The 60,948-nt window shown below is 36.6% G+C and overlaps 2 protein-coding genes and 1 long non-coding RNA gene across 6 annotated transcripts; 2 read left to right on the forward strand and 1 right to left on the reverse strand.

The window, feature by feature from the left end:
- Positions 1-13,528: 13,528 nt before the first annotated feature.
- On the reverse strand, positions 13,529-40,557 carry LOC121411234 (kelch-like protein 2). Of its 2 annotated transcripts, none has more exons than XM_041603838.1 (2): positions 39,841-40,557; positions 13,529-17,571 (listed from the first exon to the last, which is right to left on the reverse strand). In XM_041603838.1, the coding sequence occupies exon 2, from the start codon at positions 17,460-17,462 to the stop codon at positions 15,351-15,353; it is 2,112 nt and encodes a 703-aa protein (XP_041459772.1). In that variant the 5' UTR covers positions 17,463-17,571; positions 39,841-40,557; the 3' UTR covers positions 13,529-15,350. The 2 variants fall into 2 exon arrangements, with proteins under 2 accessions (XP_041459772.1, XP_041459773.1); XM_041603839.1 differs by lacking the exon at positions 39,841-40,557 and adding an exon at positions 19,756-21,250.
- On the forward strand, positions 27,483-34,265 carry LOC121411235. 2 transcript variants are annotated; one of them, XR_005969441.1, is made up of 5 exons: positions 27,822-27,836; positions 29,097-29,271; positions 29,909-30,065; positions 31,799-31,924; positions 33,456-34,265. It is a non-coding gene; the product is annotated as an uncharacterized LOC121411235 (long non-coding RNA). The 2 variants fall into 2 exon arrangements; XR_005969440.1 differs by having other exon boundaries at positions 27,483-29,271.
- A 6,703-nt stretch (positions 40,558-47,260) lies between the features above and the next one.
- LOC121411236 (FAST kinase domain-containing protein 4-like) lies at positions 47,261-60,748 on the forward strand. 2 transcript variants are annotated; one of them, XM_041603842.1, is made up of 6 exons: positions 47,261-47,366; positions 50,988-52,301; positions 53,586-53,819; positions 57,817-57,856; positions 58,404-58,518; positions 60,372-60,748. In XM_041603842.1, the coding sequence occupies exons 2-6, from the start codon at positions 51,023-51,025 to the stop codon at positions 60,456-60,458; spliced, it is 1,755 nt and encodes a 584-aa protein (XP_041459776.1). In that variant the 5' UTR covers positions 47,261-47,366; positions 50,988-51,022; the 3' UTR covers positions 60,459-60,748. The 2 variants fall into 2 exon arrangements, with proteins under 2 accessions (XP_041459776.1, XP_041459775.1); XM_041603841.1 differs by having other exon boundaries at positions 47,261-47,349.
- Positions 60,749-60,948: the final 200 nt, after the last annotated feature.

The raw sequence follows: 60,948 nt of genomic DNA on the forward strand, positions 1-60,948 counted from the left end.
GTTTGAATTACATCTAAACACATGAAGCACTTTTTGTTGTCATTGTTATCATGATTATCACACGCATCTTACTAATGAAATATTGCGATTGCGAAGCGCGAGCTGAAAATTTTTGATATTCAGATCAGAATAAGGGACATTAAGGACTGATTTTATAAATTCATGAAGAGCAGACATATCTCATCAATCCTTTAATGCGAACGTTAAACACGGACAGGAAATTTTTTACATTATAAATGGGGCGATCACTTTGATTAGTCATGAAAAAGAAGCATATGTCACTACATAAAAAAATGATAGCTAGAAGTGCGAAGAAACATGTTTGGTGTATATTGACTTGATTTGACAACGTCACGTCTCTAAAATATACTTGAAAACTGTAGTATTCCGAAAAAAAATATTTGATCTAAACAGACAATGCGAGCACCAAGAACAATGAAGACATAAGCCCTGAGCAAATTATGTTTCATAACGTTATGACCCAAAAAATGTTTATTCATGTTATATACAGCAACATAACATAATTACAATTTACATGTAATATGAAATTAATAATTTCTTCTTTCCCACTACGTTTCTCTTTCTTTCTCCCTCTTTTTCTCCTTTTCCTCGTGCCCCCTGCCCCCGTAGTTACGCCACTGACTGGAGGAAAAAGAAATATGACAAGCTTAATTGTCTAACAATTTTGAACCTTTCTGAAAAATCATTAAAATTTAAAATATTCGATTTATGTGTTTCCTTTTGCATGTTTTGTATGGCTGGGAAGCACATTTTGATGACTCCTTCAAAATCTTCTTTTTTCTTCACATATTTTCTCGGTAAAATGTGACCATAGCTAGGAAATGATGAATATCGAATTCAAGGAAATATTCATTTGTAAATAAGCATGAACTGATTAACAAATTACCGCAGTTCATAATGTACATATTATTTAGAAGAAAACAATTACATTTAGTCTGAAATGTATTCATTAAAAGGTTAAACGTTATCACACTGTAATAAGATGGAAAAGGGGCTTATTAAAGGTATGTTTCATAGAGGGACATTTTCATCAAAATACGCGAGGCTTACTATGATATGTAATTGCCCCGTCAGGGGCGAAATTTTTTCATTTTTGAAAATGGAAATGGCAATTTGTAGGTAGAAAAGTGCTTTCATCGTTTACTTTTGTCCTTAAATAATTTATAATTTTTCTACTTTTAGGGGGGCACGTGGGGGGGGGGGCAAAATCTTGTTTTGCCCCCCCCCAAAAAAAAAAATTATTTGGGGGGGGGGGCAAGTGCCCCCCCCCCCGCTTCCGGCGCCCTTGGGCATATCTTATTTGAAATCGTCAGAAATATTAATATATACGAGTGTGGGTGTTCTTTTACTCCCACGTCCGATTACAAATTCCGTCAAAAATCCAAAGGATTCCGAAGGAACCAAATGTTCGCTAAACTGGAAAATTTTTAGAGTTCCTACGTTGATTCCAGTTTTTCTATTGTTAAATGGATAATGATTAAGTGGATGTTTTGGGATTTTCTATCCTTTTTTGGCGGGGTGTCTTTTTATATGTGAAAGTTTCGTCTTTGCAATGGTTCGCCAGTGAGTATCCTGATTTAAGGTTAGTCATTTACCTTATGGGTTGTTTCTCTCTATTTTGAGAAGGATGTATTCGTCGGCCATGTTTGATAAGATCTCGATACAGGTCAAGATTCTGTTAATGTTGGTCCGCGATATCGAAACACTGCACAAGTGTGTTTGTCGTAATACTCCGCGAGTCTGAAGTGTACTACTTGTATAGTGGAGATAAACTGATCTTGAAAGATAATTGGAAAGACGTAGGTAGACTGTCGTCAGAGTTAAAGTACATTTTGTGGTGCACTTTATATTGTAGTAAGTTAAGATATAATTAGTACTCCTTTTGCAGCATTTTGACGATAAAATTCCTGTTGAGCATTCTCTCATCATCTATACTGATAATTAAAATACTATACTAGCTATAATAATTCGCATAGAGGATTGGAACATAGAATTACCTCATATATTTCAATATTTGTATTATGTTATGCAAACCCTATTTTGTATTAATCATCCCTCCCGAACCTAGAAAATATATATATATAAAGACCGGCAACGTTATACTCTTGTTTATTAAATAGGGGACGAATGTGATCAGACGAAATGCAGGGATATTCTCAAGGAAGTTCGTAAGTATGAAAAGTCAATTGTTGTTGGAACTATTGTACCTGACATGAGATTTCGCCCCACATGGATCCAAAATGTAGATATGTCGATAATTTCGTATTTGAAATTGACAAATGGTCATGTTGAGAAAGTTTAGAAACATATAGTCCTTTTGCATTTTCATTTTTGTCTCACCTGCGAAGCAAAGTGAGACTATAGGCGCCGCTTTTCCGACGGCGACGGCGGCGGCGGCGGTGGCGGCGGTGGCGGCGGCGGCGGCGGCGTCAACATCAAATCTTAACCTGAGGTTAAGTTTTTGAAATGACATCATAACTTAGAAAGTATATGGACCTAGTGAATAAAACTTGGCCATAAGGTTAATCAAGTATTACTGAACATCCTATTAGAGTTTCATGTCACATGACCAAGGTCAAAGGTCATTTAGGGTCAATGAACTTAGACCATGTTGGAGGAATCAACATCAAAATCTTAACCTGAGGTTAAGTTTTTGAAATGTCATCATAACTTAGAAAATATATGGACCTAGTTCATGAAACTTGAACATAAGGTTAATCAAGTATCACTTAACATCCTGCATGAGTTTCACGTCACATGACCAAGGTCAAAGGTCATTTAGGGTCAATGAACTTTGGACGAATTGGGGATATCTGTTGAATTCCCATCATAACTTTGAAAGTTTATGGATCTGATTCATGACACTTGGACATAATAGTAATCAAGCATCACTGAACATTTTGTGCAAGTTTCAGGTCACATGATCAAGGTCAAAGGTCATTTAGGGTCAATGAACTTTGGCCGAATTGGGGATATCTGTTGAATTCCCATCATAACTTTGAAAGTTTATGGATCTGATTCATGAAACTTGGACATAATAGTAATCAAGCATCACTGAACATTTTGTGCAAGTTTCAGGTCTCATGATTAAGGTCAAAGGTCATTTAGGGTCAATGAACTTTGGCCGAATTGGGGATATCTGTTGAATTCCCATCATAACTTTGAAAGTTTATGGATCTGATTCATGAAACTTGGACATAATAGTAATCAAGCATCACTGAACATTTTGTGCAAGTTTCAGGTCTCATGATTAAGGTCAAAGGTCATTTAGGGTCAATGAACTTTGGCCGAATCGGGGGTATCTGTTGAATTGCCATCATAACTTTGAAAGTTTATTGGTCTAGTTCGTTAAACTTGGACATTAGAGTAATCAAGTATCACTGAACATCCTGTGCGTGTTTCAGGTCACATGTCCAATGTCAAAGGTCAATGAACTTTAGCCGAATTTTGTGTATCTGTTGAATTACCATCATAACTTTGAAAGTTTATGGATCTGATTCATGAAACTTGTACATAAGAGTAATCAAGTATCACTGAACATCCTGTTCCAGTTTCAGGTCACATGATCAAGGTCAAAGGTCATGTAAGGTCAATGAACTTTGGCCATGTTGGGGTTTTTTGTTGAATAACCATCATATCTCTGTAAGTTTATTGGTCTAGTTCATAAAAAGAGGACATAAGAGTAACCATGTATCACTGAACATCTTGTGCGAGTTAGAGTAGTATGCAAAGTCAGCACTGCTGCTATATTGAACCGCGTGATGCAGGTGAGACGGCCAGAGGCATTCCACTTGTTATTTTAGAGCTGGAACAATAATTGCAAATTCGATATTGAGATAAATTTTTCTTGTTTTTCAATGTTGATAAGCCCATATCATAAGCGATAATTCTCTCAGGCTATTTCACTTTTATTTTCTTGATCAAATTTGATCCATCCACTTTGTAGCTTAGTTTAAAATACTGTGGGATTTGTGACGATACGTTTGAATGCAAAACCTCTGATTGATCTATTTTCTCATGTCTTCGACTATTTTCGTTTAATAGCAAAATAGTATTCCATTCTGACGTTGTTTTTATCCGTATCATCAAGTCTACTCTTCCTTTTCATTGTGGCAAGATTTGATAGATTCGTTTTAACTTCGTTTTATTTAGAATTAAAAAATAATGACGGTGTTTTAAATAGCAAAGGACACCGATCAAAACTATTTCATTTCAAATGAAACGATTTATCAAATGTTATATATTTATATCCATGGTATCTTAATTTGTATTTTAAAAATAATCATATATATACGCACGTCCCCCGAAAAATGTCCTTTTGATATGCGGCTTAATAACTCTCAAAAATAAAAATTATTCTCAATGAAATTTATGGATATAGGAAGTAGTCCAGGATAGAAGAGGCATAACCTTGTTTTATATACAATATTTTTCCTGGTTTCTTGTCAATTCGAGGGTGCTGATTACGAATCTGAATGATGCCACTCGTGTAACCTTGAGCATTTTCCGCAAAATGGCAAAATCCAATATGGCCGCCAAAGTATGCAAATTACTCATGAAAATCCTAAAATTGTCTGCACATTGGCTATGAAATGCATGAAATCGTGTGGTAGGAGTGAAATACTCTCTGAAAAAATAAATTTGGACAAAATATTTATTTTTCTGATATTCAAAATGGCCGCCATAGGCCCTTGTATACTCTATTATGTACAATATGAATAGGGAAAACTCATTTTCACAAAAATGAGCACTAAACTGCAAAAAATCGCGATGTATGAACGAAGTTATATATGCAAATCATCATTACTAGCGAGATATATCATTTATTACGTCATATGTGGGAACATTTCTGTATTTTGATGTCTAAAATGGCCGCCACTGACCCAAACAGTATTGCGTACAATGTCAATGGGGGCCAAAAAATTCACAAGAGTGATCAATAAAATGCATATTATTGAGATTAAACGAGTGGAATACTGACTAAAAACATAATTGTTAACGAATTATATTATTGATATGCCATGTATGTGATGAATGCTGTATTTTGATATTCAAAATGGCTGCCAAAGGCCCTAAACGTATTATGCACAATTAAAAAGAGGAGCAAAGAAATCACAAGAGTGAGCTCTAAAATGCATATATATGTCATAAATTAATGGGATGCTGTCTAAAAACATATTTTCTAACGAAATATATCATTCAGGTTTCAAGTTTGTGTTAAATACTGTATTTTGACTTTCAAAATGGCCGCCATAGACATTTATTATGCACAAAGCAAAGTGGGAAATCAATATTCACAGGAGTGAGCAACATAAATGCACGTAATAGTGATATATTAGTAAAATATTGTCTGAAAGCATAATTTCTATTGGGATATATCATTTGTTCTGCCAGTTAGGTGATAAATACTGTTATTGGAAAGTCAAAATGGTCTCATACAGGCACTTACGGTATTATGCACAATGTGAATGGGAACGAATTATTCAAACAGAAATTGGCTTTGCTTGGCCAGTTGGTAATGTATGAGTGAGATATTGTCTGGAAACAAGACTTATAACAAAATATATCATATCTTATGTAATTTAGGTGATAAATCTTGTATTTCAACATTCAAAATGGCTGCCATATGCCCTTTTTGTGAACAATATTTGTCTCCACTCAAATTGTATATTATACGATAACGGCCTATGTTGGCCATTTTCAATTTAAAAATGCAGCGTTTATCACCTTAATTAGACAACATTATGATATATCTCATTAGAAACCATGGTTTTAGAAATATTTCACCCCTACATCACAATTCACAATTATATGCAATATTTAGAGTCAAGAAAAGACAAATTTTGCCAAAATTATATGTCCTATGTTACAATGTACACAATACTTTTAGGACCTATGGCAGCCATTTTGGATTTTAAAATACAGCATTTATTACCTCCACGACCAATACGTGGTGTATTTAGTTAGAAATTATGTTTAAGACAGTATTTTTACTCGTATATCACAGCTATATGCATTTTATGATTCTCACTCTTGTGAAAATTAGTTTCTCCATTCGCATTGTACATGATAAATATAGGGCCTATGGCGGCCATTTTGAATATCAAAATACAGCATTCATCACATACATGGCATATTAATAATATATTTCGTTAACAATTATGTTTTTAGTCAGGTTTCCATTTGTTTAATCTCAATAATATGCATTTTATTGATCACTCTTGTGATTTCTTTGGCCCCTATTGCCATTATACGCAATACTGTTTGGGCCAGAGGTAGCCATTTTAGATATCAAAATAAAGAAATGTTCCCATATATGACATAATAAACGATATATCTCGCTAGTAATGATGATTTGCATATATAACTTCGTTCATACATCGCGATTTTTTGCGGTTTAGTGCTCATTTTTGTGAAAATTAGGTTTTCCCTTTTCATATTGTACATAATAGAGTATACAATGGACTATGGCGGCCATTTTGAATATCAGGAAAATAAATATTTTGTCAAAAATTATTTTTTTAGAGAGTATTTACTCCTGCCACACGATATCATGCATTTCATAGCCAATGTGCAGACAATAATTTTTCATGAGTAATTTGCATATTTTGGCGGCCATATTGGATTTTGCCAATTTGCGGAAAATGCTCAAGGTGACACGAGTGGCATCATCCAGATTCGTAATCAGCACCCTCGAATTGACAAGAAACCATAAAAAAATATTGTATATATAAAAAAACAAGGTTTGGTCAAATTTCTATGGGGCCTATCCTGGACTAAAGCCCATTTAATGTTCTAACTTCTATAAAAATTTCATTGGTCTCGCTTCAGTGGTTTTGAATACACAGCCTATTATGTAACAGTGGTGCTCTTCAACCCATTCCAAGTTTGTGTGCATGCAATACTGCTTTGTGTTCTGCACTTTCTTGCATATCAACCCCCTTTGACCATTCTGACCAAGGAGATATCACCTCTATCTCCTTGTTCTGACCAAGGAATTCCCTGATCTGACCAGGGAAATCTCCATGATCTATCCAGGCTCATCAAATCATAACCTTGAGCATGTTCAGAAGGGCAAAAACAGTATTTGACAGTTCATTTCATGTTTGATAAACGGGAGATGCACAATGATTGAGACAACGGGTCATGTCGTTTCATGCATAATTCCAACAATACTGCATTTTTATTTTCATTACTTTTTTTTAGTTAATTAGCTACTGAGGTCAAAATCAATGTAACTTTTTAAAAGAATAAGTCAAAATTTTCTTGGGTATAGTTCCTTTTCGCAAAGGGTGATTAACTTGTGGATTTCCCCTTTTTCAGCATATTTTACTCATCCATCATTCACATTTTCTTTCAAGTTGGTGCACTGATTCCCCTTATAAATCATCAAACAAACTTAATTTTTTTATGTTTCTTGTCCTTCTGAACATGATCAAGTTTATGATTTGATGAGCCTAGATATGATTGGGGAATTGTCCCTGCTCAGATCCTGTATGTAAGAATGGGGGTTAGCATGCCATAGACAATGAAGAAATGCGTCAATGCTGCAAACTTGGAATGAGCTAAAAGGCACCATTGTTACGTAACAGTGTGTATTCACCACCGCTGAAGCGCGACCAATGAAATTTTCATAGAAGTTAAAACATGAAATGAGCTTTCTACTCATGAACATTTCTTTGAGAATCCTACCACAGTTTAGAATTAATTCTGTCCTATGTCAAAGGGACATTTTTGGGACGCGCTGTATATATAGGCTATTATATACAGTGCGTCCCACAAAAAAACGAAACCGAGATTTATCGATGATTTATCATAACTTAATCAATAGACAAATGACCTACCATTTTAAAGCTTATAATCTCCTCTTTCATATGGAATTGCTTGAATTATTTATCATTCATGCATGAGTGAGCAAAAACAATTTGAAAAGGGGATTAAAAAAAGTCACTTGGCGGGCCGTATCTGGGTTTTAAAAAGAAAACCACATTTTTAAGAAGTTCAATATCTGCACTTTAATTTGATACCTCAATTACAGAAAATGGTCAAGGAATAACAAAGTTCTGGTTATTTGAAATAAGGCTTGAATTTCAATAACTTCATAAAATTAAGAAGTTTTACAGGCTAGCGTTCAAACTCACTCGACGCTCCGTTTTGTTGACGATCAGCCATGTATTAAGACTTTTGTTAACCATGCGGTGGCTTCTGTGGGAAACAAGTGAAAACACGTTTATTTAATGAAATTGTGGAAATACAAGCATTGTTTCGAGGGATCATAACTTTTTTACTTCTTAACCATTTTTTGTTAATAAGGTATCAAATAAAAGAGCAGATATTCAACCTTTTAGTCATGTGACTCCTTTTTTTAATTTAGATACCCCCGCCAAATTAGTTTTTGGCATCCTTTTTTTGAATTGTTTTTGCTCACTCATGCGTGAATGGGGAATAATCTAAGTAATATCAGATGAAAGAGGAGTTAAGCTAATCCATTTATTACACTGTATTTTGTTAACTGAAAATTATGTTAATCACTTCATCTAATTGGTGTTTGACCGATTGGATATCATACGAAAAAGTGCATAGTTTAACTGGAAATAAGGCAAAGCGGACAGTGGATATTAGGTCGTTAGATTGAAGATGAACGAAGCAAAGCGAAAAGTAGAAAAATTTGTACCCACTTTGTCAGTCATGGTCTTTATGAGAAAAATTGTTGTTTTCTCTGAAGCAAGTAAGATACAGGCTGTTATACAACATGTGCAAAGGTTGCAGTTCATCCATCAATTCGGGTTTTTTTTAATTGATATACATGTACGTCAAAGTTACTATACATGGCAGATGGGAATAATTATCATGATTATTGCAAGCTACCTATCCTTATCCATGCATTTTCCTGTGTATTCTTAAACTTTGCTGCTCACTAGTCTATTACGAAAAACTTTAAAACAATTTAATGCAAACCTTGTTTTCCGTCCCCAATTCTGTCTGTCTCAGGATTATTATCTATCTAACCTGCCATATGAATCCGAGTGTATATTGTAAAAACTTCGCTTGTAGCCAAAATACAAACGAAATCTGACTTTCCATTTTGGATAAATTACAGGAGTTCTTACACAAGTAGATATACGCCTTTCATGTTTCTTCACTTGATTTACTCGCTCACAAAATTGTGTTACAGATCGAAAGTTGAATTATGATTTGGCCTTTGTCGAAAATTGGCGAACCGGAATCGAAGTTTCGCTCTATTCTTAGAGCTGATGACAAATTTTAAATGTATCGTTTGTCCCGAATCAGGGACGAAATCAATTCATTCGCCAATTTCCGGCATAGACTTCTGTATTGTGCTTTGTCGTGACGTTCATTTGACAATACATTTATTCTCGAATCTTCCGTACTTCGAAAATTCCCAATTGACCGTCATAGTCGACTCTTACTCGTAGGATGAGAACCTCGGCTTTGAGTTATGACGAAAAGTACATTGCGATGGAGATTGTCGGAAGATGGCGCAATGTTCTTTTCCACATTGCGTGGTTTAAGGCACCTCATTTTATTACGGATTAAATCTAAATAAAGAACGAACTTTGTAAGTAATTCATCCTGTTATTTTAGGTATTATCCAACGTAATGGTGATTACTTTTTTAATATGAATTCATGCCGGGTTACCCTAAACACAGCTGAATTTCACTTTAATGAGATTGTCCAAAAGAGTAATTTCAGGACATAATGATATACAGTACATGCCGGGAGTACATGATACAGGACATACGAAAAAAAAAAATAAAGAAAAAAATGATGAAATCCATCCATATTGACCGCTGTCTTATTTTCTTTACTTTTTTCTTCTGACTTTTTTTCGTTACTTGCAATGATATTTGCCCAACATGCTCTGTCTTTGTGTTTATATGTTATTTTCCTTGTTTTATACCAATTTCATTTGTTTTTTTTCTATGAAAACCCTTTTCTTTCATTTTCATGCACTGTTTTTATTTTCGTATGTATGTACATTTTGACAGGAGTCCATTGCTAAGCAGGCCATTTGGCTTGAATTGGTTAACCCTGTCTTTTAAAGAAAACGCAAATGGATGAATACATAAATAAATTTTATTTAATCTCTATTATATAGAAACTGAGTGATTTTCAGGCACAGTAAGCTGTTTCAGAAGAGGGTTAATAAAGTATCATAATATTAAGGCATTAATTTAGGCATTAAAGAAGTTTCCAAATTATCCCAATAACCTACATTATCTGTACTTTGCTGACGTATCCATGTATACTTGATGGGCAGAAAAACACATTATTATGTTTCCTCAATTCATTTCCTGCACTATTACATATGGGAATTGTTAAGTTGGAATTAAAGCTTCATACATTATATTTGCAGTAAACAATAATTCAATGAGTAAGTCTTTAAAATCAGGGTTTATTGTTACATGTATGGGGCATTGCAAGGAAATTGCGATCAATTGCAAGTCTATTTTTGGTCCCTAAAACAATCATATGTCTTGCAGTTAATTGCAAATTAGTGATTGATTGCTAATATGCTCCCTGAAACAAGAACTTTGATCTGATTTGCTATAACTAACGTTGATCTATCAGTTGTAAAATTGCAACAGAATATTTTCAATTTATTGCAATGATTTTCTTGCAACATCCCCGTGAGTCTGACAACAAACGCAGGTATATACGAACATGTGGGACAGTTCAATATTACTGCCTGGAAAAACCTGACGCCTGACCCAATTTTATGCTCAACATTGTCGACGATTTCAAGGCATACATAAACCTACATTTTATTCATTTTATAAATACCTACGTGGTAAAATTTTAGATTTTCTTTTTTTTTAGATTGTAACCACAACTGGCATATTCTTTAAAGTTGCACTTAAATTCCACTTTTGGGTCGTAAAACAAACTTTCAAATATGAGCATGTATTCAAACTTTAGTTAAACGCATTTAATTGAATTTTCGTGAAACACCCCATTGTCCTTCGTAAGGTTAGTGACCAAGAGCAAGCTCATGAAATTCGTTAGGGAATTTTGTACAGACTATTCAAATCACAACCGTACCGGGGGTACCTTTTTTCCGTCAGTACTTCTGTATCCGACGGGAGAGGGCGTTATACAGTTGCCGTAACTTTTTCATGAATAGGTCTATGGAATGACGTTATGATAGGGTTTATTTACTTAGGCTACACTTTATGAATATTCAAAGACAAGAAACGTTAGACTAAATAGTAATTTCCGACCCATCGATCAGCTCGATTCGTGTGGCTCAATCAGTAATCCTATCATGCAGGCGGGTTCATGGACGAAGGTTTGAGTCTCGTCTAATAACGATTTTCAAAGAATTTGTTTAATTTAAAAAATGTTAAAAAAAGCAAGACTCTGAGCAAATGTAAGTCCAAGATTTGTGGTCTAATTCAAAGCCTCCACACCATCCTGCTTTGCTGCACAAGTAATGATGGATAAAAATGCGTACGGGGGGGGGGGGGTAGAGTGCCTTCCCTGTCAGTTTTTCAATAATTTTTCTGTTCCTAACGAGTTTTTTTTTAGGTACGTCACTTACAAAAAAATCATGCATATGTCATCGAAAGTAACCAACGTGCAGCAAAGATTGCTCTTTAAATACGTGAGATAGAATCATCAAAACCGTTTTAATCAACTATATGTAGATATACATGGACATGTAAATATGATAACATCACTAATTCATTGCGCAACAATGTAACAAACGACTTTTGTCATAAAGCATTAAAAAACGTTTGGATTAAGATTGGTAAGAAGCATTCAACAATATCACAATCATATTTGTATGTTTCAACTCAGTTTATAATTAGTAATTCTTGCGCCTACACGTTCGTCCTTTATTATTCATATGATTATGTTATCTGCTAATTTTTAAATATTATTACACATTCCAACGTAGGGTAACAGAAAATGCACTTGCACTTATACCATATAGTAATCTGTCATATCATGAACAATATCTGCAGATTCTTTTTTTATTATTGATAATAACATTCTGATCTTGTACCCCTAGAATGCATAGAAAATTAATGACGAATTTCTTTCAAACATTTATCATGGTTTTAAATTGTATATGTAACATTTAAGTCGCATTTTAAAGTAAATTTTCAAATCGATAAAAACAACGTTGATGCAATTTCGGGATGGGCCGTATAAATATTGTGGTGTGTTTTTTACAACCATGCCAGGACAATGATTTCCAGGTAACCCTTCATTATTCTCGTCCGACGCCTAAACGACTTGCGTTTTGAAATTAGCAAAATTGGATCTGTCAGGCGACGAACGATTGCGAGCTGATGATAATTCTCAATTTTAGTGCGAAGACGGGTTATTCTTAGAAAATAACTAGTCACACGGACTTGCTAACGCCCGACGCCCGACAGATACCAAGAAATTGTGTGTCTCTTGCAAACGAAACGCCATTTCTGTTACCTTTTTAGGCCACACTTATACTACTCGTGTATGCATGTATGTTGTGGTGTGTGTGTGTGTGTGTGAGTGATAGTGCGGGTGAGGGTGTGTGTTAGCGTGTGTTAGCGATTTCATCTTGAGGGAGGAGGCGGGGCACCAAAGTTTACACCCCTAATATAGACCTGTTTCTTGGTATCAATGTGAGAAAATCGATTTGATGCGAGTAAGTGAAGCGAGTAAGCTGAAAAAATAGGAAACAATAACAGAAGAAGCGTTATTTTGTCATTAAACTCGGTAAGATTAAATGTTCATATTCATCTCATTTACAAAAAATAGAATTACGAGCTGAATGACCATGTCCTGCGTTGGCGTTTCCTGTGCAAAAGGACATAGTAAACTTCGCGTCAGGCGTTAACGTCCGAATCGTGTGAGACAAAAGCTTTTTAATGATGTAAAGAACATAACAACTTTAAATGTTGAATTGAATTATTTAGTTAAAGAAATAGATGATAATCTTTCAAATGAACTGATGGATATATCAAAACATGATACACCGACTCGTTTATGCTAAAGTACTGATTTCAAGGCATGTAAGTATATTCCCACAGGAAATAGTACAGGTTTTTTTTTAGACTAACACGTATTACTTCTAATACAGCGTGTAACAATGCTATTAAGGTAAATACCTTAAAGTAACACCAAGGGAAAATTTTGGATTAGTTAAACGTTATCTGGATGGAAGCAAGTGAGTCAGTTACGGGGGGGGGGGGAACAATGGAATTCCAAGAATACGTTGAAAAAATGCTCAAATGCCACCTCGCCAATCAAAACCATACGCACGGACAGAGAACATCTTCCATCCAGTATGGACGGTTAGCTCTTAATAATGTCATGGAAACCTTAAAGTTTGACTCCTTTATATTCCATTATGCACAGAGGGACTATTCTCTGGCCTACCGCCATCCAAGCAGGGGCCTGTTGCAGAAAGAGTTGCGTTTAAACGCAAGTCTAAAAATCAATCGCAAGTCCCAAATGCGCGCTGTTGATTGGTTGAAAATCAAGTTGCGCATGATTTTTAGAGTTGCGATTGATTGCAACTCTTTCTGCAACGGGTCCCTGGTGACACGACATTTGCTCCGGTCTTTAATATCTCAAAGGCCCGATCTCAGATCGGGTTAGAGTTGGGAATGTACTAGAGTTTTTGTTTCAGAATAATGTAGTTACGGAAGTTAGGTTTTATGTTTGGCTTAACGTGTAGATTTTCCAACAGAGATATTGTCGTCGGAGCAAATGTCATGGAACCTCCAAGCTACCGTCCTGTAACGAAAACTGTCCATCATTGTCTAGGAAACCACGAGATATTTGGTACACGGGTGCACGAATGTGTAGCAGATAACGACCACTGAAAATACCACCATCTTAATTCATTGGATCGTACATTGTATCTATAATAGGCCCATCTCTGTACCTTATATCCTTTACACTGGGAGCACCTTTAAAAAAGTTTCCCTTTCTGAAAGGTGCAATTCAGGTGCACAGTCGGATCTTTAAAGTTGCTTCCATTGTGACCAATAATTGGAAATTGAGCAAAGCTGAACCTATTCTTATTAGAGTGTAGCTGTGCACAATTTGTAAATCCTGATGATCCATTTCAAGTTACAGAAATTGACTTCGTATCATCTATCAAAGGCATCATAATAATGAGATTCAATTACAATTGCTCTAGCATATACCTATTCAGCCAAACAATTATAAATTTACAGTAGTAATTTTTTGTGGAAATTATTTAGGCCGATATTACAAGCGTTTAACCATGTTATAATTGATTTGCTTTACTATAAAAACGCTGGCTAAAGATGCATGGAAATATTTGACAGTGGAAATGCATGGTATATATAACACAGATATGATGAACCTGTTTTCTTTTAGCGTTAACGATATCTCTACACAGGGGCTGTCAACTCTTTTGCGCCTATTCACTAATTCCTCGACAGACTCATATGATTTTTTCAGTCAAGGTATATTTTTGGATCTTCTTAATCGTATCCTTCATGATCCATATAAAGTCACAAATCATTGCAATAGTACATCAAGGGCACGTTTACATATGGTAATAAGGCCGACTGTGTGTTCTTTCTATTGGGCCATAAGTTTACATGTTCAAGAGTCTGTAACTTGTTGATAGACGCAAAATGACGTACAGATCTGGTAAAATATCGTTAATGGTTTTAAAAGACATATTAACTGTATATAAACAGCTACTCAATAAAAAGCGCAAATAACAGTAAAACATGAATTTCTCCCTATAAATGAACGACAAAAGTCATGCAAGTAAAAATGTTTTAAGAATTGATGTTTTAGAACCACTAATTTGTGTTTATGAATTTCTCTTGTTTCTACAATCATACTACTAGGGTGAGTTGATCATTTACTTCAACGGAAATAGAATGAATGATAACTCTCAGGGTTGTGAAAAACTGGAAACAAGGTATGTATAAATTAATCTCTGTATTTCAAAAGTATTCACGATTAATAAATGACGACGATTTTTGCCCTCCGCTTGCGAACACGACCACAACTTCACAAAGATGAATAAATATTCAATAATTGAAACATCACAATAATTTCCTACGGCCACATAAAATTTCATTCTCTTATGTTTAGACATTATCAGAGTTACAATTCTCGGATGAATCGCTTTTAAAATAGCTTCATATCTTGGGGCTTATTAATCGAAATAAGGAATACGATAGACCATCATCTTATTCCCATTTACCGAGAATATTGCAATTGAATAACTTAAAGTATCATGCAATAATCGTGATTAATTTTGCAATGTTATCGTTTGCCCAAGAAGATGTGGTCAGGAGAGTCAGTCCTGTTTTGGTCTTTACTATTCACTATCCTTAGACATTCTGGCGACGAGACACGAGAATGGCGCAACTAAAGGTGGCCATTTGCCCTTGTCTTCGATCCACTCTGTTGCACTAGATTCAAGCTTCCAGACCTTCGCCTCACAATCCTCAAGTCCATTTTCTCCGCCGAAAATGTATATAGTGCCACCTAATACTGCCGTGACAAAGGACATCCTTCCTTCTGGGAGCTCTGGTCCGAAACGCCACTCGTTATTCTCAGGGTTGTAGATTTCGACCGACTTAAGCATATTCTCTGGCCCTACCTCACCCATCGCAACGCTACCTCCAATAACGTATATTTCTCGATTCGTCACGGCGACGCTAGCGCAAGTACGCGGGAGGATCATGTTGGCAACCGTTTCCCAGCTATCAAGCCGCGGATTGTAGCAAAACAAAGAATCGAGAACTGTATCTTCAGACTCTCCACCGACACAGTACAACCGACCACCAACTGCAACAGCTTTATGGCCGAACCTAACAACCTGCGGCATGGATGATATCTGCTTCCAGATGTTGGTGGCAGGATTGTAACATTCAACGCTAGAAAGAGCATCGTCACCATCACAGCCACCGACAGCATAGATGAGACCATCCAATACCGACAAGCTAAAATTACAACGGCCGACATTCATCGCGGCTCGCGGTAACCATTTCTTTTCAAAATGATCAAAGAGAAATAGACCGCTTCTGCGATTGGAATATAAACGTCGGCCGCTATATTCTGTTGGCTGTTTCGAAAGGGTAAATATGTTATTTTCCCCTGTTATGACACATTCTGCATCGTCCATCAGTTCGGGTAAAGCCTTGACGCGGTAGGTTGTGGGTTGGTTGATATCGCTTAGCATCTCACTCGTATTGGTAAGGAAGACGAACATATCTGCAAATGGCATTCCCTTTCTTGCGGTTGTGTTTACCTTCGTCATGTCAAGATCTTGGCGACGATCCCGTAGAACGTGATATTGTAAAGCGCTGTCGATGATCTGTTGACAACCCTTGTTATGTGACACAATGCGATCGCGTTCGACGACATCATGAATGTAGTATGGGCTGATAAGTCCAAATCGGATGTGAGATACAACATCTGCGAGGTCTGCTCTACGCGCGTCTGGATCGTGCTTGGCCCAAGCCATCACGCTTTCGTAAACCACCTCCTCGTTGTCTACATTCAACTCATCTTTGGAAATGATATCGATAACCTTATCTTTTCCTAATGTGACAAACTCTTCCTCTTTACACACTTCGACAAAGTTATCCATTACCACAGTTTTCGCCAGTTCCTCGAGCTTTTCGCAGTTGTGTGCGACAGCAAAAAAGTAGATACCAATTGCGTTGGACACCGTGATATGTTTCTCAAGAAACCGTGCACAAGCGTCGCGTAATGTTGGCATCTGGAACATATTGACTGCTAGCATGAGTCCTTGTACGTTGTCTTCATTAATCTCTATTTGCGATGTATAAGCATAGTCGAGGATAAGTCGCATTGAGGGTGCGTCTATTCCAATTAAACGGATCTTACTCTGTCTGCTCTCCGCCAGATTTGTCGTAAACATGGCGTTAAAATACGGACTACTCGCGGCAAGCACGCATTTATGACAAGGAAATTCCTCATCGTCAACGATCAATGTCACGTCCACCAAGGAACCTTGCTCGTACAATGACTTGAGTCCGTGTACTACCTCAGATACATGCTTATTGTCCTCGAATTTGTACTTGTCTGGAAAGTTATCCAATGAATCTTGCGGTTCGAGCTTAGCACGTAGCTTTGTTTTGCTCCCCTGACGTTCGATGATTGCCTGTTGCTTGTCACCAACTACCTCTATACCTGCGATTATCGAAGAAAGAGCAACAGTGTGCGAACCCGACGAAGAGCCTGAGCCGGTTCCATAGCTGGACGAAGTCCTGGATGAACTACTGTACGGTGATGTAGATGATGTCGTCGAAGAATATGAGCTGCCAGAACCACTTGACGTTGAAGATGGAGTTGAACTAGCACCAGAGATGCTCCGACGGTCTCGGACCCTATAGGAGTAGGAGTATTCGTCACCACCACCAAGCAAGGATGCAGACGTCTCCATGGCAGCTATTGTCATGTTACGTCTGCGCCGGGCTGGGGTCCCTATCGTGAGAGCGTTGTTGGTGTAACCAATAGAGAATAGTTGCTATCTGATTCAAGTGATGAAAGAGATGAACACTTGGTATCTGTCAATGAATGAAACAGAGATAAAGAGGGTAAATGAGCCTTATCGTGCATGTGTTACCGTTTATAGGAAAATAACAGGTACATGTATCATGCTTATGTACCTTTGATTTTTTTTCTAAATGTATACTCATGCTTTTTAATTTCATTTGAATTTTCATTTCCTTTTATTTTAGATTGGCAATCTTCAGAGTGTGACGTGCAAATTGATTGAGATGAGACTTCGCTAATGAAAGTACTGCGCTGAACTTAGGTAAATCGCAATTAAAGCTTAAGGACGTCTAATAATGCGGTATATTCAAACATCTCTCTGAAAGTATACATCTACATGATAAATTTGATTGGCCAAAACAGCAGGTGATACAAATTTTTCGTTGTACTCTCTGGTATCCAGGTGAGCAAAATGTAATATTGGATGATTTTTTTTAGTTTTGTTTTTTTTTGTTAATTTCGTTTTGTTTGTTTGTTTTCAAGCATATTTTATTTGAAATAGTGATTTTCATCGTACCAATTGAAACATTTATCTGGTGCAGTATTATTACCCTATAAAGTGCCGAATCATAGTTTACATAAAGCAAATCATGATATATATTTTAAGGTAACGACATGATCAAGAAGGTTGTCTTTATCTTAATGGAGCATAAATGGCTCAAATAAAGAATACGTGTTTTTTACAATGAATATAGAGGAAAGGTAACATAATTTGCTACTTTTAGGATTTAGTTAGTGACAAAGTACAAATAATTGCAAGAAACACATATTAAGACCAACACATAATAGATGAAACTATAATTAGATCGATACAAGCGGCGGTTGAAACTGAGATGCTATTAAAGAACAAAATAAAAAATACACGATAATCCTTGTGTCCTTGGAAGGTTTTTGCACACTTTTTACGTATATGATTTAAGAAAAACTGCTGAATTCCAGTGCCGAATAAGTACTTGTAAGGGTTTGGTTTTGACCATATGCCAATGTCAGTAGGACACGCATAAAATGCAAAGGCGTACAGGATATGTTGATTAATTAGATTGTTCTCAATTGCCCAAGGATATTTCACTCAGTTGCATTTATTTGTGTGTGAGGATACCGTCTCCCTGCAATAGCTTTTATAAGAATTCGTGACATATTGAGATCTCATATTCACGGTAATGGACAAATTTTGTTTTTTAAGTTAATCAAGAATTCCCAGCAAAAAGGAGAATTACATTCCGTGTTCAGACGTAACTGTTCAGGTATATGGTAATGAAGGTATCAAGGACAAACTACGATGTAAACACCATGAAATAAAAGAACAGGGTTGGAGTCACTGTTGGCCAGTATCGGGCCCTATTGCTTGTTGCATTGTACTCTAATCAAATTTTGATTTGAAAACAATAACAAAGATTGGAATAGTCATAGCCTTTGCTTTTCCAAGAAAAAAAGAACTTATTCCTAATGCACAGCATGTCGATACGCCTCGAAATTTGACAGAAAAAAGGGTAAGTCGCATTTGTTGACATGTTATTTACACATTCATGACATCCGTCACGCCCCGACCTCCCATTACTCTGTCTATGGCCGTATAATCATTGATAGGAAACCACGTACAAACCGAAAAGGGATATAATTGGTATCATAAAGCGACCCAAAGAGAGGGGATGTTTGATGTACACCAAAATTGAATGACACACGAGGGAGGAATTCGTAAGTAGATGCATACCGATGGGTTGTATTAAAAAAAAGAGAAAGTGAAACAAAAATTCACATCGCTGCATTGCATACACACACACCCAAATACACACACCTCACTCACTTAACAAGCAAGTGTCATAATCTTTACACATATCGCAACATCAACAATCTTAATACAAATAATGCATTAATCAATAATCACTCAATTTTGTTCCCCTTACTAGAGAGCGATTTTGAGAAAATATTGTTATAATAATAAGGCATGAGACGAGTTTTGCTTGGGCTTCCTTAAAAAAAGTAACTTTCATTTCACATGTTTTATTCATTTATGAGTCATGGATTACGGCAAATTGATGTCAACTCTATTGTAAATCAAATTTTCTTACTTTTAAATTGTATATACAATACCAAACTTCCCCGGCAAGCCATTGCTGATGTCAAACTTATAAAGAGAGATTTTAAAGAAAATACTGTTTGCCTTAATTAAACTGAAAAACACTCAAAAAGCCTACTCGTTGCATCTATCCATTGTGACGTCAAAGGTTTTCGTCATTGCGGTGTAGGTGTGGTTTTTAATAACAGAGATTCTGAATCTGAAGATGATTGAGTTGTCATCTTTGATGATAATGATCCTGACGATGACTTCGTTGACGACACAACCACTATCGTGATTATGGCCGCCGTGATAATGAGAACGAGAACCGTAATGAACAAGGCAATACGACGGTTCTGTCGATTACTACAATCCACCATTTTGAATGTTTAAGGTCGCGGGGCTCCTTTGAAACAAGACCTTTGATGTCATCAAGTTTTACGAATGATAATCGAGAAGGAGTGACTGGCGATTCTTAGTTGGCATAAACTCAAATGAAATCAAACATCATAAATACATGTGTCGTCATCCTATGGCTCCATTAAATAAAAGAATCAGTCTCAAATATAAGTGTGAGTGACGAAAGTGAAAATAAGCGTAAGGAATTCAAGAGGTCGAAGTGATGAATGTTCCTGCAACGAACGGCGGTAAGAAAACAGAATCTGCAAAATCGCCAAGCCCTTGACGGTACCTCATCTAATACCGTGACTGAGATGACTTTGGTATGGCGGGCCTGTATCTGGTAATTTTGTCACGCTGTGTTGCATTCACCAATATTTCATACCAAAATATCCGTGTGTTTGACAGGCACGGTCCTGTGATTGAACCAACATGCGCCTGTCGCAGTCGATTATCGCAACGCTAATCGTGACCTTAACTGCCGGGAGTTTTCAAAGAGGGACAAACCAAGAGGCGCGTTTATATCATAAAGAAACCCGGTTATGATGAACAGTCACAGCCCTATAGCTGTCGTAGCCGTCAGGGATATGTCAAAGGGATATCAGATGAAAACGCTGAGGATGGAGGATAACATTTGAGTTGCCTTTTCACTCCGAACTAATAACATGCACTCGTTCCTCATAGGAGAGAGAAAAGAGAAATGGAATTTGCTGTTTAAAAAATGACATCAATCATCATTCGATGGTCTTGGTGATATGGGCGTGCAGTAGGCCTTTTTGAGGGGTTAGAATTAGCAGATGTCAATATGAAGATGTAGAAACTATACAAAATATAGAAGTTATCTCCGTAACCTTCGTATTGCCACAGTTCAGCACACAACTTTTATATCACAAAAAGAAATCAGCGGTATACAAGTACGCTAACAATCACTCGTTTGTAACAAACTTAGATAGCATCTCATCAAGATGGTCGTTGAGTTTGGCACATTCCGTGTGTAATTGGACGTGGCAGAGTCCCATAGCTACTTCTAAGCTCCGCTGAGGTAAAGAGAGTGAGTAAAACGCATTCCGAAAGTTGAGGGCTGGTAGCGGCATGCTGCTGGGCATGCATACTAATGCATTCTGCTGGATGTGGTATATTAATGGGAGCAATATAATGCGCAAGAGAGTCGCAGGGAGATTTGGAGAATGAAGCCATGTATGGAAAGAGAAAATTGAGGGACTGGATGAAAGTTCTCCTCCTCGAAAAATACTTTTAAGTACAATAGTGTCATGTTTTTTATTTTAGTTTTGTGGATGTCATGATTTTGCTCGTGTTCATCACTCACATCAAATGAATCAAACATAGTCACATATCATTACCCTACCAGTAACTTTACTCACTTCCATATTTTTTACTCAGCAAAACAGAAGAAGGAAACCAAAAATCCAAAAGCGCTTGTAATGAAATCAGATACCATGTAGTGTAAAATTTATGTTCGAAAATCTATGCTCCAGGGTGTTATCGGGACTCCGCTTTCTTCATCAAAGCTAAAAGCAATGGTGTAAGATTTGATTTATTACTTTTTCAGATCATGACTTGTGATCCTTGAAATCCTGAAACAGCTTACAATACATCAAAAATGATAATCGATATCGTTATCGATTGGTTTATGAATGTCATTTCACATGCCTACAACCATGGACCTGTAGTAATTAAATTTATTGGGAGCATTAAAGCTATAATATATAAAAGAAATAATTAAGAAATTATTTTACGAATCCGAAAAAAATTACGTTGAATATTAGTTTATAATCACAGGGTGCTAAATGTCCTTTATCTTATTATCTTAGAAGAAGGGATATCATTTTGCTTGCCGGCGGGGGGGGGGATGGGGTGCGGTAAAAACCGACAAGAAGACTAAATGTTTAAAATCACTTTGCATAATAATGGATGATACACCGTAATTTATACATTTACATCTCCAACCTTCCGCTTCATCTCTTCATTCAGCAATTAGAAACCGTTTCATTCTCGTTTTGAATGTGGGTTTTTTTAAGCAAGTAAATGTTACTTGTTTAATGATAAAAAAATTATCAGGTCATCAATTCAAAGATTTTTTAAAAATCCTTCCGTTCTCTTTCAAACAGCGCCCGGAAATTAGGACGTCTTATTTCATAATAGGCTTGTCCATTCCTTCAACCCCTAAATTCTTCAATTTTCTATACCCACCCCTGTAATTGAGATGACCATGTCTTATTGTATCCTAATCCGAGACGGGTCTTGAGCCGCCATTGATACAGAGATCCCGTTTAACACATGCTCAGGTAATTATCACGCGAGGAGAGACATAGGAACGCCTGCAGCGCATGACATTTACAGACGACTTTTATGTTCGCGTTAGTTCGCACATGTATTCATGCAGTTTTGATACTTCTCAATTCTTTGACTGCAGCTATCCTTAAATTATATTATTTTTCTATTAATCCTCTGTACATGTATAACTGGGTGATATTGACGTAAAAAATGTGGTAGTACTTTCTTTACAATTAATATTTGTTAAAAATTTCAAGGAATTTTCAAATGGATTCCAATGGACTATATGTTCAAATTGGCACCGTAAAAAAGAAATGAAAGCTTGCACCTTTCTGACCTGAATGATTAAAAATTGCACCATATTCTGAAGGTTCTGTAGGCATGATAGGGCCACAAGGTTGATATCATGGGTAAAGAGACCTCAGTGTAATAATGGATTTCACCTATTAAGTTTCAAATGTGAACCTATTTTCTTAAAGTACATGGAAAACGGCGAAGTTGGCCTCTTGAGTTAGGGATCTGTTTTTTGTACGATGTCACCTTCCAAATCGCTGGATTTGCATTTTCGTCTTGATGATATATACCATGGAATATATTACAATAGCCATGGCGATGTGATGCTTTTACGAAAGTCATCCCCAATTTATTTTTAAAGAATGACCATAACACAATAATATTTCATTTTTTATGGCTATATGATCATGCTAAGTACAATATTCCATTCTCAGTGAATGAATAATTTAACGTTGATTCTTTTTAAGACAGTGCCATTCTGTTTAAGGGAGTGGTTCCCATCGATACCCAACATGCCCAACGAGACCATCAGCACGCCCGTCAGCAAGATAAACTATACACTTGGCGCCGCACAGTGGTACCGAATATCATACGTTGATCTCATATGAGTCATACAATAATATATATTCACATGTGGCGGTAAGGGTATTGCTCAGTGGTGAAGATAAGGGGTTCCTTCAGTTGGGATGATGAGTTACGTAATCGAAAGAGCATAAGATCATACAAACATTTGGTTGAAAGCATATTTTGGTGCATCATTGGTAAAGATCCAGTCTAAAAGAGACTTGCTTTGTGACAACGTGCCAAGGTTCGATGGTAATTACCAAATTGGCAGAAATTTGATTATCGGTAGTAAGATTTACGATGTAGTGAAACTGTGAGTGATATGAAACGGCCCTGGTTGTAAATTTGTGCCTTTGTGCCTCTCTCTTCATCCTACTTTGTTCCTTCTCTGTCTTCCGCATTTTCCGATTTCACTTTCAGGGTTGGTCGCTTTGGTCCCTATGGCGCAACCCCTGATAAGTATTAATGTTAATGGAAGTTTGTATATCATTCCACTAAAATTAATGAAACATGATCAAACAATGTCCATCCCTCAGAACTGGAACTACCTAATAAAGATATGCGTACAAAGCTAAGATGGTATATAGTTTGAGGTACAGTATAGGACAGGATGCAGTTATTTTTCTAGAGGTCTACATCCCTTAGAATGTTGGCCTGAATATTGCTGATATGACGTTTATCGTGGTCTCCACAGGGGCCGCGGGGGTGGGGGTGGTTTCAGCCTTTTTTCCAAAACCATGTACAAAAACGAAAAAATGACCATATTATGATTGCGATTTTTTGCATGGTCACCCCCCCCCCCACTTTGAAAACCGTTCCGCTGCCCCTGCTCCATATTTTGAAGGTTATTGTTACATCAGCTGACGATTTCATCGATGTCACCATATAATCACGGGCGGAAAGAGATTTATACGACGTGACAGGCTGTTGACTGCTGTGAAACAGAATGATGAACCCCAATTTATCTATCAGTCATTGAGATTAAAACACGCTTCGTGGGTAATCCTTTCAATGAGAGTTAATTTCGTAGAAGGTAAAACCTATAGAGCTAAGAGTCTTTTAAAGCAGTTCCGTTATCTGCTCTAACAGAAAAGGTTGTTAGAGTTTTATAGGAGCCACTTATATTAGCATTAAAATTCTTGTTTCAAGGTCCCCCCTCCCCCCACCCGAGCAATCAGCATCGATAATAGATTTCAATACAGTAATCGTTCCTTATGAACGATAAAGAATTTGCTTAATTGAGGGTACTCCACTGCAAAAAGTTTTATATCTTGCTCTTGCTTTAGAAGACGTGGTCAATGTTATCTAAAGCAGATATGAAACTATCACTGTCGCATGGTAACAAAATTTAAATTTAACCTTGGTGACACGCATACACTCTGGTTTGTCTGAGTAGGCTGCAATCCAATAGACGAAGCACAGACCGAATATCTTAGGAATGTCACATGAGAGCCATTGGTATGTACGGGTTTGGTCCAGGCCAAATTGTAATTAGACACGGTAAAGCTTGGCACTGCTATATCCATTGCTATACCAAACGAGATCCAATACTGATGCATGCACGAGTTTCAAGGGGCCTACAATTTCTTGTATAGTATTATGAAGGACAGAAAGGCTATGCATTTTTGTTTAAACTATGCATGCTTATAGATTTGTAGAAAAAGTTAACACACATCAATAATATTTACTGTCCTTGAAGAATTTTAAAAAAGAAAATCTGTCAGTGTGTGCAAGGCCCAACTCTTGGACTGGCTATAAAAACAACAATAATGGCCAAAGTAAAAGACCATGACTGTATACTTGAATGAAAATAAACAAACTCAACTTTGAACACAGGTTGTTGTTTTTTTTTTTTTTTTGGGGGGGGCATATAAGCCATTGAGTTGCAGAATTACTGTGCACGTCAAAGAGATGTGGGATGTGAAATTACGAACCCTTTTAAGTATAAACTATTCTGAAGGATTTTTGCAGGAAGGGGATCCTTTATCAAGGAATAATAACAATATGAATATATACAGTTTCGCATACTAAATTCATATTAAATACTATTAAGAATTGTTACATATCACTAAGTTATTTTTTATTGTTTAATGTTGCATGAAATGAATACCTTAAAAAAAACACACAACGTAATTTTCGCTACGCATATAACAGTCTCAATCTGTTATAGCAATGTTAGAAGTGTACCAGTAATAACATAGATTTTCGAGTGAAAAGTCAAGTTTAATAAAAATGAATCAAGATGGATATAATTCAGGTTTTGTTACAATAATACAATAACCACACTATATTTTTACGATAAAATGACCATCAAAAATAAATCTAATGGATTTGGGCAATTTCAGAGAAATACTGGCTAGTGTCAGCCCTCTTCCTTTTTATCTTCTTTCGTCGATTGATATATCAACCCTAAAATTTGAAACGTATCCTTTTTAAATAAGCGAATAAAAATGGATAATGTATGTTTGATGTATGAACGAGCTCAAGTGTCAGGCAGAGTATATCGATAATGATCGACCCGGTCTATTTTGTCTCCATATCTCCCTGTAATAATTTTTTGAAATCCATGTTAGGTCAACGAGGTCAGTGGTTCGTGATCATCTTGCCACCCTGACAGCTGAATTTTAATTGAATATTAAGATGGTGAATACGGAAAGGACTAAAGACACTCCTATGTTGTGGAGAGGTCGTATGATCATGCGGGGCAATCTATCTCTACATCTTTGACAATGAGAACGAGATGAAAGTATCAAAATTTAGATCCAAGAAATGCATGCAAATAACAAAGGCCAAAACGTGATAAAACCCGTATAGACATCACAGAATATGACGAAGAAGTTCCATACCTTTAGTGACACGTATTAATCTAAATGACTCAATAAACTGCTCATATTTAAGTAAACATTTTGTCACAATTATTAGTCCAACATATTTTATACATGCACATTTGGTAACAGTGAATCCCAATCGACTCAGATTATAAATATCTAGGATATTGTTATAGAAATTGTCCAAAGGGTTAGGGGCATACACGTCGATGTCCGAAAAAATTAATATGAATTGTCATTGCTATTTACATCCAACTCGATTACCTGAAACTTTCTAGTTTGAATTTTACCAAAATGAAGATGGGCTGACTTTTGATTTGCAGCCAAGATTCTTTCTATAAATAGGCGAGTTATTCGAAACAGCTAGAGCTCAGGGCTTACCTTACATACGTCAGAAGAGAAGGCTGAAGTTGGTTAGGGCCTTGCTGTCCCTATTAACCAATTGCCATAATTCTTTATGTAAACAATAGGCAATTTGGGGGTAGGGGAACTGATAGCTCCTAAATAAAACAGGACGATTTGACTTCCTATTTTATTTTTTTAACAAAAGGGAGGGAAAGTCTTTTAAACACGTTTTCTCATGATTTGATAATAAGGGGCAAACCTAATGAGGAAAAATGATAAAGGTTGTAAGGACGAACAAAAATCAGTGGATTAAAAATATCTATATGATATTATCAGTCAACGTGTCTTCCAGCTATGCTATATAATAGTCACACAGTCATGCCCTTGCGAGATTCGTGTGGGGGCGAGTGTCTGTGTGTATTCACTAATACCGAGAAAAGGGAGCGCAGAACAAAAAAGGCATAGAGATAGTGATAAAGCAAAGCTACAAAGAGAGAGATGGGGAGGGGGAGAGCTCGTAAAAAATCTGCATAGCAGTCAAATTAGTTTGGTTGAAACCACTCATCTTTGTTTTCAGAATTGAATTCATTATTCTACATAACTATAGGAAAGCTATATACAACTTACAGAAAACAAGACTTGTGTTACATTTTCTTCTTCTATAAACACAGAACAACTAGAGATGTGAAACTTGTATTACATTCCTGTTTGTAAAGTTAATAAATTAACATAACTTTCGTAAACAAATTATTTCAATGTATTGATGGAAATCATTACCATTATATGAGTACACTGCCGCATGTTTTGATTAATTACATGGTAGAACAATTTGAACAATATGTTAGATTATATTTGTACATAGAATGTACCATGTATCATGCGATGTGAAATGCCTATATAAAACTTATTATAAACATAAATCCTTTTTTCAATATAGGATTGGAAGGGGCATGTGCTGCCAGAGTTAAAATGGCAACATAGGCCTAAATGGCTCTGATAGTGCACGCACTGGTCAGCGTGATTGTTGAAACTCGAAATAGAATACCAAGTTAAATACGCCAATGCAATCAAATGCCTGTGCTTTCAAGACATATTACTTTGCTATTGGTGTTCAACAAATAACAGTAATGCTGCACAGTAAAAACGCTGTACAAAATATCGCTGTATAAGAGGTGCTGTATAATTTTTTGAACAGCACATGTTTAAGCTTTGATAAATATCGGTATAAAACACGGCGAATTGACCTGTTTAAGGTCCGTAGACAGAAGGCTTGAACAGGGGGTTGTACAAGATACCGGCACATGTAAAGCGCATGCGTACGCGTGCGCAGTGCTATGCTAGTGGTCGGAAGATGGCGTTGAGTATGTTCGACTCGGAGACTGCTGCAGTGCACTGGAAAAATCGTGTTTAATCTCCGTTTTAGAAAATGAAAGATTTGGGGTGACAAACCTGCTTCAGGAGTGGGACTTCCCACATTTAGTTCCAATCTTTAGAGGTAAATTCAGTGCTTGATTTCGAGTGAATGTTCATGAATAATCTCAAAAGTCAATGCATTGTTACCGTTGTTGCAGTGGTTTTATTGTGTGTGCATGTACGTGTGTATTTCTATATGATGGTCGCCAAGTCAGAAATATATAGGCCTATGATTTTATTGGAAAAACCTCGGCTCGGCCGGCAGTCATTTTGAGATTGAAAAAAAAATGGTGCCCCAGTCTGCGCACCCATTCACTTTTGCACGTGATTTGGAGATTTTGATGAGAAAGGCTGCATTTTGAGGCTGTCATAGGGTTATTTTTCCACCTTTGTGATCTGAGTCGGATTTTGCAATAAATATCTGTCTATGCATTAGATGTGTAAAGTTTGCATTGCGTATCTTATAGATTCTACTAGAATTGCGCAGATACGCATGTGCGCAGACTATGGTACCTTGAGCGAAGTTCGTGCAGGATCCACTCGTACTCCACTTAATTACCACTAGGGCCTACACCATGCTCCACTTACACGAACTTCGAGACCATGAACTCGATCTGATATTCTGAGTGACAAAAGGTGGGATTTTATGGGGGTGAAATATGAAATTCATGCAACATCACGATCTTTACACAAAGTTTCACTTCTTTCCATGCTTCTATTAGTATTAGTCTCAAAATTGGTGATTTGAATTATAGCCTACATGAACTGTGATGAAGATCCTCACACATAAATAATTCACTGCCGATGATCGCATGCGGATGCGATATATGCGCGAGGTACCGGGTCCGGTACAAGCTCGGACCGGGCCGTCCTCAAGCACATAGCCTACGTGTAATGTAGGCCTGGCTAGATCTATTTCTAGTCAACTTTATTCAATTTTGTACGTCTACATATGTGTATGTTAAACCCCATTAAAATCTAGGTCTATACTATAGGTCCAAACCTAGATCTAAATCCTGGCCTAGCTTGGCCAATAGTCCCTTATTATTGGCCAGCCTAGCGAGGAAAGGCCTACATGCAAATAGCAACAGATCTAAATGTTACATTGTAATTGCAGATGTATGTACAGTTTGTGAATGATCAGAAACTAATTTTGAATCTGAGATACAGGAATTACATTTAGGTTGACTTCATGTAAATTCCCCACTGTGCAGTAGGGAATTTTTTATTGAGAATTTCTACAATTTATCCACTTATTCCATCAGTTCTCTATAGAATAGTCAGATAACTTGTGTAATAATTAATGTTACTATTCTTGATCTTTGATTCATGTTTATCACAGTTAAATGTTGCAGAAGATGAGCATGAAGTCACCTACTGGATGCAATATTACTCATCACCTGACAACATTGTTGTTAATGTGACGAACCTCGGTACTGAGATACGAGTTGACTATAGGAAACCCGCGACCAAGCACAGCAGAAATTCTTGACAAATATCTACAGCTTTTGGGAATGGTAAAATAACTTGATTACTTAGTGCAGTGGATTCGCATTATGAAAAAAAAAATTAATTTAATTGTTCGAAGTTGAACGAAGCATTTTTGGTTATGAATTTCCAAAATTATTCTCTTTCTTGCTTGAGAATATAGTGCAAGATCATAGGATCACTTACTCTGCCTCAGTGTTAAAAATTCAGTTGCATCTTAGTTGTCATAATTCTATGATTAGTGGAAAAGTTGTTCTGAAATCCGATTGGAAAGATTAAGTTACGTCTTCTTCCCATGAATGTCAATCTCTGGCGGGGGGATATTAATTTCCCCACCTAACTCCCCCCCCCCTCATTTTGCAAATACTAAGTATTTTCCTCCAGTGGTTAATTACTCTAATAGTGATCAATATTTTTAAAAATGTGATAAATGGTTAGTTAGAAAGGTCAATGTCAAAGCTCACTAGACTTTACTTGATTTGTGCAGTGTGTGCATGTGACCTAGGGTTTTTGTTACAAACATTGATAAGTTTTATTTTTTATTTAATGAGCAATATTTAGCATGACTTTAATTACAATGTACCGGTAATGTATGAAAACATGGTATTGCTGGTAATTGTATTATGTGTTATACAGCTTATATATAAATACTTATTTCATTTTCAGATTGATCAAGACTTTGATTTAACAATTGATGCAGCTCCTGGTGCCCTTTTCACAATGTGGCCAAAGTTGTCCAGGCAGACTTTGGAATTTGCGGAGAAGATTAATCCAGGGTATAGAAAGATCCTAGGGGCTGGAGTGGACCAGAAAATGACGCAGAGTAAGTTTTAGTCTTATAGTTATACTCAATTCAAACTTACAGTAGCAGTGCGAAGACTTTTACAAAGCTGCATCAATTAGCATTTAAACTGCAAAAGAGGATATTTCCTCTCCAGGTGTGTAAGAATAACAATGCTTACAATTTAAAGTGAAATCAGTGTTCTTATGTACACCGAATCCTGTCCAACATAATTAGTATAGTTAATGGACCTCATCGAAACAAGCAAGTGATGTTCTACAGTAACATACACCAATTCAGAGTAATGATTTCTGAAGAGGAAGTAACACAGACCCTTTTTTTTTACTATCGTGTTGCACAAGCCATTAAGAGAGATAATTGACTCTCAACATAATACCAGCTGAACACTGCGCACAGCATTATCAGCATTATTCACCATTATTGCATTATTGTGTAGGGGGGGGGGGGCACTCAGTATATAATGCATATTGGGTATGTGCAGCGGAGGTTACCCCCTTCTTACACTCAAATTTCCGTTCCAAGGCATAGCATTTTTAGCCTATTAAGAAAAAGAACAAAGAAAGCCACTCCAAGGCATATTATTTTCTTCTCGTGAAAAAGGAATCCGCTCCAAAACTTCGCATATTTTCTGTTATGCCGTTCCGATCGATCTGCTACAATGAGTCGTAATTTTGAAAAAGCAGCCGCTGCAATGAACGCTGTCTGACCATTGCCTCTGTGCTAGCGCACCCGCTGCCCATGCTGCCGGTCTAGCTGCATGCACGTATGCCTGTTCCATAGGGATGCATGAAGGCACTCACATGCAGGCGACTCGTTCCAAGGACCCCCGATTTCACAAACATTTGTAGTTCTGAAGCCCGTTCCGAGGACCCTCCTTTTTACAATTAGCCCACTCCAAGGCCCCCGTTTTTTGTCTCGCCCGCGGCACACCCCACCAATTTTTGGGTCGAGTGCCCCCCCCCCCCCCCCCCGGATTGTGTAGCAGTAATGCATTGCAGGAATTTCAAATGGGAACACTGACAAAACTTGAATAACTTTGTACTCAAGGCTTTTAATCAAACTTGGAGAGAAGCATGGTTATATGCAAATTTATTTCAATTTTACCAAACATGAGGGTCACCTCATGGGTCAGGCTGATGATGAGCATGGGTCAAAGTTAAGCCTATTAGGGCAAGTTTTGTATTACAGCTCATAACGTTTGATCCATGTACAGTGTATGCCCATTTTTTTTACCAAACTTGGATGGAAGATGTCCCCGGGGGAGTGGGGGGGGGGGGTTGAAGGTCACCTCCAGGTCAAATGTTACAGCAGAGGTTGAAGAACTTTTGGAGCTCATTGTTTGGATTTTGGTTTGTTTGTTTAAATTTCTATCATCACTCATAAATTGTTACCAATCTAAGAGAGATGATCTTCAGAGATTTGAAGGTCACCTCCAGTTCCAAGGTCACAGGCAGGGGTCAACAAGCCTTTTGAATATAAAATGATTTTGTTGTATATTAATGGGTGATACACATTTTGGCTGAAATCACCATGGTGAATCCCTTTATTACCTTCAATCCTTATCTCAATTATATACTTGTACCCATTCCACTTGTAAGATTGAATCTCACTTGCAGGCAAACACATTTAGTTTGAAATGCTGATATCTCCTCACCTTCATCTTTCTTTCCTATTTTCTTTGCTCCCATTCTTATTTTGTTTTCCCTTCCTTCACCGGTCACTTCTTTGCTCAAACCGTATTTTCATTTATACAGGTCAACAATGAAGAAAATTTGGCTTTCAGTACTTCCTGGGATTTTGATCGGCAGAACGAAAGGGGAATGAGGCAAATTAAATGTGCCGTACTTCAAAGTCTTGAATCTTTCATCAATCTCCAATTAGTAAGTATTGATTATCATCTTACTTTTTCAAAGTTTTTATTTATTTATTTATATATTTATTTATTTTTTGGCCAATTTAGGTTAAAGCTCTGATTTTCCTTAACAATATTAGAACGTTACTGTTGGCAATCTTTGAGAGCACTTAGGTTTGACTGTAGCGCATGCTCACTTGACCAAGGCAAGTGAAAATATCAAAGTGCTTAAGTTGCTTACCCAAAAAGGTAAAAAAAAAATTTAATGTGGGCAAGTAAAATTTTGACCCCAACATTGAAATCTGTTCAGGGCAGCTATCTGACTGTATTTGTTCTATCTAATAATCCTGATACTATCTCAATTCTGTAGCGCAAATCATAACAATGGAATAAGTTCACACAATGACTTAGTCAATACCTATTCTGCATGTATGTCATGGTTGTTGGATGTCTATGCAAAACTGCACATCTTGCGAAGACTTGAAATCTCCTTAAATGCAGTTCTCTAAACTCAGAAAAATACCTCCTATGGTTTTACCTCAATAATGTAATGAGATCAACGCTGATTCATGTTATTTATTTTGTGGGGGGGGGAGCAATAGAAGTCCTTCTTAAAGGGATGGTCCAGGCTGAAAATATTTATAGAGTAGAATTCACTGAGCCAACTGCCAAAAATTTCATCAAATTGGATAACAAAGTTATTGAATTTTAAAGTTTAGCAATATTTTGTGAAAATAGTCGTCATGAATATTCATTAAGTGGGCTAATGACGTCACATATCCACTTGTTCTTTTGTATTTTATTGTATGAAAATAGGTTTATTCAATTTTTTTCCTCCAAGAACTAGAAAAATTGGATTGACATTTCATTTAGTGCATTAGATATTGATTGCTGCAACTTATTTCATTATAAAGGAGACATACATTGTATTATTCACACAAGTATGAAATAATGAAAAAATATGGTTTTATGTAATAACATAAGAAAACAGAAATTGGAGATGTGACATCATCAGCCCACCTAATGAATATTCATGACGACTGTTTTCACAAAATATTGCTAAACTTCAATAACTTTATTATTTGTTATCCGATTTTGATGAAATTTTCGGCATTTTGTTCAGTGAATTCTACTGTATGTATTTAAGACATGAATATTTTCAGCTTTTGACCATCCCTTTGAAGATATTGGCTAACAATACCACAATTAAAAAATCTGAGCCGCATGATTTCCCATGCTGAAAATCGTAAGTTGACCAGATTCACTTGCCCATTTCATTATACATGATGGCCCAAAAAGAATAGAACAATTTAGATCTTTAATTTCAGTGATATAGCCAAAGTGTCATTGTATTGGATATTTCTTTTTTTTTGGTAGAATGATGTAATTTGATGTTTTGTGAACCCTTGTCATTATGATTTTCGAAATATCATGTATTTCCCACTCCTGTATTACCAACCCTGCTCTTAGTATGTAAGGTATAATACAGATTATCCAACTAGATGTCTGTGTGATTGGTCTTCTACCCCCTTCGATTCTTTGTTTTGCACTTTATTTAGGAAGGAGCATGAAGAAAAAGAAGATGAACAGGAATTGACAATGGCGCGTTCCATACCTGGGAGTGATTGCACAGTGGCACCCTTGGACCTAATTTCACCCTGACATCAAGTCTGTTTTAAGGAGAACCATGAGAGAAATTAATAAATTAAAGTTTGCCGAATATCAAAGAATAACAGAGTTATGAGGCTTCAAAGTTTTAAATTTGTGACATGACATGCGAGCAGCTCCCAATATGTCAATCATGTAATATAAATTCCATAAATTGCCATTTTTAATGGTTTTCATGATAATTAAATGGGTTTTTATCAGAAGCTTGTATGAAATAATGTTTCTGATAACATTGAATCCACAGGTAAAATCATTTTCCAATTTCCCTAGAAAAGGCACTTGTATAGAATTGATATCACATAAAATATGGGGAGCTGCTCGCATGTGAAGTCACAAATTTAAAACTTCATAACTCTTATTCTTGGTGGATTTTCACCAACTAACATGCAATGTCAGGATGAACCTTGCCTTTAAACCTTGTATTGGCAGCCTTTCATTGACATTTACATACAGTATTTTAGGTTTTGTGAGCAAGTATATGAAAAAGGTGCTAATTAACACCTACTTCCCCTTCTTAACCCTAACCAGGCCGGGGGGGGGGTTAAAACAACCTTCCCCCAACATTATCTGCGATCATTCCTCCGCGGGAGATTTGTTGACCCTGCCACTCTCAGAGTTTATACTAAGTCTCGCGCATCTTTTGAGACCAAATTTACGATGCCCAGGTACGTTGTCCCGAAATTATGCAACATTTCGTAAGTTCATGTCTGACCAAAAATTGTTCCAAAACGTGATTTCGTCCACAAAGTCAATACAAATTGAGTTTTCTCATCTTATTCATAAAGCTATGATTTTTACTTTAAACAGCAGAAGTCAATTGATTTTAGCATAATTATATGCTTCAAACAGGCTGTGCTATAATATAAATCTGGTGAAAAAAAGGTTGAAAAACAAAGAAATTCCTAAAACAATAAAATACATAAGAAATTGATTTCCAAACTGAAGTTTTTTTCAATTGCGATTGTTAAGAATGCTACAAAGAATATTTTTACCAAAAATTAGCATTCTGGGAGCTTTATGGTATGAAGTGAATTAGAGCAAAAAAATATGATTTACCCATAAATTAATTCATATAAAATAATATCATTATTTGGAAAATTTTACCATACAGCCTTGTAGATTACATCGCACACTACCAGCGTGCAAATTGCTCGCGTGATCGGCAGGGGGGGGGCACTTCCATTCACGAGTGGATACCATGCGCGACCATGGGGTCTCGAAAAGCACCCTAAACACGTAATTTCCATATTCGGAACATGCACCCCTTAACAAGTATTGGCGTGTGAAACCCTACCCTTAACAACTATTGGAAACAAAACGATACTCTTGGCAAATATTCCCTGAAATGAACCCCTAAACAAGTACAGGAATGTTTTATTGTTATGGGTCCTTCGGTTGTCTGCTTTACCTTAGTTGGTTTGGTACGACCCCATCTACTCTACGTGCAAATCGGACTCTAAACACGAAGTGTTAGGGCAAAAAGGACATCCTTTATGAAACATTTTTATTGTGTTTTATCGTCCCCGCAAATTTGACCCTAAACACGTGATTTTCCTAGCGAAATAGATACCCTTTTTTCATTATATTTGTGTTTTTTACACCATTATCACGTTACGTACGCAACGTGCCATGTCGTTAAAAAGACATCCTTTTTACCTGTTTTTTTAGGTCGCGCATGGTATCCACTCGTCAATGTAAGTGGCTCCCGGGGCACCCCCCCCCCCCCACAGAGCAGCCAAAAAAGCCTGGTCTAGTTGGGGTTAAGAGGAGTGCTCGTTTGTTATTCTATTGATCACATGTAAATATTTTTAGGTCAAATGGCATTTTTTATAACGGTTGGGTAATTTAAAGAGTTGTTTGAATAATTTCACCTTTTGGTGCAGAAGAACAGTTCTTGTTATCTTTGTTGTAAGAACTTTAAGTCCAGTACACATCATCTTTCCAGATTTCATGCAAATACAAGAAAGAATCTTCTAAGACTAAGGCATGTCTGAAACATTTAGATGACAATCTTTATTCCAACTTGTTGTGCCAGGATAAATTTGACTCATTTCGATACTTTCTCAATGCTAGTTATAATGTTCCATCGTTGAATTTATTTAAAGGTCAAGTCCACCTCAGAAAAATGTTGATTTGAATCAATAAAGAAAAATCAGACAAGCACAATGCTGAAAATTTCATCAAAATCAGATGTAAAATAGGAAAATTATGACACTTCAAAGTTTCGCTTATTTTCAACAAAATAGTTATATGAACGAGCCAGTAAAATCCAAATGAGAGAGTCGATGATTTCACTCACTATTTCTTTTTGTTTTTATTGTTTGAATTATACAATATGTCAATTTTTACAAATTTGGCAATTAGGACCTCCTTGCCTGAAGCACAAAATGTTAAAATAATGGAATTCCACGTGTTCAGGGAGGAATGAAACTTCATTTCACATGACAATGATGAGAAAATGAAATATTTCATATAATAAAAAACAAAAGAAATAGTGAGTGATGTCATCAACTCTCATTTGGATGCAACTAGCTCGTTCATATAACTATTTTGTTGAAACTTTAAAATGCCATAACTTTCTTATTTTACATCAGATTTTGTTGAAATTTTCAGTGTTATGCTTTTTGAATTTTTCTCTTTTTATTCAAATCAAGTTTTTGTTGGGGTGGACTTGTCCTTTAAATATTCTGCAACTGAACATTTGCTCAATGCATTAAAACCGAAGGATCTTTTGTACCATAATTGGATACCACCCTCTAATTTTTCATCCATTGCACACTTATTTCACTTTGGCCTGCAGTAATGCTGAGCTTGGGTCTGTAATAGGACATATATTTCATATTTGCTTTGCTCACATAGTATTCAGTGGCTACACCCTAAATAGACTGGGCTATTTCGACGCCTAAGAAGACGGGGAGGGGGGGGGCTAATTCAGCCCCCCCCCTACGATCTCCGCCGTGGATGGCGCGATCGAGACGAAAATTCGCACACGTGTTACCCATGGCATTATCACAAAAATTTTTTGACCGCGTCGCTCACCGACTCTTTACGTTCAAGTCTCGCGCAACTTTTGAGACCAAATTTCCGACCCCCGGATACGCGGTTCCGAAATAACGCATTTCGTAAGTGCTTGCAGACCCAAAATTTAACAAAAATATGAATTTGTGTACAAATCCAATGCAAATAGAGTTTTTAGGCAAATGTATCATTATTTTTCCTTTTACTGATTGAAATTTATCAATTCCATCTTATTTATGGTCCAAATAAGTCCCTGACAATTTCCAAAAAAATTGAGAAATACATAAGAAATTTAGAAAACAATAAAATACATAAAAAAATTAAATGTGATTTTGATTTTTTTTGTACATTTGATCAGATTCATATAAAGTGTCTGTGTACCCCAAATTTGCATTTTAGGGGCATTATTTAGTTAGTTAAAGCAAAATTTTTATTCTACGCATAAATTAGCATAATTAATTAGCAATGAGCTTGTTCGCAGTTTTGTAGATTATGCGACGGGTAACACTCGTACCAAGTTTTATTGCGATCGAGATCATAAGAGGGGCTGTATCAGACTATCAGCCCCCCCCCCCCGTCTTAGGCATCGAAATAGGTTGAAATAGATGTAATATTTATGAGTCTTGTTATTTGCAATGTTTCATGAAATTGTAATGACATTTTTGTCTAAAGTTATCATGCCAATATTCAATGTAATTTTCATTAATTTATGTATCAAATAGCTATTTGAAATATGAAAAAATGTGAATTCTTCACTGTTGCAAGTTAGTTATCATAGTACTTCTTAGATATAATGCCTGGATTGAGATTTTCTGCATACTTAAGATCACTACAAGGATCCCCATCTTTTTAGGATAATGTTAATCTTTCGCATTTGTGAAAGCACACAGGTGTCTGATTTTCTTGTAAAAAAAGCGGGGGGGAATAAAATAAATTACTGTTACTGAAACAAGTAATAAGAAAATTTCTGCTTTTTAAAAATATATATTGATAACAAGAGGGCAGCAAATACGTCAATGATAAGTTATGGACATTTCTTCATATTTTGTACACATTTCAAAATTTTCTACCTTTCCCTGTGCAGGATTGAATCTACTCGTCCGTGTTCCGATATAGTATGTCAGAGTCTTCCACAGTGTTACATAGTGATTTAAGTGATACCTTGTAAAAAAAAAGTTTTGGGAGTATTGCCTCCTATGTATGTAATGTAAAACATGCATACTTTACTGTGCAGGTGTGAAATGCAAGAATAAATATCTTGAATGAAACTGAAAGCATAAAAGTTTCTCCTTTGCCTTCTTCTTTGCCTCCTTCTTTTATACAACCGTTTTTGAACAGTTTTTTTTATACAACCATAGTTTATACAGGTGTACAAAATTTAATCAGTATTGCATAAAAATCTTTTTACAACCCGCTGTATAAAACCAAGTTTTAAACATAATTTGTATAAAAAATTTATACAACCTGCTGTTTAGATTTTGAACAACCGAGGGTTGTATAATTTTTAAACATTAGTTGTAAGGTTCATATAGTAAACAGCGGTTGTATAAAATTTTATACAGGTTGTATAATTTTGTTTTTTCTGTGTGTGAGAACATCATCAAAGACATTTACGCTATACCATATCTAATTCTGGCTAGCATAATTATGTTTTATGCTTACAAACCACTGCTTATTTTCGTTCAACTGGATTCAAAAAGAGAAATAGTAAGCATGGTTCTCTTTTGCCATACCAACATTGGGCATTTGTTTTAGGCATTTTTTATTTATCCAGTGTGATGAAAATTTTGCCAATTCTAAAGTAACTGGTGCTTATTTTTTAACCTCACTGGACAATGTGCTTCCCGCATTGGATAAAATACTGCCCGATATTGGTAGGACACATAATTACCCTCGTGCTAGTTAACAATTTGACCCTATATTTTACACTATACATAGTCATACAGGCTATACTATATATGTTATATATATACAATATACACTATATATTGTATATTTTATATAGTCCTACATGCAGGCCCTATTGATTTCCAATGTTTATCATCACGGTAATGGCTGCATGTAATATGATATTTGCAAAGTAAAAATTTATCCGGACAAGTATTAGCCACAAGTTAGCAAAAATGGCATACAGAGCTGAGGAGAATTTGATAAAGGAGTTTTCGAATCACTTTACCTCCAAATGACGTACCATCAACTGAGATACGACTGAAGTGAAGTAAAAATATTTCAAAAATCCGGAGGAAGGCAGGTCCGAAGCACTTCCTCGATCGGTATGATGTTGCAAATGATAAATATGATATTCCACAAAAAGTGCCACAATCCTTGTAGACTGTATAGAATGGTAGATAACATCCGGGATAAAAGGAAAAAAACATTCGTGGTAGGCCAAACAGGTGCTGTTGATTCCAAAAATATTTCCTACGGTCACCGGGGTACAGCAGCGATTAAGAGAATGGCGTTAACAGACGCTGAGAATCCCTGCCATGGTGGTGTGTTTAAGGTATTTCACTACAGGAGGTGATGCTAGACCAATTACCATGGGTATTATACACTGTAAACACGTCCTCGATGCTTTTCTACCATAAACATCAAAGTATTAGAAAAGGTAAGATCACTCACCATTCCCACTAAAAAGAATACCACCATTCTATCTCTTTTCTGGTTAACTTAGCCAGCAACAGTGTATATACCTTTGATGTTGCTATACTAGTTACTTCCAACGATTGTCTATGACAATTTCTGTTTGAAGTAGTAATTGTATGCCACCTCCCTTGGTTTGCGATCATTCTTCCTTACAATAAACTCCATTAAAGCCACATTTAATCGTAATGGAAATAAAAGTGTCCATGCCTTGTGCGCCTTTTCAGTGTGCTGCTTGGGTGTCGATTAGTCTGGACTCCCGGTTGATTACAAACATTGAATATTCATGATTAAAATTCAATTTTAGAGCAAAACTCTAAATTCGTGTCACTCACCATGCAACATAACCTTCTTCAAACTACATCAGTCTCATAATAGGAATATAATATACCCCTCCCATAATTTTAAATATAATTATTTTCTTATTCTATACTTTAAGAGGTTGTACATCATTAGAATGTGTACGGCATTTTGAAATTAGGAAGACCTATTACCCTTCCTGTCGCACCACCCACTTCCATTCAATTACGAAGAGTTGTATCTTGCTAAAGAAGAGCTGAATTTTCAGCAACTCGTGCTAATTAAATAGAAGATTGAAAATAAGATTCTACTCACAATGAAAGCCAGATGTGTTGAGTAGGCCGAGGCTTGGTATCTTCTGAAAAGAGAAAGTAGACCCTCATCTAAGGGGCGGCAGAAGCTGAGAAGGCTGAAGAGTAGGAGGAGATCCACTCAATTATCCTAAAGGTCATGGATGATAGAACCTTTTACGCAACCAGTCCAAACAAACTTCGTAACCAAGCAAGATGGGGGTACAACCCAACCGTCAACAACTTCCTAATTGCGCCTTCCCTGCCGCCTCCGCGCAGCTTGATAGCATAGGATCGTCAACAATTCCGACTCGAAATGTCTCACAGATATCACAAAGCCTCGGCATCGAATTGACGTGATCAGATGGAGGGTACGAACAATGGGGGAGTCAGAGAGGCAGTCCAGAATTTCCATCCAGTTTAGAGCACCAGAGCTAAGAATAGCCTCTTGGACTCAGCGATGCCTGTTGCGATCGAGTGGCTACACGGGGTTTGATGGGAGATGGAGCTTTAGGGTATAGTCCGGTGACGAAAAACGAGTTTGAGATAACGGTATGCAGACGCTTGTAGCTGCGTCTATAGGAATGAGAGCCTGGTGAGCCTTACAGTTTTGCCAAGCTGGGAACTTTACGTCAGCCTGCTGGTATTCGTGGGTCGGTTGGGTCAGGAGGTTGGCAGGGTGCAGAGAAGAAGAAACAACATCGACAAAAGTGATTCATTGGCCAAACTAATAGTGCACGCCAATCAGTCCATGTTGTCAAGATCAGAATCATCGACGCGAGTGTGACATTAGGCTTAGTCATGATAATACCCTGCTTCCTACTTGCAGATTTATTCTTAACGACAAAATGTCATCAGCCTCTACCTGATACTTGTTTAATTAAACATGGTTTTTCACACATACAAATATAGCTTTCTTGAGAAAATCGCCCTCATAACTTCATTTAAAAGTGTACAGTAAGCCTACTTTTATTTCTCAAAGTGCTGATAAAAACAATTATGTAAGATGACTTTGACCTATTAAAAGAAAACCAGAACTTTAGAGGGCCTTTCGAATAAAACATATTACTGCAATGAAAATTACATTCCAAAGTAAAAAGTTTTGCAATCTTATTAGAGATATTTAGCAGGGCGTTATTGCCCCAAACTGAACTTAGATTCTCATTGAATAAATGACCTATATCTTTAATCGTACAGGGTAATGAGATGATGAGTAATAAAAAGATATGTATCGTTTCTCGCTTCCATGTGTCCGAGAAAAACCCACACCATATCTATACACCGATGTCCCACGAGCGGGTCTTGCCTTGTACCCGCCCTGTTTCAGGCGATATTCCTAAAATGGAAAGGTGCATACCAGTGACGTCACGTGTAGATATGCAAGCGTTGTGACCATGCAGCCCTGATTGCTCATCGTTAACTCCATCTCCGCTCCGCCTAGCACGTGACTGGTTTCAATTTCAAACTTTCAGTGGGTCGATTTAACCGGGGTGCATTGAGTTGCAATCTTCTAGAGGTGAGGTACATGTAGTTATTTTTTTGCAATTGACGTCCATTCTACTTTCTGTTTTCCTACAGGTCTATATGTATTTAGATAGGCCTAAACATTCAATGGAGGTAAGATACATTATGTATGATGAGATAAACATCAGGTCATTATTCTTTGCTGGTCACTCTACTTACTTCAGTTCAGCGTATAGGTTTCATAAACAGATCAACTTACATTGCAGATAAAGAGCTATTTGAGGGTCGGTGTGTTCACATCGGCAGTAGATCGTTAAGAACTGTTTAGATCTTTTGTCAATTCTAATGGAAAAGATCAATAAGCAGGACTGGTCACAAAGAAATTCGCTCTCTGTGTGACAGATTAAAAGAGTATTTTTAAAGTCAATTTACGCTTTCATAATATATGATCTCGGTCATATCATTGCGTCATAAACTATGTCAATGCGTCGTCACACACAGGTATTTTAAAGTTAAAAATCTTTTAATTTCAGTCATTTGTTTTTCAACAAAATACAAATCAGAAAAATAAGTGCGGGCAATAAGATTAAATCAATGCGATGAACATGATTTTACCTATGAAAAATATAAATAGCATATAATTATATATATACATGGAAATACAATCAACAGTAAACGAAGTAGGACATTGTAATGATATATTCATATTTTGTGACATGGAGAGGTCCGCTAAAAACAAAGGCTTCTAAAATCATAAAAATGCATTTACATGACTCCAAGTTTGTATTTGAATTCGGATTTGAATTTTTACACTCAAGACCTCTATATGCGAGGTTCATTGATGGTAATATCAATAATGGTATAAAAATATTCATATGACACAATCATTGGCCCTTGGAAATGCGTTGTGCCATGATTGTCTCCATCTCATTACTGATACTGAAAATATTTTTTATGCTTTATAGGCCTATGCAAACAAATGAAGGGAAATATAAATGCAGAGAATCAATGAACACACAGGCATATTGGTAGCATTTCAATATCTGAATGAAGACATGTTTGTTTATATAAACGATGGAGAAACTTCCGCTGTGTACATGGGGATATAGACCTCGCCTGCAATGGCGTCACACATTCCATTCACAACAATGTGAAAAACAAAGGGGGTGTGACGTCAAATTATCAGCTCATCTCATGGGGGACTCGTAGGGGTTATAAAACAAGCAATCCAGCAGCAAATAGGCGGACCCAGCGGGAAAGGAAAGGGGCGGCGTTTTGATGAAAGGCACCCCCCTCCCCAACATTTTGCGTGATGCGTCGTCGAAGACCGGCGCCGCAACACGATTTGCCGGAATATAGTATGTTGGCTGCTTGATGCCTATATTCTGTGGGGCTTCCGGTGTGTGAAAATGGGACCAGCCGATGTATATAGGCCTACCTTAAGACTTCATTATGGTCATTGGAAAATTACATTGCAAAAATTAACGAGAAGTGTTTGACCGTCTTTAGTAATATTCCCTTTGATAGCACGCCATTTAAAGTAAGCACACATTGCATGGATTGACAGTCGATGTGTTTTAATCTATCTCGATAGAAGGGTGTAGGAAAGCCTGATTGATTTTCATTATCTATATTCAAATTGTCGTTTAAAACCAAAGTACATTTACAGAAACTGTTCAACGTTCTGTTTTGCAAGTTCTATTTGAATTTGATCATCATGTTCAAACTTTTTGATTTATTGAGGCTTAAATGTATTTTTCAGTACAACAAGAGGTTTTGTCGAGTCAGACTTGGTAATTTAGGGGACATTACATTCCTTTTTAAATAAATATGTTAGCTGCAAATGTTACCTAATTTGATCTAGTCATTTTACCAGCTAACTTTCAGAATACTAGTATAATCCCCTAGATTATTTGTTTATGTCAGTCAATTATGCATTTGAAATATTATCAAGCAATCTTGGTATTTTGAAGAATTAATTTTTGAATTCATATGTATCATATATATATATAGAGAGAGAGAGGTTTTTATTTGATGACAACTTCGATTCATAACATATACAAAAGGAAATACATATAAAAAATGAATATCGGCGCTTTGCAAATTAATATATTGATTGACAATTCATATTCCTAACACTATGCAATTTTTGTTCTTCCTTTTTGGCAGCACTAATATAATATATTGAATATTTGTTCCCTTTAACTTGCTAAATATTTTTAGTTTTTTAATACATCATTGGGTATCACATTATTTAATCTCAACATCACACTTTCTTCCAATATAGTAATAAATAATATTGACTACAAAGCCTCGATCGGACCAAACACTCCCCACCCCCCCCCCCCTCCCTTAAAATGCCCCATCTCCTATCCGGTGGACGACTGACTCTGCATGGGCTCTTATAGTTGGTGTAATAGTTAGGTTTCTCTTTAAGAAAAATGGATTGTAAGAGCCCTCCTCTTTGTTGCCATTTCCTTTTTTCTCTTTTGATCCCCACCAATACTCTTTTTTTTTCATTTAATGAAGGTGACTTTTTTTCCTGTATACTGTCATCGATTATGTAAGTTTTATATCTGGGATGCTTACATATTGGGTTTCCTAAACCTTGTTTGGCAACCCAAGACATATAAGTATTTAAATTTGTTTGTTTGAATAAATTCAAAACAAATCAAACTAGTCCCTGTTATCTTTTAAATGTCATATTGTTTATGTATTTTGTATGTTCTCCACTTATTTTACATCATGAACTTGAATAAAAAAACTAACAATATAAAGTGATATATAAGTGGGGGATAAAATAAACGGCCGGATGATATCATTAAAAAAACATGAATGTGAACATTGCATGTAAATCTATTTAATCCTGTATTTTTGCTCCATCCATCTGTTTGTAACAGTTTCCGAAAGAAATGGCTTCATTCAATAGCAATAGACATAAGAAAATTATTAGAAAAACAAGACCAATGATCTTCATGCATAAATACGATACCCAAGTATTATTATAATTTCTATTTTTATAATCTATTATCATCATCATCATCATCATCATATTATCATTATTATTCTGATCATACCTTAATAGGGGGAGGGTGTCATCCACCTTTTCCCGGATCTAAACCGAATGGTCAGGGTGACCAGACGTCCCGTATTTCCCGGGATTGTCCCGTATTTTGCTTCTTTGTCCCGACGTCCCGACAAACCCTTCCCGGGACGCCTATTTGTCCCGTATTTTAGAATATTGAACAAAATGTAATTAAAAGTGACGAATTTTCATCAAAATAACCAACAGATGACGAAGCAGAGACAACAGTAAAATCGATAAATAAACTTTTGCAAGTTCTGCGGTGATTTTCTTGCTAACCCAATACATCGCAAACGAACTGGCCTCCTGCCATTTGGCGCAGGCTCTAGCTAGGCATGTAGAATCTGAGCAGATTCTCTCAACCAAACATCCCAAAATAATCACAAAATCGGCGGGAAATTTGTATGACTATATTATGGGTTCTCAGATTACTGATTTGGAGATGTAATCTCGGAGGAACAAGTTATTGATTTTTCATAACTAGATCTAGTTGTTTCAGCTTTCGTTTTGAGTCTTGTTGTGTATGATGCCGCGATGTTTCATCTAATTTTTAATTAAAAAAAAACACTTTGAAATTTTATTCACTTTTAAAACATTTTTTTTTAATTTTAAAAATATATTTGAAAAACACCAAATATTATGATTTTTGTTAGATGATTGGATTTTTTTTGCTTGAAGTTTGAATTTTGAAGTTTCTATCCTTGTTTCTTCATCCTTCTATCCTTCCTGCTTGCCTGTTTTTGTTCCATCTATCTTTATTTCCTATATTTTGTCTTTCCTGATCCCCTCTCTCTCTCTCTCTGTTCATTTTTCTTTCTTCCTCCTTTTTCTTACCCGTCTTTATCAAATTTCCCTTTTTTTTATATTCTTTCTTTCTTAAAACTTTTTTCTCCTACCTTCCTTTCCTTTTTCCTTTAATTCTTTCTCTTCTTCCATTATGTTTTCATTCCCTCCTCACTTCAATTCTTCCTCCCTCTCTTTCATCCTTTCTTTCATTCCTCATTTTACTTCTAATTCTTTCCCTTATTCTTTCTCTCCCTCCCTCCCTTAATTCCTTCCTTTCTTCCCTCCTCCCTTAATGCTTTCCTTCTTTCTTTGTTTTCTTCTTTCTTTCAAAGAATGAAGGAAATATTTTCTTTCTTTCTTTTATTCTTTCTTTCCTCCTCCTTTCTCTTACTTTTTTCTTTCTCTCCTTTATTGTCTTTCACACATTGTATTCTTCTTCCATTCCTTTCTTTTTCTTTCTTTATATATTCAATTCAAAGAATGACGGAAACGTTTTTCTCTCTTTTATTCATCTCTTTTCTGTCGTCTTTTATTTTTCTCCTTCATTCTTTCGTTCACCCTCCCTTCCAATTCTTTATAGTTTTTCACAGGTGTAACATTGTGTAGCCTTCTTTGTTGATCTTTTTTGTCGATTGTCCCGTATTTCATTTTGTGAAATCTGGTCACCCTGATGGTCATTGCCAAGGTAGTTCCAACTTCCATGAGTTGGGTTTCTAAAATTGTTTCTGAAAAGGGATCTAATTGGATTTGGAACAATATTATCCAAATTAAGATATAAAGAGAACGGGAGTAACCAGCAATTAAGTTTTTTTTTCTGTATGTAGAGGAAGGTCATAATAGACCGAAAATGAGCGGTCGGGTGACTGGTGGACCCTAGCTGGCGGAATCCCTGGTTGATTAATACCTTTTGTAATGCAGACTGTATACTGCTGGCTCGAATATTTATTTTGGATAATTATCTAGCAAATCATATACGGTACTTTTTGTAGAGAGGTGTAGGCCTATATTGGATATAAAATTGAGCAGGGTGCCGTTGAGCATAAGTCGGCCAGCCAATGGTTTATCTAATAATGGAATCCTTAAAGGGGAATGAAACCTTTGGAACAAAAAGACTTGTGTAGAAACAGAAAAATTAAAGAATACGAATAAAGAAAGCTTGAGAAAAATCGGACAAATAATGAGAAAGTTATGAGTATTTGAATATTGCAATCACTAATGCTATATGGAGATCCTCCTATTGGCAATGCGACAAGGATGTGTGATGTCACTGATGAACAACTTTCCCTTTGGTGGACTATAAAATACCGTCAAAATGTATCTTTTTGCTTTTTCTAATGATGATACAAACTCTTTATCCATGATGTATTCTTAAAAAATATGTAGGCTAATACATGCCTTCATGTAGAAAGAACACATGATCTATGGATAGATATGATAAAAGAGGCAATTCAAGTGAAATATATACTAAAGTAATATGGGGAGAGTTGTTCACAAGTGACATCACACATCTTTGTCGCATTGCCAATTTGCTATCGCCATAGCATTAGTGATCGCAATATTCAAATGCTCATAACTTTCTCATTATTTGTCCGATTTTTCTCTAACTTTTGTTGATCTGTTTCTTTGATTTTTCTGTTTTCACACAAGCTATCTTGTTCCAATGGTTTCATTCTCCTTTAATTCTGATTGGCTGTTGAGCATCGTATAATATTTACCATTGGAAGGCAAAGTTACCATAATAGTAGCTTTTATGCAACGGGCCCAAATCTGGCGTATTGTGTAAAAATGAATAAAAAGTTGTGAGCGAGCAAAGTTTTCACCCCTTTTATTCCAAAATTAGAATATCCAATTTTGAGATAAATTTTGACATAATATTCAGAAAATAATAGGCTATCATATTTCACCCTTCTCTCTTTCCTTTTCTGTCCATATCTTTTCTTCTCTCTCTTTTTTTTTGTTCTTGCAGCCGTGACAATTTTTTGGGTGTGGGGAGGGGTTAAGAGCCCCCCCCTCCCCTCCCCCACCCAATCGAGTTTATCACCTATCCCGCAAATTTATTATTAAAACTTTTTTTTTTTTACTTTTGAAGAGACGGTAAATATATATGGGAGATCCTGAAAAATCAGACCTGCGTCGGACGTTGTCTGGAGTTAAATCTCGGAGTTAAATCCCATTTTGCATCTATTTTATGGATTTCAGGTAGGCCAAATCAGAAGGTATTTAGGATTTTGGTCTACAGTTATGTAATTTCGAAAGAAAGAAATAAAATTTCTTGCTTAATTAATTCATTTCCATAGATCATTTAAATGTTGGCGTAGACCTTGACCGGAAACGCCAATGAAAGAATGTGTCACTGACAATGCACACAATGTGACCGGAAACTTACACCGCTTTCAATCAATGCAGAGCCAAAGCTCTAGCTAGCTCAGTCTCCACTCTCATGACTCTCCCGACTCGTGAGAAGGCGTCTCAAGAATAAGGTCTATTATTATTAATTAAGATGGAGGGCATGAAGAGAGGGATTCTAAATATTGAGGTGAAACATGAACATGATGAAAGATCAAAGAGGAAGCTCAGCTCAGTAACTAATTATTTTTTATATATTAACCCAGGGAACTCAGGCGGGAGCCCAGGACCTGACGTGTCGACCATGCTCACCTGACTAGCGTGAAGTATGGTCAAAATAATTCTCCGAATAAATAGTTAAAACAGAAATCAAGCACTTACCACGATTATATAATGGATGAAGGTCTAACGAGTGGCAGTTTCCTGACATCTGGGCACAAACTGGAACCTCTAAAAAACGAAAAGTTCTCTCCTACCCCGTCTCGATCGGCCATTTTTGTTATGAATCATAACAAAATGGCTGATCGAGACTGGGGTAGGAGAGAACTTTTCGTTTTTTTGAGGTTCCAGTTTGTGCCCAGATGTCAGGAAACTGCCACTCGTTAGACCTTCATCCATATAATCGTGGTAAGCATGGTAAGTGCTTAGATTTCTGTTTGAACTATTTATTCAGAGAATTATTTTGACCATACTTCACGCTAGTCAGGTGAGTATGGTCAACATGTAAGGTCCTGGGCTCCCGCCCGCTACGGCGGGAGTTCCCTGGGTTACTCAGTACTCAGAGTCAGACTTGCCCCGGCATGCCCGGGGAACTCGACACGTCTTCAGTATGCACGTGTTCGGGCTGCCACAGTAAAGCTCAGACTAGACAAGACAGGAATAACTGCCGTTTCTGGGAATCTATTCAACAATTTCTGACATGCCCATTCACCGACGGTAGAGTGTTAGTGTGAGCTGGCATGTGTTGTCACGCCCTCCCTTTTGTCGATTGACTGTCCAGATTTGGATGTGCTTTTTTTACGTCGAATTTACACTCTAGTCTAAGGATTTATCAACTACAAGATTATAAATTGATATCTTATAGTACAAGATATCAATTTATAATTTCTTATCAATGGAAAAATGTCAAAGATATATTAAAAGGTATGAAAATGTTTCTTTACCAATGTTTTTTTGCAACTTGGACACCCGAATCACTCCCAAAATAGCAGCCAAATTACTAACGAACTGATAGTGCATCGACATTTTATGAATGTATATATTAATTATAATGCGATCTGCTCCACATGCGAGCTAAACCGCTACAATCACAGGTAGCAGACAACATTCGATATATCGAGACATTAACGATAATGACATTCAAGATGACAACTTGCAAGAAAAACCGTCAACTCAGGTGAAAATGTCTTAGATGAAAGGTTTCTGGATCATCCAGAGGATTTTTATCAATAACTCCTGTCCAAGGTACACAATTACTTATATTTCCCTAATAATGGAAACCATGAAACTGTAAATTTCACTTAAGAATCCGTTTTAAATCGCGACCTATAAAATGTTAGTTCACTTATACGTTGGCTGTATGACAAAAACACGTACGGGCCTCCAAGCTCTTCAGTCTATGTATTGGTGAGTGGAGCCAACGTCGTTCAGCGGAACAACCAAAATACAGAGACTGAAGCTTTTGGTCTAAGCTCAGACAGACAGATCGAGGTCAGAGTCAGACAAAAACAAAGAAAAGGAAAAAAAATAAAATGAGAGAGATTAACCCAGGGAGCCCAGGACTCGTCCATGTACTCTCCAAAATGGGGTCCCAATAGCACTCCAAATAAAGGGGGGAAATAAATTAGGCCTAGGCACTTACCTCGATTATAATATGGATGAAGGTCTCTCATGACACAGAATCCTGACATCGAGGCACAATCTAGACCCTCAAAAAAAGGAAAAGTTCTGTCTCATTCGTTCTGTCAAAATTGAAAACAAAATGGCCAATCGATGCCAAAACGAACGCGACATGGACATCTAATCTAACTTTTCCTTTTTTGAGGGTCCAGTTACGTGTGTGCCTCGATTTCAGAATTCTGTGTCACAAGAGACCTTCATCCATGAATATAATCAAGGTAAGTCCATAATTCATTTTCCCCCCCTTTTATTTGGAGTGCTACTCTGACCCCATTCTACTCCATTTTGGAGAGTATATGTTTGACTAGTATTATACGGATGAGTCCTGGGCTCCTTCGCGGGCTGGAGCTCCCTGGGTTAGAGAGAAATGAGACTCATTGACTGAGTGACAAACACGATTTTCACAAACAAATACTGAACAGTGAAAGAGAGCTCAGGTAGCCAGGGCAGGAGGCTCTAACTTTAGAGAGTAAAATCATTCACTTACGATTAACGTGTGACTCTCCACGGAGCTGAGCCAGGGATTGTGTCCCATTTATGTGCTTGTATGTCTACTGCAAAAAAAAAAAGAAATTCGCCTTCGAGATTTCTACTTTCTTTCTAAAACTGTAGCAGTAACTCATTCATATCCTCTGATATGCGTCTCATAGCTTGGCGAAGAACAAAGTGAACAAGATGGCAATGTAAATATCGGCAAGTTTTTTCTCTGTCTTCTCAAAAGGTTTTCCTCATTTTTTTAATGAATTTTTGTTTAAAAACGAAAGCAACATCGTATAGATTCTAGGCTAAATGTTGGAAATGAAGTTGTATCCCATAGAAGGAAAGTAGAAATCTCGGGGCGAAAAATTTCAGTTTTGTTCCCGGACACGCACATGAATGGAATGCAATCCCAGGCTCCGTGGAGAGTAAGCACATGTTAGTGCATGATTTTTACTCTCTAGCCTAGGAGCCTCCTGGCTATCCTTGGGTCAGGGGGAAAGAAAATTTAAATTAGATAGGAGAACTTTGAAGAACAAGAAAGAGTAAAAAAGGAAGAAAATTAGAGAGGGAGTGCAAGAAATGAGAGAATTGGGAAATAAACTGAAATATCAAAATCACACAAATTCTTTTTTTGATTTGTAGACTCGTAACTTATGTAAATTTAAGAATTCAGGATTTCAGGCCATCCAAACTTCGAAGAAATTGACCAATACACGTGACATAGTCATAGGCAAGACAGACAGTAATATTTGGTCTATTGATGTGAATTTCAAGTAGGCCTTGTAGCAAGAAGTACTGCAAAATAGTTATTAGATGTTCTTAGCCTGTTAACTGAAACAAGAATTGGTGCAAATGCAGTTCGCACCGGCTGATTACCAGCAAACTGACAAATGAAATAGGAATGGTCATGTTAAACATTCACAAGGTTGATGAAACATACATCATCGGTCCTGCTGGAAAATGATTTTCGAGTCATTGTATACATGTGGTGATAACCCACTCTCTGTATTTTTGACTGCTGAAGATAAGATAGGCCAACTACACCCATCCTACTAGTTTGCATGTATTGATCACAATTATTTGATTTTGCCATTTCTTTTCTTACTTTTCAGGTAATCAGAAGCAGGATCTACAGAACTCTTCAATCATGGCCTTGTTCAATGTGCGGCACATAACTTTAGGACTTCATCGAAACTTAAGGTGCTCCACAAAGCTTCTCCCTTTAAAACATGAGAGGTCTTTCACATCCAGCCAGAAGGTACATGTTGATGACGCTGCTAGTTCTGGAACCCTTCCACAGTCAGAAAGAACTGTAGGTGCCGGTCAGAGTTTGTTTTTAGAGCTTAGCTCATTTGGATCAGTTGAAACTGCACTTGAAGCTATAAACCAGAGAGAATTTTCAGGAAATGAAGCATCAATAGCCGTTAGAGCTCTGCGTCACATCCAAAAGAATGATTCTTCTAATCCAGATATTGCAACAGATCAACGGTTTAACAATTTGGCAGCTTCTATCATAGAGGGAATAAAGAATTTAAGCAATGAAAGCCTCACAAGTACTCTTGCAAATGCATTTCATATGAACAGTAGCAATGATGAATTTATTCTTGCTTTAGAAGGTGAATGCAGACGAAGACTGAGACTTCTTCCTATTCGATCAGTTGCAACCATTGTGTGCAATGACCAGTTATTATCAAAAAGAATGGAAACCAAAGCACTTGTGATTGAAGCGGCACGTGTCCTTGAGCTCCGCTGGAGGGAGTTACAGAATCCTCAACTTGTGCGACGGTTGTTGCCATCTGCGGCTAGAGTGTCAGAACCCCTACTAGAGCGTGTAGAAGACAAGACTTTAGAGATGCTCAGCCAATTTACTTTTCAGGACATCACAGCCTTGATGAAGTCAATGGTGGCTACAAAAACAAGATCACTTCCAATCTTGCGGGCCATATCATACCAGCTGCTTGAGCAGCGTTCACAGTGGGAAATTCCTGCCATGATAGATATCATGAGTGCAATGGGCAATTTAGGCTTCCATAATCCAGCACTTGTCAGTGAATTTGCAGTGCATATACAGCAGAGACTTGATGAATGCTCCCTCAGTCTCTTGTGTGACATTGCAAAGACATATGCTGTGCTGCGTATCCAAGCAACCAGTCTCTTGGACTCCATCCACAATGTTGCAGCAGGTACATTGGAGGAACTTACGATTCTGGACCTGAAGAGGCTCTTGTTCGCATATAGTCAATTTTCTTACCAGCCACCAGATCCAAGCACATTCTATGCTGAAGTAGGAAATAAATTAGACGCAAAATTTGATGAATATTCTGTGAAAGATCAGATAGATGTGGCCCACTCTCTGACAGTGCTAAAGCAAGTGCCTCATAAGATTGTAGCAAGAGTTGTTAAGCATGTTGAGGAGAGTCAGAAGGGTAAGAACAATTGTCCCGAACATACTGGGAAAAACAATTTATATATTAAGGTGATAGGTAATGAGGAATCATAATTTTTATGTATTTTCTATGTCAATGGATCCACTCTAGCATTAGAAGATATGACTCAAATATTGCACACCGTTCAATGGGTCGTTCTACACAAAGTTTTGATTAGCCTAGTTCATACTTTGCTATAATAATGAAAATATTTTCAACAAGTTCATTGTCAGTAAACCATTTGTGCTGGGCAATATTTTGATGTTGTCAAAATTATGCGATATTGAAAAGATAAAGAAAAGTTTTTAAATCATCATTTATTGACCACAAAGGCTGCTCTGTACTGCTTTGAACTTTGAACCAACTCAGAACCTTGTTTGGTAGCAAAATGCCCACTTTTCATTGACAAACACTGATGGAAGCCTTACTTTCATTATCCCCCTTCCTTTTTCTTACAGAATTGCAGCCCATCATAATGATTGTAGAATGTTCAGGCTTGGAGATACATTGTATTATTAACCATAATTTGCTGGCGAACATTGAAATCAATATCAACCAGCAGTAGAAAACATATTGTATAAATGTCCCATTATTTCCAAGGTGTCGGAAATCATTGTTAAAGGTCAAGTCCACCTCAGAAAAATGTTGATATGAATCAATAGAGAAAAATCAGACAAGCACAATGCTGAAAATTTCATCAAAATCGGATATAAAATAAGAAAGTTATGACATTTCCAAATTTCGCTTATTTTCAACAAAATAATTATATGAACAAGCCAGTTACATCCAAATGAGAGAGTCGATGATGTCACTCACTATTTCTTTTGTTTTTTATTGTTTGAATTATACAATATTTCAATTTTTACGAATTTGACAATTAGGACCTCCTTGCCCGAAGCACAAAATGTTAAAATAATGGAATTCCACGTGTTTAGGGAGGAATGAAACTTCATTTTACGTGACAATGACGAGAAAATAAAAATATTTCATATTTCATATAATATAATACAAAAGAAATAGTGAGTGAGTGATGTCATCAACTCTCTCATTTGGATGTAACTGGCTCGTTCATATAACTATTTTGCTGAAAATAAGCAAAACTTTAAAATACCATAACTTTCTTATTTTACATCCGATTTTGATGAAATTTTCAGTGTTGTGCTTGTTGAGTTATTCTCTTTTTATTCAAATCAAGTTTTTGTTGGGGTGGACTTGTCCTTTAATAATGATTTGTTTAGTTTTGTTTACTAATTCATAAAATTGACTTTCTTCTTTTTTTTGCAGATCCTCTGCAGGTCACTCATAAACTGAAGCTACTACAGATCAATGCTTATTCCCAGCTGGATTTCCCTCAATATGAAGGCCCCTACCTGACTTTAGAAATGAAATCCTTCCCCGAAGACCACAAATTGTACACCTCAACATTACACAGATCTTTGTTTAAGGTGCTACGAGCTTCACTTGGAGATGACTTGACCATGGTAGAAAATGTCAAAAGTGACCTTGGTTATATCATAGGTAAGCCTATAAAGGACAGTTTATAAAGTATGGTATTTGGTCTTGCGTGCATTAGGTTGCTGAAAAAAAGCTCAAAATCTGTTACTTTTGTTTTATATCAAAACACTGTACAATAATAATTATAATCCTAAACTCCAACATAAGTGTTCCAATTAACACTGTACTTAAAATCACCTAATGTTTGCCGAAATTTCTTGCTGGATCACATATTAGGAAATGATCAAAGCACACCTGATAGAAAGATGAGATACATGACAAAAAACAGTGCCGTAACTACGGGGGGGGGGGGGGGGCATGTGCCTCCCCAATCGGCTGGCAAAAAAAAAAATGGGAAAAGGAGAAAAAGAGGGAGAAAGGAAAAGAAACGTAGCGGGAAAGAAGAAACTATTGTTCATTACAATGTTATTATGTTATACATGTAATTGTGTTATGTTATAACATAAGAAATATTTTTCATAACTTTATGAAATATAATTTTCTCAGGGCCTATGTCTTTATTGTTCCTGGTGCTCGCATTGTTTGTTTAACGAGATATGTAATCCTGATGTACTAAAACCTCCCTTTTTTTTCTAGTCAATATTCACGAAATATATTTCCTAGCACTTCATGTTATTATTGTTTTATGTAGTGACATATGCTTATTTTGAGATTGCCCCATTTTCAAGTCTTAATATGAAACATTGCCTGTCCGTGCTTACGTTCGCATTAGTGGATTAGTGAGATATGTCTGCTCTTCATGAATTCCTAAAATCAGTCCTTAAATGTCCCTTTTTCTGATGATCTAAATATAAAAAAACTTCAGCTCGCGCTTCGTGCTCGCATCATTTGGTAAGTGAAATATGTATGGTCTTAGTGAATTCCTACAAAAAAGCCTTAGAATGCCCCTCTACATGTCTGAATTTCCTAAATTTTCAGCTCGTGCTTCGTGCTCGCATTATTTGATTAGTGAGATGCGAATGTTCATCATGATTACAAAGACTACAAGTACTTCATATGTGTTTAGATGTAATTCTAACAAAATCAACAAGCGCTTGGCACTCGCATTAGATGACTATGGTGAGATATGTATACTCTTAATGGATTCCTAAAATACAGTCCTTAAAGTGATTGGGTAACATTGGTTTGACTTTTAAAAAAGCTGAGCTAAGATAACATAAGATTTATTTTATTTATACACGGTTAAAAAGCCCAAACAGTTCACAGACTGATTTCCATTGGGGCCGTGTCGAACATTGACAAAGTAAACATTTTAAAATCATTGTTTAACGAACAATATATATGGAATAGAATTAAGCATCAATTAAATATTACAAGGCAATCATTGAAACGTGAAGAGGAGGGGAGAAGAAGAAAAAAAGGAAGAAGAAGAAGGGAAAAGTGAGAGGGAGAAGAAAAAGACAACAGAGAAGATAACAGAAGAAGAAAAGAAGAAGAAAAAGAATAATGATAGTAAGAAAAAGACGAAGAAATTATATACCGTTATCAAAAACATCAATAACTTACAACATGAAATATCTATCTGTAAATTGGAACAAAGCGGTGCATACATGGTAACAGTAAATATGTACATGGTAAAGTAAAATGTCAAAGTAAATACATGTTTCTATAATGGATAACCGAGCACAAGAAAATGAATACAAGTCATGATTTATCAATGATAAAAGCTAAACATATAAAAATGACTGGAAAATTTATGATAACTAAATATGGACTGAAAATAATTATATTAAACAGAAAAAATAGTCATTGTAATCCATATCACACAGATAATCTCTTAAGACCTGTTTTGAAATTGTGTTTTGTTTGTGCCGCTTGAATATTCGTGGGCAATGAGTTCCACATACTGGCGCCTCTGTACATAAACATGCGCTTTGCAGATTCAGACTTTATTTGCATAATTTCCAAATTGAGATTCCCACTTCTTGTGTTATGTGATCTTTCTTTAAGGGAAAATCTATTGATTAGATATGAAGGGGCGAAGTTATTGAGTATGTTAAACATCATTATTGCAACACTTTCATTCCTTTTCTTTTCAAGTGTATCCCAATTTAGTTCATTTAGATTATCGTTTCCGGATGAATCCCAGGCGGTATTATTGATAACGCGTGCTGCCCGATTTTGAATCTTTTGGAGGCTATCTTTTAAACATTTGCCGCAATTTCCCCATACTATATCACAATATGACAAATAAGATGAAATCAGGGCGTTATAGACTAGAATCATGGTATCCTTGTCAACCATACTTCGTATCGATTTTAGCATAAACAAACCGCTACTACATTTCTTCTGTACATTTTGACACTTGTCACCTGTGTCTGTGATATGTTACAAAAATGAAGCCCAGAAAAAATAGCATTACATCGAGTTGTTGCAAAAATAATTATTTAGTGCTTCAAAAATTGAAATATAAAGTGACTGGAAACACCATCTTAATTTCATCCCATACACTTATGTGTACTTAGGTGTCTATAAGACACCTATTTACAAAATCTGGGTTTGCCTTGTAGTTTTAGCTTTTCATTCTCAATAATAATGGTTGTTGTCAGGGTTTATTAGTTCTAATACATGCACTTGTACACATGTGTCATCTTGGTTTGAAAATTTTTTAAATCAGCTGCTCACAAAGTTAAAAAATACCTTTAAAATATCTCAGTTTGGGGTCAATATACCGGTATACAAAATTTTCAGCTCGCGCTTTGTGCTCACATTTTTTGTTTAGCGAGAAAGGTACGTATCATGATTACAAAATTTGCTTATAATTTACCTTTTTAGGTCTGAATACCAAAAATTTCAGCTCGCACTTTGCGCTCGCATTATTTGATCAGTGAGATACATATTCTTTTAATGGCACTGTCCTTAAAATGCCTCTATTAGGTCAGTAAACTTGGCAACTGAGCGCGCTTCGCGCACTCAATAAGCAATAAGGGACTCAAAATTTTTGCTGGTTCCCCCCAATGCCGTGACCCATGGTAAGCCACTGACAAAAACATCAACTGATGAAACATTAATTTTGTTTTATTGTTCAGCATATTTGCAATAAAATTTAGCTTTGGGAGGTAGGTCTGAGATCTCTTTTTGGCTATTAATGCTACATGTATATTGCAATTCATTTGATATGGCAAAACTTCTTTTACAGTACTTCTGAGTTCTGCATCCCAAGCCACTTCAGATATATCTGAACGTAAGGCTTTTTACTGCGATTGTGAAGCAATGTCCCTCTACTTGTTCTATTATGCAGTTATTTTAGGCCTCTACATAGGGCACTTTGCATTGATTCAAATATCATGTATTATTACCTATACAAGGAATTTTAGCAGATGAATAAAAGTCCTATTTTGCTCACTTCTTTCAATCCGAGACCGACGAGGTGAACATTTGCCATGTTGCCCTACCCGGGCTTTGCCCATAGGAATCCTGTACAAAACAGACGGCAATATTGGCCATATTTCTGCTAGTGTGCTTGTTAGTAGGAGCCGATTTTGATCGCTAGTTTCAGTATTTGAGAAATCTGGCTGGAACCATTTTATGAACAAACGCATTGTATGTAATGCGCGGCCAGTGCATACACAAATGTAACCCAAGCGCAAGATTTCTACGCGTTGAGTGTATGTGCGCGCCATGCATGATGCGCGACTGCAATGTAACAATTACGTCAAAATTGCTGGGTTACTTCGCTAAGGTCATGAATAACCTGAAATCAGAAAAAGTGATTAGCAATCAGGCATGTAAATTGTTCCAAATAGTAGCTTGAATTACACATTGAACAGCCTTAGGTAATAATTGTAATATTGACTGACTCTTCTTTCGGGAAACATCAAATATGTCGCCCTTAAAATAGCCATATTGCTCTCGTCTAAAGGCCAATATGATTCTGCTGCGGGCGACATATTTGATGTTCCCCTCAAGGCCAGTCAATATTATATATATGAAGATGATTTAATAAAGCATTCAAATCTTGCATCCCTCATTAATGTGACAAAATTGCATTTTTTTACAGATGCGGAAATTTCCAGCAAATTGAAAGGAAATGGTAAAAAGTAAGTAATTAATTTTCTATCATGTACCGTCTTTGTATTTATTTTAGGACAGCATTGTGAATACAAAAGAGGAGGCCTCAAGAACTGGACCTCAAATAATTTTTTATTTCGTCATCAACAAAATTGGACGTGGAATTACATAAACCCCATCGTCCATGTATTTTTAATGTCCATTACAAATTTAATTCTGTTTGTAAGTACTTTCAATGGCTTTGAGATGAAGTTTGGTACTTGGTAAATAAGAACACAGAGTAAATTGATTAAAAGTATTTAAGGTAGGTACAATTAGTCTTTTAACATGTGAAAATGGTTCCTGTTTAATAATTGATATGAGAAAACATTCTTTTTTTCACAATCATAAGTTCTACCTGATTTGTTGAGTTTTCACATTTAAGGCTGCAAGCTTCAGCTTCGCAAATGAAAGCTTACCAAAACAGGAAAAAGTCCATGATCATGAAAAAAGTATGTCGGGGTACTCAACTAAACTTGTGTTATTTCGAAACATTCTTGGAAGAATTTTGTTACTTCACATTTATTCATTCTGAAGGTTGGCAATCGTCACATTCAGCCCTCCATCATACCTCTATTCAACAAGACAGTTGGTAGGACGTCTGGAAATGATGCTCGGTCACCTTGAACTCGCCGGATACCAAGTATTGCAGGTATGATGATACAGAGAGCCTGACTATGCCATGTATTAGGCCCGTTTCGGGTACACGTGTACACGCACGGTCAAGTCAGTGCACGTGTACTAAATTCCATCACCGTGTACACGGTAACATCTGCATAAAGCTTGCGTGGGACTGTAAAGTCAGTGAACAAGCTCACAGCCTCACATTAATTCTTAGTTCTAAGACACTGCACATGTTTTAATCACTAATATGTCAATATATTTCAATTAACCTAGAGTGAGTTTACTTCCAAAATCGCCGATTTAATCCACATTTATTCTGAAGACTCAAGTTTTTGTACCACACGAAATGGGTATGCTCCGGTCAGTGCAGGGCCCTAGTTAGCGCCGACGTTCGTTGGATGCGCATTTTGCATACTGTACCGTACATACATGCACAGATCGCTGCAGAATTGAGTGTAACTGAAGTTATCGATTGATTTTCATTATTTTATTGCCAATTTGAGGAGCGTGTGTTTGTAGGCTTGTAGCACATGTGTATGAGCGTATAACACATAACGAGACTCTCGAAAGCGTTCTTCAATCACTTTTAGATCCAATTTGAGAATCACCAATTGCGGCAGCGATCATTGCTCCAGTTACGTGTTATACGCTCATAAACATATGCTACAAGCCTACAAACACACGCTCCTCAAATTGGCAATAAAATAATGAAAATCAATCGATAACTTCAGTTACACTTAATTCTGCAGTGATCTGTGCAGCATGCATGTACGGTACAGTATGCAAAATGCGCATCCAACGAACGTCGGCGCTAACTAGGGCCCTGCACTGATTCACTTTTGCATTCTTTATTAGTTTAATGCGCTGCTATTAAATCTGAGTAAACTTTTTTATTGCACCAATTTTTGTGGATTGATACTTCTAACTTCTCAGGTAAACTTTAAAACTGTGACTTATAGGCTACATATAGGAAACACTGAAACATATACTGTAACTCACTCTCACTCAGTGTTTACAACGTGTACACGCGTACACGACCGAAAAACACGACGTGTACACGTGCATCAAAAATGGACTTTCAAACCGGGCCTGCCATGTATACATCTCACTTTCGCAAACTACTCCTGCATACCTTCCAACTTTCGACAGGACAGTGTTTTGCTGGTAAACGCCAAGCTGGCATATCACCAATTACCTTTGAAACGTTTTACGTCTAGGTTAATCAGTCATAGTGGCTGACGTTGGACTACAGATATCACTCTCTGGCTAGTGGCAGAGAGGGGATTCGAACTCACAACCTTGCGATCATGAGTCCAATGCTCTAACCACTGGACCACACCAAATTTAACATTTAACAACACCACAATGTTTGGCATGCCAAGAGTAACAAACTTTATTGAATGTAATTTTTTTCACCTGATTCACAATTAAGTATCTGTAACATGGCAGGACTACCACATGGTGAACGATAAGCCTTTTCTGTGTTTACTGCTAGTTTCCATCATTTAACTGGGTTTAACAAATTCCTCAATATGACTCATTATACAATTATGACAGTAAACAAAAAGTGTGAAGAGTTTGTTTCATGTATGCTCTCTCATTAATATGAATAACATTTTTATATCTGATCTATTTGAGCAGTTATTTTTAAGTAAATGCTTGTAACATTTTCTTCAAAATTATTTTCCCAGGTTTTGAATGGTTCAGGATTTTGTTTTGTAGAGTTCAGCATTTCCAGTAGCTTTCATTTCCACATTAAAACATGTTAATATGCTGCCTTTGAAAATGTTAAGATTTTTAGAAAGATTATTTTCTTGGTACCAGTAATGATTTCAAGGGAAAATAATATTTGTATTTTGTGGATTTTTTGTTCTTCTGCAGATATCTTACCATGATTGGTACCCTCTACGGACACCGGTGCAACAAGTCAATTTCCTCAAAGACAAGCTAAAAGAAATACTTGAATAAAGGAAACTAGTCATAAAATACTCAAAATGAGAATTCATTTAATGAGCTAGTGTGAATTAATGCGGTCCTGTACTTGTCATTAACGTTGTATCGGGCGATCTCAATTATCTTGAAATATTGCATTAGACATAGGTAGAAACGCAAAATGCCAAGGCTCTGTGGCTATAAAAAGTTGTTTTTTTTATACCTCCACTCACCTTATTACATAGCTGCTAAAGGTTTTTGTCTCACCTGCATAGCAGAGTGAGACTATAGGCGCCGCTTTTCCGACGGCGGCGGCGTCAACATCAAATGTTAACCTAAGGTTAAGTTTTTGAAATAACGTCATAACTTAGAAAGTATATGGACCTAGTTCATGAATCTTGGCCATAAGGTTAATCAAGTATTGCTGAACATCCTATTAGAGTGTCATGGCACATGACCAAGGTCAAAGGTCATTGAGGGTCAATGAACTTAGACCATGTTGGGGGAATCAACATCAAAATCGTAA

Source organism: Lytechinus variegatus, chromosome 3 (assembly GCF_018143015.1).
Source record: "Lytechinus variegatus isolate NC3 chromosome 3, Lvar_3.0, whole genome shotgun sequence".
Taxonomy (NCBI): Eukaryota; Metazoa; Echinodermata; class Echinoidea; order Temnopleuroida; family Toxopneustidae; genus Lytechinus; species Lytechinus variegatus.

Bases quoted from the DNA above. Each gene is read 5' to 3' on its own strand.
- LOC121411234 (XM_041603838.1), bottom strand. From the start codon at position 17,462: ATGACAATAGCTGCCATGGAGACGTCTGCATCCTTGCTTGGTGGTGGT.
- LOC121411236 (XM_041603842.1), top strand. From the start codon at position 51,023: ATGGCCTTGTTCAATGTGCGGCACATAACTTTAGGACTTCATCGAAAC. The intron at 57,857-58,403 runs GTAAGTAATTAA...TTCATTCTGAAG, and splicing joins TTGAAAGGAAATGGTAAAAA to GTTGGCAATCGTCACATTCA. The intron at 58,519-60,371 runs GTATGATGATAC...GTTCTTCTGCAG, and splicing joins CCGGATACCAAGTATTGCAG to ATATCTTACCATGATTGGTA.